General features: G+C 38.6%; 3 long non-coding RNA genes across 3 annotated transcripts; 2 read left to right on the top strand and 1 right to left on the bottom strand.

The window, feature by feature from the left end:
- Nucleotides 1–14,659: 14,659 nt before the first annotated feature.
- Nucleotides 14,660–25,178, bottom strand: LOC309706172. Its single transcript, XR_014276687.1, has 4 exons — nucleotides 23,558–25,178; nucleotides 23,116–23,300; nucleotides 15,069–15,113; nucleotides 14,660–14,955 (listed from the first exon to the last, which is right to left on the bottom strand). It is a non-coding gene; the product is annotated as an uncharacterized lncRNA (long non-coding RNA).
- Nucleotides 25,179–34,118: 8,940 nt separating this feature from the next.
- Nucleotides 34,119–36,429, top strand: LOC309706913. The gene is made up of 3 exons (XR_014276827.1): nucleotides 34,119–34,256; nucleotides 35,245–35,273; nucleotides 35,693–36,429. It is a non-coding gene; the product is annotated as an uncharacterized lncRNA (long non-coding RNA).
- An 8,490-nt stretch (nucleotides 36,430–44,919) lies between these two features.
- On the top strand, nucleotides 44,920–45,841 carry LOC309707355. Its single transcript, XR_014276975.1, has 3 exons — nucleotides 44,920–45,421; nucleotides 45,538–45,641; nucleotides 45,746–45,841. It is a non-coding gene; the product is annotated as an uncharacterized lncRNA (long non-coding RNA).
- Nucleotides 45,842–64,725: the final 18,884 nt, after the last annotated feature.

Below are 64,725 nucleotides of genomic sequence, written 5' to 3' on the forward strand. Positions count from 1 at the left end.
CAGTGGACATACGTGTCTATTCAACCCACTCCCAAATGTCTTTTTTCCTTTTTCAATATAATAATGTCGGTTTGCCGCCATAAAGTGCATTTTGTGACAAATTAAAAGGTACAGGCTAGCCAGAGATCGACTATACATTTGTAATCTAATCAACATACTCTAAGTGGGCGGGGCTTAATCAGCAGACAACGGAAACTATCAACGACAATATAGTTTAAATTGTATACTGCCTTTGACCACAGTACACGAACAAAACAGACTGCATCTTCTCCAGCAGCTCTCTAGAGCTTAGCGCAAGTGTCTCATCCAACAACATTGTTGGCCACTGATGATAGAAACGTCAGCGTGTGATAAATAGGACCATTTTTGGTTGGATGAGGAGAGGTGTAAGCTCCTTCAAACAGGGATCAGGTGGTAAAGAGGATAAGAAGTGGCTTGGTTCAAGAAAAGTGCCACAACCCATGGATCCTCCAGACGCTCACATTTACGACAAGGGTGGTTTTCCCTCGTCTTTCGCCGCAGATTCCCCGGCTCTTCCTCATGGGGCATCAATCACCAAGCCCCTCATCGCCACAAACCATTCATGTAGCCTGCACCATGCCCCAAAAAAGAATGGCCTGTCATTTCTATGGTTAAATTCAATCCCATCCACTTGAACATGCATCGACAGGGATCCGTCGGGACGAGAGCGTCATTCATCACGCCTCAGCTGCTGTTGTTGCTGTGCATAGTAGTTTACGTGTGTGTATGGCAGCAGCCCAGATTTGTCTTGGAGACGCCAGGGAAAGATGATAGGAGCGCAACGTGATCGGCAAAGCAATAGAGCATTTAAGCTTGCATCAGACAGCGTGAGATTATGATTTTTTCCCCTCTTCTTCTGTCTCTGTGAGGCAAGAACAGAGCACAGCTGTAGCTGTCTCGTCTTTTAGCCCCCCGCCCTTGATTCTTACTCACCCCACTGAGCTTCAATATTGGCAATTTTAGGGTCACAATAGGCCCCAGTGGTAGGTAAAATGGATGAGAGGTCAGACCGTATGCCTGTAAATCCCCACGTGTGTTTTCATTTTGATGTAATTGACAAAGACAGAAAACAATGGCTTAGATTTAAAGATGAGGTGACCAATGGGTTCATTTTTCTACAATTCTGTGCTTTTTCATCTCCAACCCATTTGATGGAAAGTAGATAATAGATATTGTAGATCACAATAGCATTCACATCACTGTGCAGCATGCGTAGACACGTGGTGGGATGAGTAGTACACTTCTGATTTTTCACTACAAATCCTGTCCAAAGTCCAGATTTAACACCTTTGTGGGCAATTTTTAAAATAAGTTTATAAGTTTATGGAAATTTCTGAAACTCTCAAAATGACAGAACTAATTATAAAAACAAAATGCATCATGAGCACAAATTTAGCTTCCTGTCACTTTTTTTTTTACCCTTGCATTCAAGTGCGGTTTAATGTATGCCTAACATTTCTCAGAACAGTTCAGAAAATTCATATTTCATTCTCCTTGTCATATTTTCAAAGCAAAACAAAGTGAATGACACTGGTAATGATGCTAATCTTCTTCTTCTATTCAAGCCCATTGTTTTGTCTGTGTTCCCACCACAAGTCCATCTGAATACCCCTCAATCCCGCCCCCCATCATCATCTTCCTAATGAGTGATTTGTCTGCTGCTGGTATTTATAGTAATTCCAAGAGATGTCATCCACTCTGACTGCCACATTTTGTTTTTTGATGTCCTTGGCAATTGCATTGCAGTAAGCAACAATATACTCCTCTGTTCTGTGCCTTATTGGTTATGAGCTGGAGTGAGCGCCACAAAGCATGAGTTGAACAAACTCATTTCCTTTTCTCTTTGTTTACAAGCATGAGCTTGCATGCATACCAGCTGTACCTACGTGACAGCTGACCAAGAAGCAAAAAGGATTTTAGTTCACACGTCTTCTCTATTCTAATCCAAAGAAGATCTTTAACATATAGTATAAGCAGCACCTTATTAAGTTGCTCATAAAAAGATCCAAACACAGTCATATATTCATGTGTCAGTTGTTCTTTTATTAAAGGCTATGAGCTTCTGCTATATGCTTTAAGCTACTTATCAAAAAGACGGCCATGGAACTGCAGCAGGTGTGTACCATTCATCAGGGAAGTCTCAGTGTCCCCACTGTCAGCTGAGTGGGGAATATCCCCTCCTGCTAAAGTGTCTGGACCCTCCGGGGAAGTCAGGCGCAAACAGTTATGCAGCTTTATTGGACTTATATATCTGTTTTATGTATTAGCAGGCATATAGCTGTGAAATATTTACATTATTCTAGACACAGGCGAGCAGAGTTCGCAAAGTGCCCGCAATCTAAAAACAATAAAGAGCAGTCTATCTCTTTATCGCTGCCATTTTATGAAATGACTTGAGGCAGGAGATGGTTTTGATGCTGGAATGTTGGGGGTCCGGAGCGTTCTTCTTCTGTCTCTGAGTATTTTAGAGTGGTTGCTTTTATGAAGTGCATCTTAATACTGCACCACAATAGGGGCTCCGACTTTTTAGGTGAGCAAGGCTGTCACATATTTTTCTAGTAATAAATCATTCCTACTATAGGACTTTTTATTTCCTGTAGTGTGGATTTGCCTGATTCCTTTGAGAACAAAAAAAACGGCTCCTCCACAAATGAGCTGTGACTCTTCGATACCGAGGTTTTCATTTTTCTGAAATGTTAAATTGCTGTACGTGGTATTTTTTTTTCTTTTTTCCATGTCCGGTTGACTTTACTTACTGTTGTGTTTTGGCATTTCCGATGCTAACAGAAAAAAATGCATTTTTAATGAGCAAACTTTAAAGTCAGTTTCTTTTTATTGCCGTACTGTTGGGATAACAGCTGGAGATGACTGCTATTCTTTTAACTAATAAGATTTGTATGTAATTTGAACAAATTTGCAGCTATTGAGGCCTTTCATGGCCCTTAAAACCTTCACTGAACTTTGAGATGTCTTTGCAGTGCATTGCAGTGTGTGCTTAAAATGCTAAAAAACAAACAAACATTGTTTTAATTGTTTCCTATTAGCGTGGCCCAAAATAACTTGACAATATATTCCAAAACACTTCTAATTATCTTTTTTCTCTTCACACACGGTATACATCTTGTGCCTTGGTGACTGCAATTCCTGTTTGTGTCTAACCTTATCAAAGGTTCATTCTGGTGTGCCTCTTGAACAGCTTGGCCAGTCAGACCCACATATGCCTTCCTCTCAAGAAGCCGACCAGACCGCCAAACAGCTGCTGCTCTCCTGACCAGACTAACTCAACACACCAATCATGCAACATGCTGCAGGGGCAGCTGGAGTACACTGACTAAGGTCATATTGCACACAGTGTATTTTATGCAGAAACTCGTGCATGCATGCATGCATGCACAAAGCCAGACACTGTAGAACAGACGCACCCGCAAGAGCGCATTACCAGTGGCCTTTTTCTAATTCACTGTACTGCGAGTAACCGGGTGGCCGGCAGATGAAGTTTACACATGGAAATACAAATTGTTGGAAGAAGAGACAGCCGCTCGTTTCTGTAGACAAGACAAGTGCAAACCATTTACACAATCCACATTTTTCTCTTTGTTGTGTGCAATCATGTCAGCTGAACCATGAGGAAACAGTTCAGTGTGTGAGCAAATCAAGAATCAATGTAATGATATGGCCCATTAAGTTATGAAATGAGGTTCTTCACAAATTGTTTTGCTTCTAGTAGATTTCTCCAAACAGGTTCTCCTGTAATGGGCTGGAAAGACAAACACCTCTATCAGCAAGTCAACTTCAGCCTCAGTCCTGGTTTCTATTCCTGTGTTTATTTCCTGTAAGTGGGGAAGGGATACATTTTTTATGCAGCTTAAACAAATTTGATATGTAGATCTGATTTGTAATCACACACTGTACAAGGCATTTTGTTTTGTTCTGGTGTTTACTTCACGTGTAATCTCGGATAATTTGGTGAGCATAGGCGATTAAAGTACTACGACAAATCCAGTGAAATACAAATCATAGCAAAGTCAGAGCTACACTATACGATGAACCATATGCAAACACCACATGCTATTTTTAAACTGGCCACACTCTTATTCTGATATTAATTTCATCAACAATGACTTAGTTAATGTGCCGTGACGGTTGTAATTATAAACATAATATCAAATGCAACCACCCCATTATCACTGGGGACACATGGGAATCAGTAAGCAATCATGTATGCCGCTTGATATTTTAAACCTTGTTTGAGCAGCCGATTTCAGCAAGGTGTTAGCACCTTGTCGCCGCTCATCAAATTAAAATTTTGAACCTGAACATTATGAACGAGGCTGCTGAATACCGAATTAGAAAGAAAGAAATCTATCTAGCATCTCTATAAGGTCAGAAACTTCATAATATACAGTCTCCGTTGTGGGAGCATTGTGGGTGAATTTAAAATGCATTATGTTTTGGGTGAAAAAGCATTTAAATTCATACTGCCGAATGTAAATGAAATGTCATAACCCACTGTGTGCTTTCTACCACTTAACATATTCATTTCAAACAACAGCTAAACAGAGCAGCCCCGCACTGCTTTGATAAATACATTCATTTATATGCTTGGGTATTTAAGAAGAGAGAGTGCCTTCAGCATCAGATATGCATAATAGTATACAGTACTGTGAAAATCACCACATCTGCTCCATAATGAAAAGGTCTTTGCAAAATCTGAAAAAAATCCAGCAACTCTATTTGAATTTATAAAATCCCACACACCATGTGTGGAGGGCAAAATGCAAATACATGTTTTAATATTTCACAAAAAGAGAAGCATTAGTTACATGATTTAAATTAAAGTGTTTTGTATTTGGTAATATTTGCAAGAGACACTGAGCGACAGGAATGGGTCTGTCTCAACACTATATAAACATTTATACTGAGTTCAAAGTCAGCTTAATCAACCTGCTGGAGGATTTCTCTTTAAGAATATTTATGGGCTTAAGCGATACTTCAGGTGAAGTCTGGGTTATAAGTAAAGATGAAAATAGATGTGCGTTATTCATTTATACCAGTCAGGAAGTAGCTAGAAGTACTAGTAATCAAGACTGGCCTCACTTGTGCTTCACCACAATACCAATCACTTTGCAGCACTTGTGTCACCTCATGTTACCGAGATTTAAAGGAACATTGTCTCTGAAATGGGTTTCCCATCATGTCAGTCTAATTGTGACACATTAGGTTTGATTTCAGGCCATGGGGATGTTTTAAAACATCTACGTTATCACCACCCTCGGCTCAAGTTGTATCTGAAAGTGTTTTATGGCTCAAATAGAATGAAAGCAATAATGTTTTTACTCTCGAAGGTTAGCTGATCCATTAAGGTCCAACGATGGCATGCTGAACTCAGTTCAGGATAAAAAAAAAAAATCCCTCCTAGTGTTAACAACACCTCCCCTTACATTGATTGGCAATTAAGACCCACTGTCCAAAGTCTATATTACTAGGAGAATGGGAAAAAAAAAAGCCCGTCCATTAAGGGTTCAGTTGAAGCTGCAGTTCTCTCCCAGGGCCATACCATGAGGTTTAATAATAAAGTTAGCAGCCATCATAATGTACCCTCTGTGGATCACAGTTCATTAATGCAGTTACAGCCTTACAAGAGTATAAGGGCTGAGAGGTGACACTGTATTGATTACAAAACCGCCACCCCATATAGAAAAATAGACACGCGCAGGCACACACGAACACACCCTACACCTGACCCATGTCAGCCTTGTATATAGTGAGGCCAGCAGTGATGATTCAGCACTTTCACCACAGAACCAGAGTTCAGTTAAATGCAGGGCATGAGGAACGGAGGAGGAGGGGGAGGAGGAAGGTGCGTGGTGGAATCCAGCCAAGCCTTTAGAGTGGAGAGTGTGTGGTGGGTGGAAGGGTAAGAGTTGCAGGATGGGGGTCGGTGGTGATGTCATCTGATGCTTGGAGTGATGGATAACCTTACCAAGGCTAGAGGGCACACATAAACACACAAACGCATATAGGCATTTCTACACAAATATTTACAGTAGAAGCAAACTTGTGCACTCTTACAGAGAGAAAGAGTAAAGTGCGCACGCACATCGCAATATTAAGCTCTCGCTGTAACCGATGTAGGCTCGCACACACACAGACCCACATTTTTAACTGCACACGCAGATGGAGGCATCCGCCCACGTATGGGCACAGAGTTTTCTCTTGGTATTAAAGCACTTCTTTGGCTCTGATGCCTTGTCACTTATCTTAAGCACTGGGAAGACGTGGGGGAAGGGGGAGGAGAGAGAGAAAGATGACACACGAGCCAGCTTCATTCTGCTGACTGCTCAACTTTAGGTGTTGGTGAGTACAGATTAACAATGACGGAAGGTACTAACATCCATCCACCGTAAACTGTGATTCACTTGAACTTTTTTCATCTTCTAGATCCAAAGTCATCTTAAGTTAAGTCTCTTCTGACATAGAGCTGTCAGGTCGTTGATGCTCATGTACTGCGTACTGTATTATTATTAATACATCTTGTGCAGTCTTTGCGTACATACCTTTTCTCTTATATAAAAGGCTTAAATAGCCTTTGCTAGGTAGATGTCAGTGATGATTAGCTGAAATGATTAAACTATTTTATCACAACTTTGACTCAGGACATACTGATGGAGCTACAGTGAATCAATACAGTGAATTAATACATACTGCGCAGATTTTTTTCCAGTTATTACGAAATGCAGAAATCATGCTGGGTTCTCTATGTGTCTTCTAAATGTGTTGCATCTCTGCTGCGCACATCTGTCCCCATTTACATTCTTGGATATCTGGCTCATTCCCTTCACCTGAAATATTCATTTCCTTTTCCATCTCCATTTCAAACTTGCATGTGTTTGTTTCCTCTGACTTCTAGTTTGGTGCAGTGGAAGGATTTTCTTTCTTCCTCCCTGACTTTCCTTCTTTCTCCTCCCTTTGTCTTCCTCTGTCTGTCACACTCTCTCGCTCCCTTATGAGCTTTCATTCCCTCTCACTTCTTTGTCAACCTCCTCTTGTAAAGAGAGCGAATGTCTATTTTAAGCAATGTGTCATGCACCAGCCACCCCCACACAGACACAGCGCAGAGGAGAAGACTGGCACAACTCAAGCATGTTGTGTGTAAGTATCTGGGTGCTCGTGCACCCTGTGCTGGGAAGATCATGCTCCCTTTTTTTCCCATAACTTTAACAAAACACAGCCTACAAAAGGGTCACAAGAAGCATTGGTGATGTCACGGTTTCTGATATGTTTATTATACATGCTTTAAATTAAACATACAACTGAGTACTCACAGGCTGTAAAATATAAGTGCTTTTACATGCTTCTAAGCCCAACTAAGGATCCACTAGGAGCAGTTACTTTGGTTAGAAATGGCAAAAAATGTATGAAATTTGACAACTCAGTAGTCAGGAATCATGGGAAAACACTTGTTATATCAAATATTAGAATCTTATAAAATTCCGCTTGATAGTATTATAAACTCATTCAGTAGCTGGCATTTAATACCATATCTAATAATGTATCACATACATGCATCTCTCATTTGATATTGGATATACATTTATTCATGTTGTACATCAAAAAGTACATTTTTCTTTAAATGAGATCTCTGATTGAGTGTGGCACACCTTCTCCATTAGATGCAAAATGGATCATTTTTTAATTGCTTCAACTGACCTCACTTTTACGATATTAATATCCCCTTTTTTTTACACAATAACCCATCTAAAAAATGTTAATTCCTATTTCTTTTTGTGTTCCAGTGTTCTGACAAAACGTCCTACTTTGTCAAAACATCCTAGCGTAGCGTAAATTTATAGTCATGTCTATCAGTCTGTGCTACCTTATCACAATATACTACCTTACGTGTTTTTTTTTTTGCCTCCATCGTACATATCTATAGGTAGGATGTTCTGATGGCCAAATCACACTTATCAAAACGTGCTTCCTGCATGGATTTATTTAGGCAGGAGGACTAACATTAATTGACAAGGTTTACGTTGTATGCCAGTTTACAGAAGTTAAGATGTACTAAATCAAGACTTGAAATATGACTTCAATTGAGACTCCAAATTGGAGTATTTGCACAAAAAACAAGACGCATGTTAGCTTGAAAAGTTAACAAATTGACAAAAGCTTAAGGAAAACAAGTATCAACTGTAATAAAGCAGTAAAACATATAATACTAACTGTTTTTCGCACGCACGAGATCGGGGTAGAATCAAATAATAGGCGTGTACTATTAACACCAAAAACATGTGCGTTTTGAGTTGTACGCATGCGCAGTAACAACAAGTAGGACAGCTTGATAGGTTGGGTGTTTTAATAACTTAGTAATGTTTCATTTACATGGTTGTTACTTTGAAGAAGTCTTTCACATGTTATCACTAGCCCCTCAAATTTATATACAGTAATAGACCCCATACAAAATATGCACGATCTATAAGCTATTGATTTTAAAACATCATATTGAACATGTAATATGCTGACACAGGTACACGGGCAAAAGGTTTTATTCCTCTTTTGATCTGCAATGAACACAGCAAGTATCACTGTGATTTATTTTAAGTACCTTGTCAGTTCTGTGCTGACGCGCATGTTACGCATGCATACATAATATTCAGGCTTTTGTCTGCAGCAGATTGAAGTGTATATGAGGCCGGCTACAGTATGTAAAATACCCACGAACAGAGTCAGTGTTCCACTGTGATTTAAATGTATGAACATCCTGCTTCTTATATTTCTAGTATACACAAATGTGTGCTTTCAGCTTTTTTGTCTCTAATCTCGCAAACATCTCACCTCCTTCTGCTCCTTTCCCCCTCCTCTTTCACTCTCTCTCCTTCTCTGATAGCTGGGTGTGAGATGACTCACGGGACGAGGCAAAGCGCCGGGCACACACGGCTCTCAGGTAATGAGAAATGATGTTGGTGTCAATGGTGGAATCGTCCAAATCATCCCTGAGCTGAGTTACATAATTCAAATATCATTCTTATACTCCCCCTCCTCTTTTATCTGTTATCACTGCCTTGTCCTCTGGCACACTCTCCTTCGCTTGCTCTCAGTTCAAACAGATTTGATTTCTATTCCTCTATGTTCCAGTGACATCGCCTCTCCTCCGAGAGGAGTGTGCTCGGATTGGAACAAGGATCAAGTCACCCATCACAGCGAAGCATGCAGGGAAAGGCCAAGAGGTAGAAAATCTGTCTGCCTATACCTGTAAGTTAGAGTATATCTTTTATCTTTTTTTAATATCTTTTTTCTTTGGCATGCTTGATGTTTATGTTTGTTGTGCGCTGTTGTATTTTTGTCTGTTGCAGTTTGTCTGTGTGTGTCTGTTTTAATGTTCCTTTCTTTGTTCCCCCGCCATTTTTTTTTTAACTCTGACCTTAAAGGGATTACCCAGTGAAATAAATAATTCAGCATTTGGGGAAATAAGCTTATTAGGTTTCTGCTTCCAACACTTACAAGAGAAAATTTAAACCACCATCAACATTTCTGTAGGCTATGGTGAAATGACTCTGCAGCCAGCTCCTGGTTAGCACGTTTTCAGCTTCTACAAACCTCACTAATAAACATGTAATTTCTCTGTTTGGCTATTTGCTTAAATATTTCACAGAGGAATAACCGTTGGCTAATTTTCTTTTTCTTGTCGTCTAGGCCAATAGCTCAGAAATGAAAGATGTACCAGTGTTGGGGACATAAGTTTGTTGTTGGCTGGATGGGTACATCAACAAATTAGTTTAAAAAAAACATGCGTTTAATAAATTCATTTCAGTAATCTGATGAGTATTTGCCTGTAAGAGAACAGTCTCATTCAATTAACACCAACGTCAGCCTGTTTAGGTTTTTGAACAGGAGGTTAAGTTGCTGTTTTTGCCATGTTTGGAAACCTTAAGCAGTTTAATATGTTGATAGAACCAAGTAAAGTCAAGGACATAAACCTGTGGAAAATCACAATCTGTCATTTTCAAACATTGGTCATCGCTATAACAAGATAAAATGTTTATAGGTGGGACTTAAAGGTGTTTGTAGTTATATGGCAATCATAATAATCAGACAAGCCCTCATCCCTTGGCACTAAAAATAAAAACTGAAGAGAATAAAATAAAAAGAACTCCAATAAATGATCATATTTTCCTAAAAATGGAAAGAGAAGGAAATATGTGACTATAATAATAGTATAATACCTCTGATGATGTAATTTAACAGCTCTGTGTTGTTATCACAATGCTGATATGATATGTAATATACCTACTGCTAATAGATGGGAATAAGGACGAAAAGAAAAGAAAACCTTTCTAAGGATTCTCTATACTGATGCCACACACTGAACACTGGACTGCCCTCGAGGGCTGTTTGTGCTCAGCTTCGGGAAAAGGAAATGAAGTTCACCAGATTGTTTTTTTGGAATCTGAATTGAAAACTTTCCAGGCCAGGGCTGAGTCTGCACCGGCCAGATTGAGGTGAGATAGAGTGGAGAATATGAGCAGAGAGATGAAGTTGACCCCAACCTTTTTTTTCACCCTCCTGCCGTTTAGAGCTGAGACTAGCGGGCTGCTTGGCAAGGTGGGAGAAAATATGCTGTTAACTGTGAGCATGTAGTCACTTCAGCCTCTGTCTCTTTATTTTCATCCACTTGTATTTGCTGTGATTCATTGTTCCCCTGCACTACGTGTCTTGAGTACAGTGCTTGCACTTCCATCTTTTTTGCGCGAGCACTTGCATGTGCATGCACACATGAAGTCTCACACCCTTTTCACTTCCATCTACTCTGTCTGCTCTCCTACGTTTCCCTTCTATCCTTCTTCTTTCCAGCAGTGGTTGAAATCTTGGATGTATTGGCATGTCTCCTCTCATCACCCCACCACTTGTGAGCAGGATCGAGGAGAGTTTAGGTGGGAGAGCGTGTGTTGAGGCGTAAAGGACCCTCTCAGCCCTAAGCCAAGTCCTGTCCATCCAACGGAGAGCCCAGACGGTGTGATTCAGCCCTCCTGAAGCCCGGCCAACTCATACTCACACAAACACACGCAGTTACACACACACAAGGCACTCGGTGAGAAAGTCACAGACATCCTTTTTCCTCTCTTAAGTCACCACAGTGAGGCTGCACTGGAGGAGAGGCACAAAGAAGAGGTGTGGAGGGGTAGCTCTGCAGATCTCAATCCTCAAGGCAAGGTCACTTTTGCCTGGCTAAAAGCACGCATAAGTGATAGAAGCACTGAGGAGGATACAGGTAAAAGAAAAGATTCTGGTCTTTTTAAAACTTGGGCCCTGTTTTCCCATCTTTTGGGGTTTAAATTTTTAATAGGGACAAAGATGTTTGGAGTCAGCTCACTACAGAGCAATAACCAGCAGTGTTGAAGCAACTGCAAAATAATCCTACGGGGCTATTGCCCAACATCACAATGTTTATATTTGATACTTTACCGTAAATGTCTGTAATCTTCAAGTTATCCTGCCACGGTTTTGATTGATTGAATGATTTTATTTAGTTCCAATACATATTAAGACAGTGATAGTGTGCAGGTAATAAGTACCTGAATAAGGAGCAGTAAAAAGTAATCATAAAAATCAACCTATTTCCATAACGTACCTTTTTTGGAAGCATTTTGCATTGCAGTGATGCCATGTCAACAAAATAGCTTGAGCAATAACATTAACTCCAGTACATTTGCATTTTTCTTGTAGAAAATGTGCTTTGCTGTTCTCTGTGATTGACCCCAGTAATCTCAGATAAAATGGTCACACAAAACCAGATGGTTTCCAAGGTGCAGTGCCCGAACAGGAGTGTTTTTGTTAATTTGTAGCACAGCTGGTCACATCTTAGGCATGTCCCCATTGCCCAAAGTTACTCTGCAAAAGCTTTGTGAAGGGTAGTGTGTCATTGTGTTGCCACAACTCAGAAATCTGCACCCATAAACCATTTGTTTGCCTTTGTTGTTTTTTTCAATAACAATATCTACATTTTCTGTAACTATGTAACTAGAGACTTTTGCAAGGTACTGGTCTGTCCCTGTTGGGATCTTTTGTTAACGTTTTGCTCAACTGGGAACCTGGGAAAACAAGCACTTTTCTTGAATGACAATTGCCCTGTGGGATTACATTGGAGCCGCTTCACCGTAGCCAGTTGTAGGTATCTTTCTCAGTATTGGACTTCTTCCAAACATTTTTTGTCCTTATTAACAATCTAGACCCCATAAAGTTTGAAAAATACCACCAGGTTTCAAAAATATTGGAATTTTTTTGTTTCAGCATGACTTGTTACAGACAGATTTGACTCCCTCTAGGGCAAACACATATATTGATCTACAAGCATGAGGAACTGTCATCTTTCTAGATTTGAATGCATGGTTTGGGGGAGAAAGACCTAACTGACTGACAGCTGATAAGCACGAATCTGTAAGCCATGGGGACTTTGGCATGGACATTTTTTGCGGTTTGTTAGCAGTGGGTGCCATAGAGCAGTTCTCACTCAGAATTTCTTTGGATGTAAAATGAAGGTTGTTTTGCATCTAATGATTTTCTTATTCCTTTTAAATGAGCTCCTCTGAGTGTTTTCCTTGACTAGAAACTCATTTTTGTTAAGTGAAGGCTGTGTGCAGGCAGAAATGGAATGGTGGACCCAAAGTGCAGACTCTCAGAGACGAAAAAGGTGAACTCGAAAACAGCTTTAATGGTGAACCGGACCAAAAACTAAACTGAAAAAATACAAAAACTAACCAGGCTAGCAAACAGAACACACAGTACAGAACGAGGGTAGATCACAACACAAAGGAAAACACAGAGCTTAAATACACAGAGGAAGCAATCGGGGAATGGGAGACAGGAGGGGCACAGCTTGGGCAAATCAGGGCTGACAAGACAAAGGATGTAAAACCAGACACATTAACATGAGACACAGACTTTCAAAGTAAAACAGGAAACACAGACTGGGCTTACAGTCACAGACTCACAAGCAGACAGTGCAACAAAAGGAACAGAGATGTGGGACCAGGGCAGACACAGACGCCGACTGGACACAGAACAGAGGGAGTATGGAAACCCAAACTTAAGAACTACAAAATCACAAACCAAGAAGAACCGGGGAAAATAGAAATGCAAAACAGAAACCAGAACATTCACAGTAATAAACCAAGATGAGAACACAAATAAAGGTACAAAACTGAAAACACTGGGTCAATGACCCAGGTACCCTAACACTCTTAACCCACCCATGCAGCCAATCCCAAGCTAAATAAAGAATTATTTCCAAATTCCAAATGCTAGATTAATATTATGGACAGATTTCTATTACGCATTATTCTTTTCTCACATAAGGAATCATAACAAGTTGCATTAAGGAGCAAGATTTTTTCCTTTCACAATATTGACTGATTTGCTCATAAAGCAAATAAATACATAAATCTTCAAATATTCGTATGGCCTGGATTCAGCAGTTCTTGCGGTAGCAGTCTGACATGCCACTAGCACTCGACTTGATGACAAGCAGCTTTGTTTACCACGTGCAGGTGCTCCCACTTCACAGGACCTAATAACTCATGTCACATTCTTCAGCTTCAAAGTCTATTCAGTCAGTCTACTGAATGTGTGCTCGTGTTACATTTTACTTCACATTTAGCACCAAAAGGTCATAATCCTGGTGAGTTTATTGTGGTTCATCTTGTCAAGTTTTCATTAAGCATGTCACTGCCAGTGTTGGGGCCCTTATTTAAAAAAAGTAATCAGTTCAAATTATACACTTTTTTTTATATACATTAATAATACATGCATTACATTACTGAACTACTGGTTACTATATATCGGCTTATATTTCTTTCTAAATCCCAGACTAGCTTCTTTTTCTGTCCTAAAGCCAATAGGATGTCTGGTTTAGCATTAGCCTCATTGTGTCCAGGTAGATTAGCATTGAGACAGCACTGTGGCAGGGTGCTCCTTGAATGACCAAGAGACCGTCTCTGCCTCATACTCTGTTCACCCTCCCCCTCCTTCTTCAAAACCCAACCTCCACGAAAGAAACAATGAAAGGCTGACCTGCCACTCAGTTCACTACAGTTCATCCACATCTAGGCCTTGAGGGGCTCGGAGCGCCTGAGTGCACACACAGTGCTAACCTTGACTTATGAGTTATATGGATATATCACAGTAAGATCATATAGGAAGACACAGATATGTACTGGGGTTAGGAAAATGAGTGCAGGGTACACTGAATAATATATCAGCATTACTACCAAGAGTGGACCAAGAATACTGTATTTGAACCCATGAATGGGTCAAGGAACAGCAGGAAAAGTAAGAGTAAAGAAGACGAGGGAAGAAATAGAGAGAAAGAGTGAGAGAGGGTGGATGAGTGTGACAAGCGCCATAACGTCCTCTGAGATGCATTTGGACACAGTGAGCATCTGTCAAAACAAGGCAGCCTCAACGGCCGCCTCACTAATGGCTATGGACGTGAGCGACAGAGGGGTAGGGAGAGGTGGGGAGAGACACACAAGCCTGCTGCTGCACGTGCACACACAAATCACACACGCATACACAGGCATAACAGTGCGGACACTTTTTTTGTTTGCAGCAAATCATTGATACCAGATTTGTACAAAGCTATTGAACTATTTTGACGTTCGCGCATGAGCGCGTGCGTTCGCGTGTGTGTGTGCATTCATGCACCCGATTATGTTGGTTTCTGTGTGCAAGCGCAGTGTGTGCATGTTTACCTTCCAACTGTGGTTTTTGGTTGTCAGATACTTTCCACCATCTCTCATTGTGATGAATTGGGTGCTGTGTCAATCAGTCATCTGAATTGTTTTTTTTTCCCCTTCTTCTTTTTTTCAAGGCACTTTGGGCTGAGTTGTGTTCACTCTCCATTTCTCTCTCTCCCCCTTTCTCTCAGTCTTGCTGTCTCTGTACAAGAAACATCCATAAGAAATCATCATAGGGTTTAAATCAATGTGTTGAAAGAAAATGTGCCTATACGTGGCAGTTACACACACATGTGCGCATTGTTGTCAGCTTACCGTAATTTTAATAGAAACCCTTTTTTACAGGTAACATTGCTCTATCTGTTTGATAAGAAAAACACCAGATTAAATTTATTTCCCCCTCGGGTGTGTAGAGAGAGTGAACAGGAACAAAACAGTACAGTGCTACCCAAATCTTAACCGCCTAAGGCTACTGCTGCTGTGTGTACAACAGCAGCCCATGCACAAAGAGTAGCATTAGACCCCCAAACTAAATTAATGCTTCAGTTCATAAATTTTCTAAACCCCTATGATTTATACTTAATAATGTGCTCCTGTTTTTTGTGGACATTTTTCTTTCAAAGATCCTTTTAACTAAAATGACATAAAAAGGGTAAATAAAACAGTTAAATATGAATATAAAGACTTGGTGAGTCATAACTTGGCAAATGCAAATACACTTGGAATGCTGGCTACCAATTACTGTAATTATTCTTCATTCAATGTTAGCAATTAGGCAGAAATGAGTAGAAATGTTTCTTCAGAATTCAACTAAATGCTGTTATTTAATGATGATAATTTGAATTCATTGTGGGAAAATTAAAAGGAAACTATTTTTTAAAACAATATCCAATATTTTTTCAAGAAAATATTCATTGCTTTTTTAAAAGGTTTGCACAAACCGACTGCCAATTTAAACTTTGACCTGTTTAGCAAAAAATGAGGAATCTTGAATACTAAATGTATTTTTGGTTAAGAGTTCTTTTAGTAGTGCTCAAACAAAACAAAACAACATTTTTAAAATCCAAAAAAGTACCCTGTTATGCACCCATGCCCAGTCAGGAGGATTACATAACTTGAGCTGGATTTACACATGCACTGCACTCCTGAACTTTCCTAGACATTATCTGCCTGATGTGCATGTGAGAACAAAAAAGTCCAACTCCTGAATATGAATTTGATGTGATGAGTTATTGTGCCTTATTTGCATTCTATTTATTATGTGAGAGACAATTAAAATGGGTACCGTAGAGCTTCAGAGTCTTTCACAAGAACATGTAGCTCTAGTTCAAATTGTGCAAGATGCAAATGCTCTAACACTGATCACTACTGATTTCTATTTCCATGATTATAACAGAAAATACAATATAATGTGTAAAAATGTTATTAAATGCTAGTTCAAAAGTCTTTAACAGTGCTCTGCTTATGTTATCCTGTCTGGATACTAGATTGACAGAATTAAGATATTGCTGTACATAATGCATGCCCCCTTAACACACCTAAAAAAGCAATTAATGCAAAATCTTCTACAAGTGGAACACATCAGGTATGAAGTTAATTATATTACATATAATATTATGTATTACATTAATACTGCTTGTAGATTAAAGCATTACAATATCATAAGCACATGAAAGTTTGAATACACATGAAAATAAAAAGTTAGTGCTACCGAAAAGAATACTATGTTGACTTGTGACTGGTGATTGGTTACTACTGAAATGGCTGAAAACCATTGTTCATTTTAGTCAAATTGTGCATATAGAGGGGAAACTCCTGGAAAAAAAATTTTTTTCGTTGGGATCATTGCCTGTGCCTACAGATGGTCAGGCTGTTAATAGTTATGTCATAACTGATTACGACCGAGCAGCCTTCACATCGCATAACACCGAAATAAAATAGAACATCCACCTACTGTTGCTTGATCCAATCAGCCACCACCCATTGCTGATGTGGACGTTGCCATCTTGTGCTAACAACACAATTTGGTGCCGGACTGTACACAGCAAAAATCAGCCCATGCACTTGCATGAATTAGTCATACCAATCTAAATTTTACCCTGGCTCTAATAATAATGTCAATACCACAACTACCCACATAGGATTATTTAAAAACTCTAATAGACAACAAATTTATATGTGTACCTAACATCATGTTTTTAATAATTAACATTAGATAATAGTCTTCTATCTCTTGTTCATACAGCCCACTCTTTACCTTGGTTTTATCTGTGTAAAGCAATTGTTAGTAATCATTTTTGTCTTCATTAGTATAAAACCTGAAAACCAAAATGCATCCTATTTTGATTTTAATTACTTCACGAAATCAACAAATTTATTTTTTTTCATCATCAATGTAAGTCAGGAATCCACAGCTAACACTGTGCTGAAAAATAAAAAATACAAAAAGATATACATTAGTTAAGAAAAGTAATGTGTTACGTTACTTAATTACTCCCTGTTACACTACTCATTACTATACTTTATAATGTGGCATGACACACATTGTCACATAATTACCATTTAACAACATAAACCTGAAGCTACAGTCCCACAACATCACACAAATCCCTACCCTAATAAGGAAATAAACAAACGGTCTTTCTTTTAGAGTTGAGACATGAACACAAAGCTAACAACACAAAGCAAAATTGAAAACCACCTCATAAACTTCAAAGCAACTATTACTGCAGTTTATCTGTAGAAACACTGAGGCTACAGTGCTGCATTTCTGATTGTTCATTACTCCTGTTGTTACCTGTTGAAGATCAGGCTCTGGGTGCTGGCCATGACTTTGCGTTCTTTGCTAGCTTTGTGTTAGCATGTTCCCTATTCAGATGTTTGCAAAGAGCCGATGTTCTGCTAGCATGCAGTTAGTTCAGTCCTGGATGTAGTTTGCACTTTACAATTACAGTGGGGCAAAAAAGTATTTAGTCAGCCACCGATTGTGCAAGTTCCCCCACTTAAAATGATGACAGAGGTCAGTAATTTGCACCAGAGGTACACTTAAACTGTGAGAGACAGAATGTGAAAAAAAAATCCATGAATTCACATGGTAGGATTTGTAAAGAATTTATTCGTAAATTAGGGTGGAAAATAAGTATTTGGTCACCTCAAACATGGAAAATCTCTGGCTCTCACAGACCTGTAACGTCTTCTGTAAGGCGCTTTTCTGTCCCCCACTCGTTACCTGTATGAATGGCACCTGTTTGAACTCATCATCTGTATAAAAGACACCTGTCCACAGCCTCAAACAGTCAGACTCCAAACTCCGCCATGGCCAAGACCAAAGAGCTTTTGAAGGACACCAGGAAAAGTATTGTAGACCTGCACCAGACTGGGAAGAGTGAATCTACAATAGGCAAGCAGCTTGGTGTGAAAAAATCAACTGTGGGAGCAATCATCAGAAAATGGAAGACATACAAGACCACTGATAATCTCCCACGATCTGGGGCTCCATGCAAGATCTCATCCCGTGGGGTCAAAATGATCATGAGAACGGTGAGCAAAGATCCCAGAACCACACGGGGGGACCTGGTGAATGACCTGCAGAGAGCTGGGACCAAAGTAACAAAGGTCACCATCAGTAACACACTACAACGGCAGGGAATCACATCCCGCAGTGCCAGACGTGTTCCGCTGCTGAAGCCAGTGCATGTCCAGGCCCGTCTGAAGTTTGCCAGAGAGCACATGGGGATGATACAGCAGAGGATTGGGAGAATGTCATGTGGTCAGATGAAACCAAAGTAGAACCCCACGGGGGTGGGCGTGGAAAGGATTTTGGCCCGATCCGCCATTTTGGGGGTCTAAGTAAGGAGCGAAAGCATAGTCATGGTTCGTACTTGCTGTGTGGTCGGCTGCAATGTTCGATCTTACGACCGGCACGGGAATAAGTTTCGATTGTCTTTTTATGCTTTCCCAACCTGGAAGCAACATGAAGGAGCTCATGTATCGGATATTACCAAACGAAGGCGTCTAGCCTGGATAGCAGCCGTGAGACGAGCTGATATCAAGTTCTGTTACATCTCCAGATATCAGTTGGTGTGCTCAAGACATTTTCATTCCGGTAAGTTCTAAATATGTTCACATCACACTTTATAGCTGAATAATATCATCGTTGGTGGTCTCGGAAGTTATAGAAATTGCGATCAAACATAGAATGGAGTGACTTGATTGGTTGATGTAAAGACAATAAATGAAATGAGACAGGAAGGACACAAATTGGCGTTAATAATTTACCCGATTATCAATGTGTTAATTTGCATGTACTTTACAATTATGGGCATATAATATGATAACGATATTTTAGCAGTTCAATGATAAATGTGTAACATTAATTATGGTGCGGGGTGGAAAATGGCTATTTCACTCGATGCACTCCAGCTGACTTCCTTTGACGACGTACTCAGAGTTTGGCGGCTTGAAAATAGCCAAATCTTGCACCCAGCCATTTGTAAATTGGATGTGCGCCTCCAGTGACTTGTAATTACAAAACTGGTTCGCTGTGTAAGCGCTTACTCCACAAACAAGATACGTGAAGATATCGGGGTAGGACAGTGGCGGTAAGTCGTCTGGGTCTTTACTCCACTGCCGTATTTCATATGGGTCCAGATTTGCGATGCACTCTATTTTTTTTTCAAGTACCGCTGCTTCGCCTCTGGACGCAATCGGTCTCTATACCGTCCGTTTTCTTTTGAGCTGCTTTTAAGCATGTTGCTTGTCGTCGTCGTTCCAACACAGTGTGTTTGTTTTGATTCGTAGACCCCGAAAATGGAGCTGCGCTCCCACAATGCATTGCGGCGTGACGTCAACTCCAAAGCCCTATGGGGCTGTTTTTCTGCCAAGGGGACAGGACGACTGATCCGTGGTAAGGACAGAATGAATTGGGCCATGTATCGTGAGATTTTGAGCCAAAACCTCCTTCCATCAGTGAAAACTTTGAAGATGAAACGAGGCTGGGTCTTCCAACATGACAATGATCCAAAACACACCGCCCGGGCAACAAAGGAGTGGCTCCGTAAGAAGCATTTGAAAGTCCTGGAGTGGCCTAGCCAGTCTGCAGACCTCAACCCCATAGAAAATCTGTGGCGGGAGTTGAAAGTCCGTGTTGCTTGGCGACAGCCCCAAAACATCACTACTCTCGAGAAGATCTGCATGGAGGAATGGGCCAAAATACCAGCTACTGTGTGTGCAAAACTGGTAAAGACCTATAGTAAACGTTTGACCTCTGTTATTGCCAACAAAGGTTATGTTACAAAGTATTGAGTTGTATTTTTGTTATTGACCAAATACTTATTTTCCACCCTGATTTACGAATAAATTCTTTACAAATCCTACCATGTGGATTCATGGATTTTTTTTTCACATTCCGTCTCTCACAGTTGAAGTGTACCTCTGGTGCAAATTACTGACCTCTGTCATCATTTTAAGTGGGGGAACTTGCACAATCGGTGGCTGACTAAATACTTTTTTGCCCCACTGTATACTGTGTTGTACATGAAAATAAAAGGAATGTCCATATAGGGCTGGGCCATATTATACCGTTCACGGTAATACCGGTATAATGTTAGGTAACGATAGGAAAATGAAATATCACGATAGAATATGAGTAAAACGCGCATGCGCAGTGCCTTTGTTTTCATACGCACATGGCCGATTGTTGAGTGAAACAGATGAACCAGAATTGGTTTGTAAAAATGGTCCAACTTCAGTGATGTGGAACTGGTTTGGTGTTTGTCCGTCAGATACACGACAAAGCACATTTTTTTGCAGAACATGCAAGCGGCCGTCGTTATTGTCATATTTGTCAGACTAAGATGCTCTTAAATCTGGGAGTAATCTGGGTCCTAAACTCCGTATTCTTCAGGTCAAACGAACACTGCAGCATCACTGAGAGTTAAAAACTGTCTAAATTCTTTCATCTTTAATAAAACGATCAGCATTGCTGCTTTACCAGGTGTAACTATGAAGTATAACTTCCAGGCATCCATGAAAAAAAATGTATTACATTTAACAGAGTTAGAAGTTAGCAGGAAGCTAGCGGAAGTTAGCTCGCTAGTTTCGCTAGTGACCTAAGCATGATATAGCATATTCTGACTGAGAGATTTCTGAAAAAATTCAAACGTACAGCTCTGCTATCACTTCCAACATAAATGAAGACAGGAAACTAAACAGCAGTGACGTTTGTGGGGTTACTGAAGTTGGGCTACGCGATCGCTAGCGATACAGCTATGTTAGCATAACATAAACAGTGAAGCTGGAGGACGAACACTAACACTTTTCCACTTATAAAAGGTTTTGTTGTTTTGTTTTGTTTTTGCCTGTCCCGTTTGGCTCTTTTGCCATCAGAATTGTTGTCTAAAGGCAAAGAAAGATGCCCAACGGATTTACTTTACCAAATTGACCATCCCAGCCTTGCCGTAATGGTCCATTTGATTCACCTTTTATTGTTTATTTTATTTTCACTTACTGAATACGGGACAGACTTGACTGGGGGAAAGAAGGGGAGAAAGAAAGAGGGAAAGAGAAACAGCTGAGAAGAGGGACGGGGGAGAAGGGCAAAAACCAAAAACCAACAGAACGGGTAGAAAAAAAGAAAAAGAAAAAAAATGCATATATCGATCACCTGGATCACCTGCTGAGAAAGAAAAAAGAAAACAAGCAGAAGAGAACAAGAGTAATAGAATAAACAACATCACAATGATATATGGGAATATGACAGTAAATACTAAATATTAAACATTATTGCGCAGCACATAAGATCAACAGAACACAGTGTGCTTTGAGGTAGGAGCCAAAAAGGGTGTAGTTTGTGGGTGTGATCACCCGTGTGTACACCTGTGAGCATGGACGCGCTTGTTTTTTTAAAAGGTTCCTTCATGTAATGATCTGCTAGAGGGTGTGGGGGGGCCACAGCCCGGTCCTCCAGGGCATGAAGTAGGTATGGAGGAGATCAAGACTCCAGACATCCAGAGGCCCCCAGAACACAAGAGACCAAGGAAGACCAACAGAGGGGCAGCCGCGCCACTGTCCCAGAAAGAGCTGAGGAGAGTCCCAGATGAGGGCTCACTCAGCAGCCGCGGAGCAGAAGCCAGGGGGAGTTGCAGTGACGCGCTCGTGAGCTCCGCCGGCAGCCAGCTGTGCCTGAGTGACCGAGCCCCAGGCCGAGAGGCCGGGGGCACCCCACCTCCGAAGTGGCCCGAGCGAGCCCCAGGCTCCAGGCCCCACTTATAAAAGTTAAAGTTAAGGTTCCTGATAGTTAGAGACAAATGCAATCGCATGGCAGGATGCTGTAAACGGACCAAACTTCAGTCAGGAGAACAACTGAGATAATCCATCCACAATATGAGGTTAGTCATTAATATACTGCAACAACATGGGAATAGAGCAGCTGCCAGAGAATTCAACATTAATGAATCAATGGTACAGAAGTGGAGGAAGCAAGAAGAATGAGTTTAATAAAGTTTGACTTATCTGACTGCTTTGTTTCGCTTAATGTGCCTTATAATCCCGTGCACCTTATGGTACGAAAAATACGTACTGCACACTGCAGTTTAATGTTGCAAAGCACCTCTTTTTAACTTCAGTGGATATTATACATGGTTATGCTTAGGATATGTCAGCCCATTTCTACTGGAAATACCTTTTGGTTAAACTTTCAGCAAGGAATTTGCATTTGCACTGTTACATTTTTATAAAGCTTTAATGTACATAAAAACCAGCTTCTTGTTTAAGTGAAAATAAATGGAAGGTTGTCTTTTTGCACTAGTAATGTTGTGGAGTTGTATTTTGTCTCGCATCAATTATATCGTCAGTTATATCGTTATCGCAAATTTTCAAATATATATCGTGATAAATATTTTTGGCCATATTGCCCTGCTCTATGTCCATATCGCCACTCTTAAAAAACACTCCTCTTAGAAACACTCCACCATTTTGCTCCCTGCCACATCAGCTAGTGATAGTGTACATTTCCAGGAGGGAAAATAAATGCTTAATGTTTTTCTTTCTTTCTATCCACTCAGTGTGGATAGGATAGATAAATGCAAGCAATGGCGTGTTTGTAAAGGCAACAAATGTAACATAGTTACTGAATTGAGCACAGTACTGCATTTATTAAAAATATTGTGCTTGTTAATATACCTATAAGGCTATTAGGTAAGATAAGTCTGTTACGTTAGTCCAGTACATTAATGTGTAACACATAAGCTGTGTGATTAAGACTTTTACTTTACTTTTACCAGACAGGACTCAAAACACATTATTCAGGGACAGCTACAGTTGCCGTGGGGTAAGATGAGCAAGGCAGACAATCAGGACCAACCTCGGTCTGGATTCCTCTCCCTTTCTTCCATCCGTGTCTTGGAGGAACAGCATTGGCAGATGTGCTACCGATTCCCTGAGGCTGATTTTGGAAACATCCAAGAATTTGTAGCTGGGCATGCAACATCTCTCAGGCAGTTCCCTCATATGAAAATAATCTTCCTCCCTCCAATAACTGTGATGATGCTGTTGGATTTCAAAGAAAAGTTTTTGGCTCAGTAATTAAAAATAGTTACCTTCCAATGCATAAAATTTAATTACTGATAGCATAAGAAACACCCATTATTTATTATATATAGCTTTTCATTACCCTCTAAAAAACGCAGTGATCACTGTCGGCTTCTCTCAGTTTTTATCACCACTATTTAGTTTAAAGCTCAGTTTTTAAAACCTTATGATGTAACTACAGCCCAGCCCATGCAGTAGTAAATGAATAACCTAACCTCATATTGTGGATGGATTGTCTCAGTTGTTCTCCTGACTGAAGTTTGGTCTGTTTACAGGATACTGCCATGTGACTGCATATGTCTCCAACCATCAGGAACCCTCATGTTAACAATTATTGAATGGAAAAAAGTTAGCGTTCATCCTCTAGCTTCACTGTGCTAATGTGTTTATATTATGCTAACCATAGCTATGTAGCTAGCCACCACGCAGCACATCATTATTTACCAGGTAGTCCAACTTCAGTAACGCTAAAAAAGGCACTGCTGTTTGGTTTTCGGTCTTCATTCCTGTCAGTAGTGATAGCAGAGCTATACGTTTATGTTTTTTCAGAAATCCCTCAGTCAGAACATGGTATATTATGTTCTGGTAGAAACTAGCCAGCTAACGCCCTGCCAACTTCTAACTCTGTTAAACTTCCGTTTTCACGGATGCCTGTATGTTAAATTTAATTGTTACACCTGGTAAAGCAGCAACACTGATCATTTTATTAAGATGAAAGAATTTAGACAGTTTGTAACGCTCAGTGATGCTGCAGTGTTCATTTGACTTTGGGACCTGAAGCGGAGTTTGGACTTGGAAACAGCTAATGGCATCAGACTTAAAGACCGGATTAACATGGGAATGAAAAAACAACAAAACAATGCAAAAGAAAATAAACAACACTGATTTTAATACAAGAGGTTTTTTTTTTCTTTGAATTTTAATGTCCAAAAAAGTCTGTTATTACCTACTTCACTCAGAGCTGTGGTTCAATAGCTACCTTCCTAATAGAAAACATCCTCTTGACCTCCTTTGCTGTGGCTTATTCCAGAACATCCTGCACAGTTTAGAGTTTAACATGATCTTCAAGCAGTTCCTACTCAGTTTTTTGTTTTGTTTTCTTTTCTTTTCTTTTCTTTTTGTTGTTGTTGTTTTTTTGCAGTGCCATTGCCTTGAGCGGTTGTGCTTGGTCTCCAACAATGGTTGGGTGAGTCATGTGTTTCAAAGTTACATCCTCATTAATGCCAGTTGAGCAAATTATTGCACTAGATAGATTTGATTTTTTTCACCAATTAAATCACAGTTGTGGCTGATCTGTATACATTTTAGAATTTAAAAAAAATCTATGGTATTTTTTATTGATTATTACTAGATATTAGTCGATATTAAGAAAAACTGGTAAAATTGTGTTAGAGCTACAGAGTTATTCTTGTAATTCACAAGATATAAGATGATCTTTTTCCCAGATGACATTTCTGTGCTAAATTTGTGCTAGACTGGCACTCCTGGTAGGATTGGGACAGATTTAAAAAAAAACCTGCAACAACAACTGAGACTTAACCAGTGACCAACCAGACAAGGAAGAAATCACACCTACTGCTGGCACACACACACACCGCACCATGGTTAGGTCTGGATAAAATTGATATGATTTGACTGACAGCTCTTGTTTTACAGTCCTTCAGGTTAAACACACAAACTTTCCCTCTTTCTCAATTTATTTGTTTGTCTCATACACACACACGCACACACAAAGAGCATCGCGTGGTGTGTTTTTGTTGGGATTTTGACAAACAACAACAGTGACCTTTAAGGGAGGCGAGGCAGCATGGCTGTGATCACAGGGAATGGAAACGGAGCCAGAGTGAAATGTCAACCGTCCCTGTGGTCTTAGCACTGACGCAAAACTGCCAGAAAAGGGAGAGAAAGAAAGTGTTTGCATGTGTGAGTGAATGTGTGACAGTGTGTGTGTGTTAATCTTGCAGTGGGGGGGGGGGGGGGGGGTTCTTTGTGTCAATGAGAGAAAAATGCATCACTAGCAGGCGTGGCAGGCGAGAGCACAAGAGCATAAGAGAAACGAAGCTTGCACTCTTTGAGATTCCTATCAGTCATTCATCTGGTCAGATTACAAAAAGAAATCATCTCACATAGCTGATGCATCATCACTTCCACTATGTCAGGGAAGTTGCATAGCAGTCAGAGATAGAGTCATTACAGTCATATGACTGATGTGTGAAATGGCGTGCAAGGCATGAGGTATGATGGTGTTGATGCTTTTACATTGTCCTGATAATGATGCTCTTCCACGAGGTTGTGAATGGGAATAATTTTGCATGTGGGGCAGGTGCTGAACTGCAGCTGCCGAACTCACAGCAGCAATAAATGTAGCATGCAACTTCCACCATTCATACAAATCATATATCCAATTAAATCCTGCATAAGAAACACAAGCATATGGGCACTATCTGAATGTCAAAATATTTCCAGGATTTGAAAGTCATACCTTCTACCTTCTTCAGTGACTGCCAGATGATGTGAGTCACACAGAGGTTGATCCTTAAATAGTATTTGAGATGACAAAATTTGATTCCAAATTTCAAGCCATTTTCCAATAGACCTCTACAGGATAGAAAGTCTTTTGTGACTTCAGCTTTCGTCATCTGGGGGCTTTCAGTCAGAATGCAGGTTTAAGGCATTTTAACATTGGTTTAGTTTGTCCGACCCGGAGGCTGTGTGCATGTTTTATACTGTCTAGGGTTTATACAAGACATTCCACCAACTTTTTTGAGCGTGTGTATCTTTTCTTTCAATGATTAAATGTTCCATGGTCAATTATTTAGATCGCAGTGTAATTCTTTCCAGTTTAGAATTATTTTTGTGATGTCCAACTATTGAACATGCAATAGTATTGGAATTAAAGAAGTATATCTGATGGTTAAATACAAAATACCATCAAGCAACCCATTTTTAAAACAATTTCCCTCGAGATCAATAAAGTATTATCAATCAATCAATCAATCAATCAATTTTTCACTTTCTTGCAGCTGATGCCATGGAGACAGTTAAGTCACCACATGGTCCTGCTTGCACACTCTACTCATCATTTTTCCTTCCCTTCCCTATTTTGTCTCCATGCACACAAATGTCAGTTAAGTTGCACTATTTCAGCATCTTGCTCAGCTGGAGAGAGAAAAGCTTTAAACAAGTAACATTTTTATTAGTTGCAGTTTATAAGCTATTCAACATGTAGCAGTTGATAATCTGGAAATTCGAAGCTTACATGTTATATGCCAATGAAGTTTAATGTATTCCATTTTAAACAGAGGATCTGTTTATGTTGTTTTGTTCTTATTTGGTTATCTATCATATTGTAAAAGATCATTTCATGGTATTCTGTGGTTACACCAGACAGTAAATGCAGACAAAACCTATTTTTTATATTATTGCACAATGATGAACTATGTTGCAATGGTGCAGGGTAGACTGTGATATCCATGATTGCTGTTAAGTTGGGTCCAGAGTAGCAACAGAGATATTATGGCACTCAAAGACTTCTAAATGAAAATACAATGGAGAACAGCAAAAATGGTGGTAGAAGCTTAACTTCTGGGTGAAGAAACTTTTAAAACTGCTTATTTGTGTACAAAGTCAGCAAACTTAAAAAAAATTTTTAGCAGATTTGATTGGATGTTCAACACAGTAGATGCAATTTTGGTTTGGTCACTGAAAATAAAAGCTAACTTATATAACTTTTCATAATAAGTGCCCAGATGTGTTTCAGTATGCTGCTGACTTTAATAACACTTAGCTATTTTTTGCTGGCTAAGATGTAGAAATCAGCCATAATACTGTAGCTTATATAACATCTGCTTATATTCTGTAGAGTATAGTTGGCTAAATCCACAGTCATTACACTTTAGAACCAACAGCAGCAGGTCATCTAATCACACTTTATCCACACAAATTCTGCAGTCATGGTAAAGTAAACCCTCTCTCTAAAACGTTATGTATCTGGCCCTTATAAGAAAAGAATCATCCAGTTTTTGTTAGGTTCTAAAAATATTTTAATAACTCTCATATGAAGATTAAATGATGACATATTATATGGCATCATTTATTTTGTAAAGACTAAGCCAAAATGCAGAAGTGGTACATTAAAAATAAAGTACACCCCATGATTCAATAGCTTGTAGAGTCACATTTAGATATATGAATTTAGCTGTCTCTTACATCATTGTGTAATTATTTTTGCCTACTGTTCTTTAAAATGCTGCTTGAATTCTTTGAGCTTTATTGGCATTCACTTGTGCACAACTTCTTTTTTAGCTTTAGCTGTCGGACAGCTGGCCTCACATCTGACTCTAGAATACTTTGTTATGCAACTCCTGTGGCTGAAAAACAAGCCCCAATCATCACCCTTCCACCACCATGCCTGCCAGTTATAATGGGTTGTCTGTGCTGACATGCTGTGCTTGTGGGTCTGTGTACACATTATGGCCAAAGATTTCCTCTGTTGTTTTCCAGATATTTTGTGGTTTGTTCAGACACAACTTCCAAACCTAAGCCATGCTGCCATGTGTCTTTTTTTTTTTTAGAGAGAAGAGGCTGGAAATCCTTCGAATCATGCCATACTTCTAATTGAACTTTAACATTCAGCATGGTAACTACAGAGCTAACTTTTGAACAAGTTTTATTTTCTACTTGTGAATAAGCTTATACACTGTGGAAGGATGAACTTCATATTGTTTGGAAATTACCTTATAACCTTCTGGAGATTAATGGGCACCAACAGTTGCTTCTCTAAGATCTCTGCTGAAGGCTTTCTTCCTTTGCATTAACACACACCTGAATGCTCCAGGCCAGAAATCTGCCAAAATGTCAGCTTTTATAAAGGTGGTCATACTTGCTGATGATCAGTCAGTCAGTCAAGCTCATTTGGCTATCAGCACCTTCCTGCTACGTTCCCTCTTGATTCTTTTGGAAGTAGTAGTAATGATTACTACTGCTTCACATACTGCTTCTGCACTTTGGCTTATTATTTGTTAAATAAATAATGGTACTAGGTGCTGTGTAATGTGTTGTTGCTCATCTGAGGTTGTATTTACCTCATTTTAAGACCCACTAAGGACCAGAAGATCTTTATTATGTCCTGACAAGTAAAGCCTTCAAACTACAAACTACAAAGAGCTTATTGAAGGTATTTTGGTACCTAAAGGCTAAAGTATGACCCACTGAGGAAAATTGAGATGTACATTACCCTTTAAGCACTGTCTGTTACAGGGCAACACAAATACAAGTGCTAAAACTTCAAGACGTCTGTGGAGAAGCGTTGCCTTTGAGACAAACTCAGAGAAGAAATTTTGCCTCCATTGTTGTTCTATAAAGCCTGTTACACACAAACTTTAAATATCACACAAAAACAAAAATAAAATGAACACATCAGCATACTTTTAGACATTGTCAGCAAAAAAGAAAATGTCTGTCAGTGCTTGGACCAGTATTTACTGCATTCTTACCATTCTCAGACCTATACCCATTACAGGTTAAAGCGTACCAACAATAAAACTTCTTTATTTCATTCAGACTGATACACCTTACTCTTTTACTTCTCATCATTACAGTATAGAAAAATGATAGTCAATAATTTTAAAGAATTAGATTCTAAAGGGGCTGTTTGAGCTTTCAATTTAGATTATTGTATTACATGTAATAATTAGCATTGTATGTCCCATATCATGTATAATATTAATTTTAGTTATCAAACCATTGTGCTTACTCTTCTTACTCCTGTGAAGTTAAGTATTTGGAAAAGTACATGTTTTGGGGCTTAAGCTGCTTTCAAACTGTTGTTTCACGCAGTTCTAGATCATAAATGGAAAGGGCCAGAGTTTAGTGTGCTGCAAAATAAACCAGCTGCAAAAGACTTATTCGTTTTGAAATATCAAGGTGAAGTTTTCTCTTCAAGAATAGGTTTTAAAAGTAGAAAGACACATTTTCAAAGCCTTTCATTCAAGCTTCGCTGACTACAAAAAACAGCCTTACAATCAATGTGATGACCTCATGTGCTTTGCAAGAAGGGAGCTCAAGAATAACCTAGTTCTTACTTTCTCTTGTAAAGTCATATAACAGAACAAGAAATGGCAACAAGTAATATTCCTGTAACCATTCACATCTTTAGAAGCATGGGACAGGCTCATTCATTGGGTTTCTTATAATTCATCAGTGTGCTACAATGGTCATGATATTAGATAAGGCTAATGAGCATTTTCTTTCATACTAAGCAGTCTAACGATCCTCAAAGTAGCGCATTTAATAATAGGCAACATAATAATTATAAAATAAAACATAAATGCAAGAGGTTCATCACGACAGGGATTTAGGGGTTCCTTGCTACCTAAAAGATGCTCTTCATTTAAGTTCCACTTGATGCACACCCGCGACACTGGGATACAGTTTGATAGGGCAGGAGAAGACATAGCATGTGGATCCTTCACAGTTTGAAGTCAGGAGCCCGTCTGTTGTAGCAGTATGCATCCTGTAGAAATGTGCCAGCTGATAGAAAGGCGTGTGGGGGGTGTCACCTTGGGGGCTTTATGCTATTTGAGACAATATGAACTGTAACTAACCCCCCCCCCCACACACACACACACACACACACACATAGATACAAAAGCAGAACAATTGCAAATTCTTTTTTTTCCACTGTGGGAGACTTACATTTAATCAAAATAAATTAGATTGCTGATTTTGCTTATGGATACTATAGACCAGTAATCAAATTTTATTGTGCTGTATTCCACAATTAACTGCATCACATTTGTATTTAGATCTATCATATTGTATCACACTGTGTCATATCCTGTTACTATGTTGCATTTCATCGTATATTTGTTTTTGTTTCGTTATTGCATGTAAAGCATACGGGCACATTGTGAGATCATGGCATATAGCACCTGTTAAAAACAAAGGAACAATCAAGACACATTTGAGATACAAAGGTTACACAACATTTCCAGTGAGGCATTCATTGTGTTAATGCAGATGTTGACTGACGTAAGGAAGAAGACGTTCATTGAAAGTGAGGCGCACAAACGTGAGCGTGTGAATGCATGTGTGTGAATGAGTGAATGGGCTTCTGGGCTGTATTGGTATTTTGAAATGTGATTGACAAGGGAGAAGTCTATTAGGTGAGATCATTAACAGAGTTGAGCCTGTTATCTCCCCAAGGCAGCCGTGAAAGGAGACAGCTGATTCACAAGGAAGCTATTGAGAATTTCAAAGGTGTCGTCTGACTGATTTGGGCCCAGGCCCGCATCACACTGAGCCAGCGAGCCAAGTTGTTCCCGAATCTGCACTGATCAATGTGCCTTCACATCCTCCCTCCTTCATTCTGCCTGGCTGTGCTGCATTTTCTGAAAAAAGTTTCTTTTTTCTATGATTTCTTCAAGCATTTTAAGTCTCCTTTTGTTTCTACTTTGCCAACTTTGCATTTTTCTTACTTTGTGGTACAAATTGTCTTCTCTGCCGTGCTGCATTTTTCAACACGCAAAAAAGTTTGCTTATACCGAACACAACTTAATCCACACAATTAAGCATATGGAGACAACTAATCAAACTAAACCTCTGCAGAGGCGAGCCCAAAAGCAAACAAAGTTAGTTGATTTGCTTACACTGTACTTCCCATCCTTGTTTTAGCTGCATGAATATTTTATGTCCTTTTTGTTTATGGTGCATGTGAGCATTACTTGAGCAGCCATCTCCACACCATGAATTTCTTTGAATACCAAATCCAGTTAACAGAGAGAAAACTATTCTCAGTGGCTGCATAAGATCTAAGAAATTTGACTGCAGGGGCCACATGCTCTTATACCAAAAAGAAATAATAATCAAGAAATGTGTTTGTCAGTGTACATTTGTCTGAATTTGTTGAATTTGTGTGTGTGTGTGTGTTTGTGTGTGTGTGTGTGTGTGTGTGTGTGTGTGTGTGTGTGTGTGTGTGTGTACAATGAACTCTGTTTGACCTTGGTTTTTCACCAAACATTGCCAAGGGGATGCAATGAATTCATGTGCATGTGTCTGTGTGTGTAAGTGCAAGTGTGAATGCATGTGTGGTTGAGTGCAAGGTTATCCATTGGCTAAGGAAAACCAAATATGACATCTAGAAACACACCCTGTCCAGAGCAACTCAACATATACACACCAACACCTGCAAACACACTTTGAAGGCCTGTGTGTATTCTCTGAACTGTGTGCAAAACCCCAGAGGCTGTCTGCTGGGCTCATTGGGCCCAGATTTAGGAGATGTGATTAACCAGTTCAGAGGGAGTTGAGAGGGAAGCAGGAGGGGTGCTGCAGGGAACTGGTCCAACAGGAGCATTACCCAAAAGAGATTGTACTTTACAGATCCATAAGGGATTTCATAAACGGTCCTGCTGAAATGCAGACTGCAGTCCATGTACAATTTAAAAGATCGCTATAAACATTTTCAAAAAAACCCCCAAACAAATACAGGAACAGAACTGTAGGCGTTTGATTTCGGCCCATGGAAATATGGTGCAAGCTACTTTGACACGACCGAGTCTAACTGAATCAGCAAGCTGAACACTGACCTATATTCTGCGTGCAGTAATTTATTCAAATATATTTGTCATCTTTCTTATACCCCTCTGAGCTCTTGACCTATTTTATGTGTCCTGCCTTCTGTTTTGATTTGTACAAAAAGAAAATAAGATTAATATCAGTAAATATATACAGTTTGTGTCCATCACTTCTCAACTGTCTCTCTGATTAAAAAAAAAATTTATATATATATATCACACAAGGCTAATCAGTTGTATATGACCAAGTGATCAATGATGGTTCCTCATTCTGTGGTCTGTGTTAGAAATAAATAGTTCTGAAGGAACGAGGATTATTTTGCATACATCTGGAAAATGTAAAACAATGTAAGCATTTTAAGTTTCTAACAGCGATTAAATGGTAACATTTTACATAAAACTGCATCTACATCATAAAACTGTTTCAGACCCTTTATTTCCTGTTTTTGTTTTATTACACACTCACCTTGTCTGTTGCTGTGGCTTTGTTTCCTGTGTTCAGATCTTTTCTGCCTTCTGTGACTGTTTATTAGTGTGAATGCTTGAAAAGCATTCACAGTATTGTTATTCGAATCTTTATTATTAGTGTGAATGCTTGAAAAGCATTCACAGTATTGTTCTTCTAATCTTTATTCTATTTTTTTATTTATTATTATTCTGTATTCCGTACGTTTTTTGTAATCTATCTCCTTCAAAACCGTTCAACTTAGAAAAACCATTCAAACACCGTTAGATTCCTATTCTTTTGGACAACACTGCTTCTATTTTTCTCATTTTTAACATTTATATTTTTTATTTTATTCAACTTTATTTAACAAAAATTTATAATGTATTTCAATGGAGAGACCCTTCAAATTCTCATTCAAATTCCTCCTCTTTAAACTGTATCTACTTCCACATACATTGACATAGAGCCACCATTCAAACTTTAAAACGAAGACAAGACATTCAACTATTCAACTTGTATTTATCTTTTCAATATCTATTATACTTTTTCTTCAGTTCCAGTTTAAGTTTCATGATGTTTTTTCAGCCGTTTCAGAGTTTATAATGGGTGTGTATGGGATGGAATGTTGGGGCTAGAGTGAGACAGCTCAACTGCTAGAGTGAGAGGAGCAAAAAAATTAATCTTAAAATCTTTTTTAAAACTGCTGCTGTGTCCGCAGCGTTTGCTCTACAGGTATGATTTTACCCTCAAAACGTAGCCATCGCTGTCCTCTTTCATCCAATGTGTTTACTATTGTACTAGGTGTTATGGTTCTTTCGTAAATGTCACCAATGCACAGCCTCCTCCCTCCAACTCTTCCATAGACTCTAATGTTAAAACGGCTCAGAAGGTTCGTTTGAAAATCAGAAGAGCATGGTGTCTTTCCACTGTCACCACGTCCATATAATAAACTCCACAGGCATGAAAACTGAGAATTCAGTAGACTAGACATTGCTGTCACTCACGGTGAAAGAATTTCGTCAATACGACTTGTACTTTTCATATGGGAACGATTTGTTTCGGCCTGACTTTTCTGTTCATTTTAAGCAGCAAAAGTGAGGTGCATGTCTGTGTCGTGTGTATGGAGCCATTGGGTGCAGTCACTATAGCAACCAGGCTCACACCTGCCTGCTTAACAAGCTCTCTCTCACTCTGCCAAGATTAAATCAAAAATGTGTGTTATATCTAAGCAGTTGTAGTAAGATTAACTTTTTCAATAGGTACAATAAGACAGGTTTGACAGGCTTTTGCCACAGATTAACAGTATGTCAGTAGTTAGTATAGGCTAACTGAATAGAGCCCTGAATTATTGCCCTGTTAAATTCAAGTTGATTGTGTATTGGTGGACTTGTCTTCTCCACACAGGTTTTTCAGATCTGGGCAGTTTGAGTCAGTTGATGACTTTAAAATAATCTTTTCTGACTGGATAATTAAAGCTCACAGCATCTACCTGTCTGTAGTGTATTTTCCCACATTTTAAATAATCTAATCTCATTTAATGTCTCTGTTTTTAGTCTGTCTAGTTTATCTCCCCACAAATACGCTCAAAGTAGTCTTAAAATAAAATCCATAAAACAGTTCAAGATGATGACTTTTTATTTGCTCATTTAATGCCAGTTGCCCTCTTTCCTGAGTATAAGCGAATGAGTGACATAAAGAGAAAAAGTACCAATTTGTATGCTGGTGAGTCTTGTGTATTTTTTTCTCTGTCTCTCTATGACAGAGAAATATATATGCTCATTATTGATGTTCAAACTGATGCTCAAATTTCCAAGCACCACCTGAACGCCTCATCGGTCTTTAACTAATCACTACACCAACGGTTGTCATTCCGCTTTGCTCTCTGCTGTGGTAAGTACAATACACTCAGTACAGCACTGTTTTAATTTTATGATGGTAAAAATACATGTTTGACATTTAAACTCACATATCAAGTCTTTTTAAAGTTCAACAGAGTTCAAAGAATAAAGAAAGCAAAAAAAGAATAACCTTTGCTACCATTTATATAGGTTTATGACTTTTGCTGTTAGCAGCAGTGCTAACGCTAGCTTCAATGCTAATGCTAGCTATAGTGCTAACATTAGCCTTAGCAGTTGTTAACTGACAAAAAGAATATTCTTGTGATATTCCTGTGATATTTATTGGCGGTCAGTGAGACAAAAGTAACAAATGAGATTTATTATTGCCATTGTGCCTCAGTTTTAACAGTAAGAGTACTTCATGACTTTTGCTGTTAGTAGCAGGAATGCTAACGCTAGCTTCAATGCTAACGCTAGCTTCAATGCTAATGCTAGCTATAGTGCTAACACTAGCCTTAGCAGTTGTTAACTGACAAAAAGAATATTCCTGTGATATTCCTGTGATATTTATTGGCGGTCAGTGAGACAAAAGTAACAAATGAGATTTATTATTGCCATTGTGCCTCAGTTTTAACAGTAAGAGTACTTCATGACTTTTGCTGTTAGTAGCAGTGCTAATGCTAGCTTCGATGCTAATGCTAGCATCAATGCTAACGCTAGCTATAGTGCCAACACTAGCCTTAGCAGTTTTTAACTGACAAAAAGAATATTCCTGTGATATTCCTGTGATATTTATTGGCGGTCAGTGAGACAAAAGTAACAAATGAGCTTTATTATTGCCATTGTGCCTCAGTTTTAACAGTAAGAGTGCTAGTTCTACCAGCAGTGCTAACACTAACTGAAGTGCTAACGCTAGCATTCCTGCTAGCGTTAGCACTTCTATAAGTTCAGTGTATCATGTCGTGTGGGCTTTGTTTTTTTGTTAGTCTGATAACACTGTACAGACAACTAACATGTTATTTCTCGTCTTACACTTTCAGGAACTTGACTCACATCTGTGCTTTGCCTGGTAGGTGTGCACATACTGTTAGAGAAGTACACCAAAATAAAAAAAAAGAGTCTGACTAATATAAGCTTTAAAGTGATGGGTTCAAACTTTGTGCTAGACCTTTTAAATACATTTTTATAATAAATACACATAAGTTCAGCTTAACAATTGGGCTAAAATATTTTTTTCGTACATTTTTGCACATTACATGTGATTAGTTAACAATTCACTCAATCATATTTGTATTTAAAAATATTATTGCTGAATTTAATTAAATATTTATTCTTTTAAAAAGTGCCCAATTATGCAACTTTTTGCACGTGGCAGCCGACGGCAGTATATTTATTTTGTCCTTTTTCAGTAGTCACAATTAGTTTATACAATTACCATGTGATATCATTTTAATAAAATTATTATTTTTTCTTGTTTTTTGTTCACAGTGTGCAGAAGAAGAACAAGGACCAGATCTCCAGTCTTCTCTCTCACATCCCAACCCCCCAACCCCTCTATCCTCTGTCCTGCTCCACCTGTTGTCTCTGCCTTCTTTCCATCTGTATTTCACTCTGTGGTTTGTGAGAAATTTTGCCAAACCAAGAATCTTATTGCGGTTTGATTTAAAGCCGTGTCTCTCCTGCTCTGTCTGTTCTCTCTGCTAAATTTTCTCTCTACCTGTTTTTCACTCTTGGCTTGCTGCTGAAAAACGCCAAGCCAATAAAGCAATAAAGAGTGCATATTTTGCCTCAACCTATGAACAAACTGAACAAACAAAGAAAACTCTGCGGTTTGATTTAAAGCCGTGTCTCTCCTGCTCTGTCTGTTCTCTCTTCTAAATTTTCTCTCTACCTGTTTTTCACTCTTGGCTTGCTGCTGAAAAACGCCAAGCCATTAAAGCAATAAAGAGTGCATATATTGCCTCTACCTGAGAACAAACTGAACAAACAAAGAAAACTCTAATTCACGGTTTGATTGTGATTTCCCAGCCGTGTCTCTCCTGCTCTGTCTGTTCTCTCTTCTAAAGTTTCTCTCTACCTGTTTTTCATTCTGGGCTTGCTGCTAAGTTGTGCCAAGCCAATAAAGAGAGTGCATATTATTCTCTCGACTGACGAACAAACTGTCAAACAAACAAAGACATCTGTTTCTGAGAAATAAAAACTGAAATATAAAGACAAAGAAAACATCTGCTGTGTGCCACTCTTATTTTTCAAATACATTTTCTAAAGACTAACAGAAACACTTAAAGGTGTGTAAAAATGCCAAAAAAGCAGAAAAAGTCACAAGCTGCAAAACAACGCTGGAAGAAGTTCCATGAGTTTCAAAAAGTACCAACATGTGAACAAGCTGAGTGTGATTTTCCTCAGAGCTCTGCAGAAGACTTTGTGTCTGCAAAGACCAATGCTGATGGTGTCAAACAGGCAGGTCAACATGTTCCTGCACATGTACAACAGATATCCTATGCAGATGCTGTGAAGACTGGATTGCAGCATGAATTTAATGAACATCTGGTAAACCACAGAGACCAACATGAGGTTTCAAGTGCCCCACAGGTGGGTTATGCTGATATTGTGAAAAGAGGCCGTCACAGTGATGTGGCAGGACCATCTCATGCAGAAAAAGTGAACTTTGAAAACCAGCCCTCTGTAACACATGTCTGTGCATCTCACAGCCAGGCACATCCTAAATATGGAGACTCCAGAAACAAGCAGTGCACATGTAACTCACTCACATTTCTTGGATTCCTTCATGAGAATGAAAACATGTCTACAGTTGACCTTAATCTGGTCTTGGATAAAGGTGATGTGATGTACAAAGAGGCCAAGAAAAGATTTCCTAAAAATATTCATTTGGCAACCGATGAGCTGCCAGACAAAGTTGATGCTCGCAGGTCTATGTATCATATCAACATGACACAGCTTTCCCGGTATGGGACATTTGAAGAACCTTTAGAAGAAGCAGTAGATACCTTTCTCAGCTTAGAAGCAGGACTGAGCTGCCTGTTGTCAGATGTGCAGTATGCCTTACTGATTATGAGTGGATTGTGTATTGCAGTGTTCAGATCCACATCAGGCAAATATGGGTTCTTTGACCCACACCCCAGAACACCCAGTGGTCTTCCTCTAGCACTATGGTCACGTAATCGTGGTACAGCTGTGATGCTGAAATTCACACTCCTCAGTGACATGATTAAGAGGCTCCAAGATTCTTATGAAATGATGGAGATATCACCTTCTTGTACCTATGAACTGAAGCCTGTGCAATTCTACAGTATGAGCACAGTCAACCTGAGTGATAGTATCACAGACACAGTCTGCAGACCAACAGCTGCCACTACTGTGGCACCTACTGACTCTGATACAACTGTTGATGAAGCAAACTCCTCTACTCCAAGGAGAAACACAACCACTGATCTGACTGAGAACATCTTTTGTCAAATGTCCATTTGTACACCACTGGTGAAACAAAAAGAAGTCCACATGACTCAGTTCACATCATATGAAGATCAGAATGAACCTCCTAATATACCCACTGAAGAACTATGCAGTGAATTAAATTTGCTTCCATCAAATGATGTTTTTTCATGTCAATCAAATGCTGCAATAAACAATGTTGCTGCCTGTGACCTTTCTGATATAGTTTTACAAAAACTGAAAAAAGTTAATAAACAACAAAGGCACAAAATGAAAAGAAGATTAATGGCATCAGAGAAACCCAGAAATCAGAGAAAAGAAAACCAAAAAAGGAAAGAACGACAAAAGTATGCTTCAAATAAAGATTACAAAGAAAAGAAAAAATCTTGCACAAGCGAGGCATATAAAAACAATCCTGAAGTTAGACAGAAAAAACAACAGTATATGAAAAGATGTTACCATGCGAATGCTGAATTCAGAAAGAAAAAACAACAGTATGTTAAAAGACGTTACTGTGAGAATGCAGAATTCAGACAGAAACAACAACAGTATGTTAAAAGACGTTACTGTGAGAATGCAGAATTCAGACAGAAACAACAACAGTATGTTAAAAGACGTTACTGTGAGAATGCAGCAGAATTCAGACAGAAACAACAACAGTATGTTAAAAGACGTTACTGTGAGAATGCAGAATTCAGACAGAAACAACAACAGTATGTTAAAAGACGTTACTGTGAGAATGCAGAATTCAGACAGAAACAACAACAGTATGTTAAAAGACGTTACTGTGAGAATGCTAAAGTTAGACAAAAACAAAAACAATATATAAAAAGACGTTACTATGAGAATACTGATTTCAGAGAGGAGAAAAAAAGCTACATCACTAAAAGGTATCGAGAAAACTTTGAATTCAGAGAGAGACAGAGACAACTGATGAAACAACTAATGCGAGACAGGTATCAAAGTAATCTTGCATTCAGGATTATGCACAACATGAGATGTGCCATGAAAATAAAAAGGAAATACAGATGGGTGAACAGACAAACCCAAGAGAGTGACAACAGTGTGATCAACGAGGCCATATCTGTGTTCAAATCACAAATCAAAGCTGGACCATCATACCCATGTACTGTCTGTTTCAAGGCTTCATTTCCAAACCAAGTGCGACCCTGCACAAGGTCAAAGTATGTCAAAAACCCACATGTGGTTGCAACATGTTTGACTGGAAGATTTGTTCATGTTTGTGATGAAAACTGCAGAAATGAGCAGTGCAATGTTCCCGATGAGAGAAAGAGAGAGTGGATTTGTCACACCTGCCACGATCATCTTAAAAATGGATCCATGCCAGCACTTGCTGTTGCCAATAAACTGGATCTTGCTGATACTCCACCTGAACTGTCTGATCTCAACATACTGGAGAGACATCTCATAGCCAAGTGCATACCATTTGCCAAGATCATTCCTCTTCCCAAAGGCAGACAAAGAGCAATTAGAGGAAATGTGGTCTGTGTCCCATCCGAGGTACAGGAAACTGTTGAAGCATTGCCTCGATTGAGAATTAATTCTCAGGTCATGAGAATAAAACTGAAGAGACGCTTGTCTTACAAAGGTCATCAGCTGTTTCAGACTGTAAGCTGGTCTAAACTTGTGCAAGCACTGCATAAACTCAAGCAGATTCACCCACAGTATAAGGATGTGAGCATCAGAGATGATGCTGAGCTGTGTGATCCAACACTTCCTGATGAAGATGATGATGATGATGATGATGATGATGATGATGATGATGATGATGAAAACATGAATGAGGACGATTATGATGAGGCTGATTTAATGGAAATTGACAGCTGTGAGAAAAATGCACTGAGTGAAGCACAAAATAAAAATGAACAGGACATTGACACGTTACCCTGTGATGGTGAACAATCGCATGAACAGATGAGAGATGATTCAGAGCAAGCAGATGGACTGACTAATGGTGGTTTTGCACTCGAGTCCTGTTTGCAGCCCCCTGATGTGGCTGAGGAGATATTATGTTTCAGTGAAGGAATCTACTCTGTTGCTCCTGCAGAGAGAAACAATCCAATAAGTTTTTTCAAAACACCTAAACTGGAGGCCATGGCCTTCCCTGTGCAGTTTCCTACAGGCCAAAACACACTTGATGAAAGAAGGCTGATCAAAGTATCCCCCAGTGGGTATTTCAAATCAAGACTTTTCTGCATTGATGATCGTTTTGCCAAAGACACAAACTATTTGTTCTTTGCACAGTTTGTGACTGAAATACACTTGGCTACATCCAGCATGACAGTACAGTTAAGGAAGGCAAAGCCTCTGACCAGAGATGGTAGAAAAATAACCTCAGGCATGTTACAAGATAAACATGAGGTGGAGAAACTGGTGCGAAATAAAGATGCAGTGAGATTCATGCAGCCTCTGAGAGGAACCCCAGCCTATTGGGAGAAAACAACAAGAGATCTTTTTGCCATGATCAGACAGTTGGGAACTCCCACGTTCTTTTGCACATTTTCAGCTGCTGAAATGCGCTGGCCTGAAGTGATCGAGGCAATAACAAGGCAGCAAGGTGAACAAGTGAATTTTGAAGGACTCGACTGGTCAGCAAAGTGTGACATCCTGAGAAGCAATCCTGTCACAACAATGCGCATGTTTGACAAGAGAGTTGAAGCATTATTCAGAGATTTACTCTTATCTCCCGCAGAGCCACTTGGCAAAGTCATTGACTACTTTTACAGAGTTGAGTTTCAGCACAGAGGAAGCCCACACATACACTGCCTCCTGTGGGTAGAAGGTGCTCCTGTGTTTGAGGAGGATGATGAGCAAACTGTTCTTGATTTTATAAACAAATACATCACAGCTCAGCTGCCTGATCCACATAAACAACCTGAACTGTACAAAAAAGTAACAGAAGTGCAAAAACACAGTAAGAACCACACAAAGACGTGCTTTAGGAGTTTAAGCTCCGGGTGCCGTTTTGGTTTTCCCAAACCACCCTGCAATGAGACAATGATCACAAGACCCAGTGAGGATGATGCACTGGAAGTAGAAACGGCAAAGAACAAGCTCAGACCACTGAACCAGCTGCTGAATGAACCTGAAACTGCTTCCATGAGTTTAGAGCAGCTCTTGGAAAGATGCAAGTTGACACATGCAGAATATGAGAGATACCTGAATAAAATGAACATGAGGAGTACGATCATACTAAAGCGTGATCCAAAAGACTCTTGGATAAACGGCTATAATCCACATCTGCTTGAAGCCTGGAACAGTAATATTGACATAAGCTTTGTTTTAGATGCTTTTGGTGCTGCAAATTATTTAATGAAATATATATCAAAAAAAGAGGGCGGGCTATCTGAGTACCTGAAAACTGTCATTGAGAACTCCCATAAAGACAGTGTAAATGAGTGCGATGAAATGAGAGCCGTCATGCAGGCATATTCAAAGAAGCGAGAGATCAGTGCACAGGAGTGTGTTGCTCGTGCATGTGGTCTTCACATGAAGCAATGCTCACGTGCTGTAATATTCATTCCAACTGATGATAATCCTGTGAAAATGAGTCGTCCCCTGTCAGTTCTGGACAACACAACACCTGAGTCTTCCAATGTTTGGATGACATCTTTGAATGACAAATACAAAGCCAGACCTGAAACACCAGAGTATGAGGAGATGTGCATGGCAGACTTTGCTGCTACTTGCAGGATTGTCTATGGCCAACAGAAAAAAGGTAAAGATGTTTTGCCCCTTCTCAATGAGATGGGGTTTGTGCAAAGGCGCAAAAACAATAAGCCTGCTATCATCAGATTTCACCGCTGCTCACAAGAAAAACATCCAGAGCAATATTACGGAAGACTGCTTAAACTGTACCTTCCTCATCGTTCAGACCACGAACTGAAAACACCATCGTTGCCAACCTATCAGGCTTTCTATGGTGCTGGCTGTGTACAGCTGCCAGGTACTGACCGTCTTGAGTACGTGCAACACATTGTCAAAAGAAACAGAGAAAAATATGAGAAAAACAGTGAGGAGATCGAGAGCGCTGTTGAGGAATATGAGCAGAACAGAGGTGTGACTGACGAATGGTGTAATCTGGCACCTGAATCAGATCTCGTAAGGTTGCCACTTGTTGAACAAGAAAGAGAGCGAGACAATGAAAATGAACAGGAAGATGTGCCCGACTACAGCCGTCAGGCTGATGCTTCAACAGAAGTCAGAGCCATCAGGGAACCCCCTGCTATTGATCCCACATTGTTACGTCAGATGTTTCAGAATCTGAACAAGAAGCAAGCCTGCATATTTTATGCAGTTAGAGACTGGTGCATTAAAAGAGTCTGTGCTCTAAATCCAGAGCAGTTTTTCTTTTATATTAATGGTGGTGCTGGAACAGGAAAATCACATCTTATCAAATGCATCTACTCAGAAGCATCTAAGATACTGAGCAAAGTGCCCAGATATGCAGACGACGTTGACATATCAAAACCCACTGTCCTGTTAACTGCTTTCACTGGGACTGCAGCTTTTAACATTTCTGGAACAACACTGCATTCTCTTCTCAAGCTGCCTAGAAGCTTAAAACCTCCCATTCAGGGACTTGGCAATCAGCTGGATGAAGTCAGATCAGAACTTTTGAATGCTGAAATAATCGTCATTGACGAAGTGTCTATGGTGTCAAGACATCTGTTTGCATATGTAGATGCAAGACTCAAACAGATCAAAGGGACTCGGAGACCCTTTGGAGGCATGTCAGTCATTGCTGTCGGAGACTTCTATCAGCTACCCCCAGTGCGACAGTCTAAACCTCTCTGTGTGCACGACCCGTCTGAGATCGACCTGTGGCGGGAGCATTTTCAGATGATCACTCTGACTGAGATTATGCGTCAGAAAGATGATGTTGTCTTTGCAGAGATGCTGAACAGAATTCGTGTGAAAGGAAAGTTGGATGAGCTTTGCGAAGCAGATAGAAATTTGTTGTCACAGGCCATAACTGAACCAGCCCTTTGTCCAACTGATGCGTTGCACATTTTTGCAACTAATAAAGAAGTGGATGCACACAACTCTGCAACACTGGCTCTGCTCCACACTCATATCATTGACATCCATGCAGATGATTATAGAAAAGATCCTAGAACTGGCAGAATGGCACTTCAAGACAGACCATTGAAAGGAGGTAAAAACGAGTTACCAGACACACTGAAAGTTGCAGAAGGAGCTCGTGTCATGCTCACCAGAAACATTGACATACAAAATGGTTTGGTTAATGGAGCTTTTGGAATACTACTTAGAGTAGTTCACTCTGAAAACGACCAACACATCATCAAGCTTGGACTTAAAATGGATAATGAGACATCTGGAAAGAATAACCGCACACCAGCAGACGACATGGTGTACATTGAGAGAGCAGAGGAGAATCTGAAGCAGAAAGGAGTGGTACGAAGACAGTTCCCAGTGAAGCTGGCCTTTGCATGTACAATACATAAGGTACAGGGTATGACAACTACATCAGCTGTTGTCTCTCTTAAGAGCATTTTTGAGCCCGGCATGGCCTACGTAGCTGTCAGTAGAGTGACGTCTCTCAGTGGACTGTATCTTCTTGATATGGAAGAGAAAAAAATATTCACCAACCCAGAAATCACTGCAGCGCTTGAGAACATGAGACAAGCCAACCTTGATGACATGATGCCTCTTCTACACGTGAGGCAAACACTGAGCAGGTCAGAGGTTTTCACCATTGTTCATCATAATACAGAGGGACTGCCAGCTCACATTAATGACATCAAAAGTCACCATGAATTGTGTCTAGCAGATGTTTTGTGCCTAACAGAAACACACCTGCGGGGCTCTTTTGTCGCAGAGAGTCTCCACTTGGAAAATTACAATTTGTTCAAACGCAACAGACACCTGTCCTACACAAACTTTCCCCAGATGGCAAACAGAAGTGGTGGTGGAGTTGCTGTTTATGTGAAAAGTGACATTCAAGTGCATGAAAAACAGTACATCCATAATGTAACTGACCTTGAATTTCTGGCTTTAAAGGTTGAAGCACCAGTCAGTGCTCTGATTGCAGTTGTATACAGACCTCCAGACTACACTCTGAGGCCATTCCTGAAAAACCTGGTAAGCCTATTAGACTCATTGGAGATCATGGACTGTCATCCCATCATAGTTTGTGGTGATTTTAATGAGAATGTTTTATCCAGTGCAAACAAACCAATCCTGGAGCTGTTTGAGTCTAGGGGATACGCACAGGTCATCACTGCCCCTACCACAGAGAAGAACACACTGCTTGACCTAATTTTCATTTCTCAGTCAGATCGATGTCTCCATTCTGGAGTCATGAAGACATACCATAGTTACCATGACCCAGTATACTGTGTATTGTCCTGTGATGATTCATGATCTAGATCTTTGAATACAGTAAGTAATATCTATATTTTTGAATGACTTAAGAAAGTAGAGCGATATTTAAAAGTTGACGCCCTGCATTGCAGTATAATGTTTGATGACAATTTTATTTATTACAGAAAATCTAAAATTCACTAACAGTAACCTATAAATGTCAGAAAAATCAAATATAGCAGTTTAAAATGAATAGTGTAGGCATATCCTCTCTGCAGCCAGGCTTCAACATCCTGCCAGGCTGCCCCAGTCTCACTGTGGCTGGGAGGGAGGGAGGGTGGACCAGAGGATTGCCCACACAAAACATAAATGTTCAACAGCTTCTTCATTGTTTCTGAGAGAACAATAATGACTAAAGGTTGCTTTTTAAAAAAACAAACAAACAAACAAACAAACAAACAAACCTAATTACAGCAATAATGACAGTTAAGCCACTTTATGTGTGCCTCTATTTTGAAATACTATTTACAAAAATATTATTATTTTGGTTTGTTATAAACTTTAAACTTTTTCAAAAGTACACAATTATATTTTTGGACAAATTTTTCTATGAAACATAAATTTTTATGAGCTTTTATCATGTTTCTGGCCAGTGCAATCATCAGGGTGGGTCTGGGTTGATAACTGCACATTTCTGGCCAGAAATGTTTCAGCAGTGTTACATATGTAGTGCATATGTTACACTTGCTTTCTGTTACCAGATGATACCCTACATTTGTATAGACATTTGATGGTGTGAGGTTGGGGAGTTGAGTGGGAGGGGGGGGGGGGGGGGGGGGGAGGGTACGGTGGGAGTTGAGGGGGGGGGGGGTTCCTTTCCTGTTAGGTTTCCTTTTTTTTTTCTTTTTTTTTTTTTTAAGCAAGACACAGTCCTCCTGTGTCTTCTCCAATCTTCACATGTAAAATCCAACAATGTGAAGCACATAGCAGCCAGAAACTGTAATGCCACAGATCAGAGAAACTTCATCATCACCATCTTCATCGCCATACGATCAGAGCGTGAGACTTCACATCTGGAGCACAGGAGAGATTCTGTGATAAGTCTTCCTTCTAGCTTGTCCCACAAGCAGTCGGTGAGATTTACTAACAACAAAAAGGGTTAATGACATTATTTCCATGAAAACATGTATTCATTCTTTGTGAAGTGTTTAAATTGTGTTTTCACTTGACCTTAGGAGTGTTAGAGTGTATTGTAATGTCTGTACTCAGGTGTTTCCCTCTGTGATCCATCCCCTTCAGAGCCGAGACACTCAGGACTGAACAGACTGCACAGTTTCTGTGACTGAGCCTCCAAAACACCTTCTTTGAAACCACTCATGATAGAAGGGCTTCATATTTGCAGCAGCACTACTACAGGTATTCAGTTTATTACAGGATGTGTTTGTTTCTTAGGACCAGCTCTGAGTGCACACTACCTAACATATACACCTTTCTGTTTATTACAAACCAACTACTCTGGATCATACGGCCAGTTGGCAGGAATGTTGCTGCAGGAAAACATCCCTGGAGATCACCATCATTGTCAGACTGACTGTGCCTCCTCTGTGCAGTGTCAAGATCCTCCCTAAATGAGTGTGTAAGTTAACATTTTCATTATTTTATTCCCTTTGACAAGACAAGTATCACTGATATTTACATTTACAACTACATATGTTCCCGTTTTCTGCTCTTCTTTTAAAGTCCTCAGCTATCCTGCTTCTGTGCTGCTTGCCACACATCAAACACTGGCCGGATGACAGGGAGGATCCACTCTGAAGTCACTGGACGTGATGAGGATCATATGGGACTTCATAGTTTCACAGAAACGTTGTGCTCTGTGATTACAGGTTTTAAATGGACATAATGACTGCCTCTCTCTGATCAACAGGCTAAAGGATTGTTGTCATTGTTAGTGCTCTGTACAATGTATGCTTATTTAGTATTTCATCACAGAGCAAACCTTTATTTATTTAACATATTTTTATTTTGTTTTAATGTTGAATTAACTGTGGGGATTTTTTTAAGTGGGCACTCGGGATGTCATATGACCAGAAATGTGGTAACTGGAATTCAACGTTATGGAAGAAAAAATCTGTTAAGAACAAAACACACACAAAACCCCCCAAGAAAATTCAAATTCATTCCATGTAATCCAATCTAAAACATTTTAAACTGCTGAACAGCAACACAAACAGTGTTAAAAAACAGTGTTAACAGAATGATTATGATGATTTTGTACCAAAGTTTCAGGTCACATGGCACACCTAGTGTGTAGTGTGGGGTATCAGCTGGTAAGTATAGGTTTTTTTTTCATATTTGTGTACTTAGAGTTTAGATAGATAAAGCCTTGTGTATAATAATTAGTCATAACCACAACTCAAAGTCAGGGACTAACTAATTTTGGGACTTTGTGTCTGAGCCCAGGTTAAAACAATGTGTAAAAAAGCATTTAGTGGCATGGCTGAACAATGCTGTATTGATACTTATTTATCCATGTTCACAAAAAGGACTAATGTGTTTATTTGATTATTTGCACGTGTTAAACTGTGTCACCACCTTAGGCTTTCATTTGAGTTTACTCAAAAATCTCTATACAGTTCTCTTTTACCACTGTGTGGACTCTGTTTACATTAAAACATAAAGAAGAATGAGTAATAAAAAGATGTGTAGACAGATTAAGTAGGACGATAGAAACAGCTGTTCAGCCATGTTCTAAGAAACCAACACAATTTAAAGGTTCAGGATTGTGGTTTTAAAAGTTGAATTTTCATGTATTTCATATCTTGCTTATTATTTTTTATTTAGTTATTTAATTTAGTTATTTTTATTTATTCTACTAGTCCTTTTCAGAAAGAAGCTGTAAAATATGACTTAAGATTTTTATGTTATTTTCTATGACATACAAAACAAATTGATGTATGTAATACTATTAAACATGATATACACATGTGTATATGTCTGAAAAACATTATGCTGTATATTAAAGTTTGCATTTTCTCCAGAATTTTTGTTCATCTTTTAAGTTCATTTCAGTTAGAAGAATTTGAACTTTTAATATTCATTCAGAGATTTTCTGACTCTAAATTTTCTTTTGTCATTACTCATTTTTTTATTATTTACATTTTAAACATGTTTAGCTTTTTTCCAACTTCTTCTGTGTGAACATCAGCTTTCAAAAGTTCTGCACTTTTGTTTTCACTTTAAAAATTCTGTATTTTCCAGCTCATTCAGAATTTTTAACTTAACATTCAGCAATTAATTCATTTCAGTGCATACATTCAGATTCAAGCATTCACACTGCAGTTTCTTCAGAAAATGCACTTTCTAGTTATTATTATTATTATATTTTATCTATTCCGTACGTTTTTTGTAATCCTATAACTTCAAAACCGTTCAACTTAGAAAAAACATTCAAACACCGTTAGATTCCTATTCTTTTGGACAACACTGCTTCTATTTTTCATATTTTTAACATTTATATTTTTAATTTTATTCAACTTTATTCAACAAAAATTTATAATGTATTTCAATGGGGAGACCCTTCAAATCCTCATTCAACTTACTCATTTTTAAACTCTTACTACTTCCACATACATTGACATAGAGCCACCATTCAAACTTTAAAACGAAGACAAGACATTCAACTATTCAACTTGTATTTATCTTTTCAATATCTATTATACTTTTTCTTCAGTTCCAGTTTAAGTTTCATGATGTTTTTTCACCCGTTTCAGAGTTTATAATGGGTGTGTATGGGACGGAATGTTGGGGCTAGAGTGAGGCAGCTCAACTGCTAGAGTGAGAGGAGCAAAAAAATTAATCTTAAAATCTTTTTTAAAACTGCTGCTGTGTCCACAGCGTTTGCTCTACAGGTATGACTTTACCCTCAAAACGTAGCCATGGCTGTCCTCTTTCATCCAATGTGTTTACTATTGTACTAGGTGTTATGGTTCTTTCATAAATGTCACCAATGCACAGCCTCCTCCCTCCAACTCTTCCATAGACTCTAATGTTAAAATGGCTCAGAAGGTTGGTTTGAAAATCAGAAGAGCATGGTGTTTTTACACTGTCACCACGTCCATATATTAAACTCCACAGGCATGAAAACTGAGAATTAAGTAGACTAGACATTGCTGTCGCTCACGGTGAAAGAATTTTGTCAATACGACCTATACTTTTCATTTGGGAGCGATTTGTTTCGGCCTGACTTTTCTGTTCATTTTAAGCAGCAAAAGTGAGGCGCATGTCTGTGTACGTGTGTATGGAGCCATTGGGTGCAGTCACTATAGCAACCAGGCTCACACCTGCCTGCTTAACGAGCTCTGCCTGCCACTCTGCCAAGATTCATCTTAAACACTTCTCTTTCAACTGCTGCTGTGTCCACAGTGTTAAAGCCATCATTTTACCCTCAAAACGTAGCCATCGTTGTTCTCTTTCCAACATCTTGTCTTTCAAAGCTCAGAGATGTAAACTTTTTAAACTGTGTGGGTCCAAGTGGAGGGATCACATTTTAGTCATTCAGTGATTCAAAGAATATAACCTTTTAATATTCTTTCAGATGTTTTCTGACTCTAAATGTTCTTTTCTCATTTCTTAGGTTTTTCTAATTTACAATTAAAACATTTTCAGCTTTTTTCCAACTTCTTCTTCTGTGTAACCTTCAGCTTTTAGCAGTTCAGCACTTTTGTTTTCAGGTTAAATTCGGGTTTTTTTTTTTGTTTTTTTTTAATCTCATTCAATATTTTTAACTCAAAATTCAGCAATTAATTCATTTCAGTGCATACATTCAGATTCAAGCATTCACACTGCAGTTTCTTCAGAAAATGCACTTTCTAGTTATTAGTGTGAATGCTTGAAAAGCATTCACAGTATTGTTCTTCTAATCTTTATTAGTGTGAATGCTTGAAAAGCATTCACAGTATTGTTGTTGTAATCTTTATTATTATTATTATTATTATATTTTATTCTGTATTCCGTACGTTTTTTGTAATCCTACTCCTTCAAAACCGTTCAACTTAGAAGAACCATTCAAACACCGTTAGATTCCTATTCTTTTGGACAACACTGCTTCCATTTTTCATATTTTTAACATTTATATTTTTAATTTTATTCAACTTTATTCAACAAAAATTTATAATGTATTTCAATGGGGAGACCCTTCAAATCCTCATTCAACTTACTCATTTTTAAACTCTTACTACTTCCACATACATTGACATAGAGCCACCATTCAAACTTTAAAACGAAGACAAGACATTCAACTATTCAACTTGCATTTATCTTTTCAATATCTATTATACTTTTTCTTCAGTTCCAGTTTAAGTTTCATGATGTTTTTTCACCCGTTTCAGAGTTTATAATGGGTGTGTATGGGACGGAATGTTGGGGCTAGAGTGAGGCAGCTCAACTGCTAGAGTGAGAGGAGCAAAAAAAATAATCTTAAAATCTTTTTTAAAACTGCTGCTGTGTCCGCAGCGTTTGCTCTACAGGTATGATTTTACCCTCAAAACGTAGCCATGGCTGTCCTCTTTCATCCAATGTGTTTACTATTGTACTAGGTGTTATGGTTCTTTCATAAATGTCACCAATGCACAGCCTCCTCCCTCCAACTCTTCCATAGACTCTAATGTTAAAATGGCTCAGAAGGTTCGTTTGAAAATCAGAAGAGCATGGTGTCTTTCCACTGTCACCACGTCCATATAATAAACTCCACAGACATGAAAACTGAGAATTAGGTAGACTAGACATTGCTGTCGCTCACAGTGAAAGAATTTTGTCAATACGACTTTTACTTTTCATTTGGGAACGATTTGTTTCGGCCTGACTTTTCTGTTCATTTTAAGCAGCAAAAGTGAGGCGCATGTCTGTGTACGTGTGTATGGAGCCATTGGGTGCAGTCACTATAGCAACCAGGCTCACACCTGCCTGCTTAACGAGCTCTGCCTGCCACTGTACCAAGATTCATCTTAAGCACTTCTCTTTCAACTGCTGCTGTGTCCACAGTGTTACAGCCATCATTTTACCCTCAAAATGTCGCCATCGTTGTTCTCTTTCTAACACTGTGTCTTTAAAAGCTCAGACGTTTAAAATTTTTAAATGGTGTGGATCCAAGCGGAGGGATCACATTTGAGTCATTCAGTGATTCAAAGAATATTAACTTTTAATATTCTTTCAGATGTTTTCTGACTCTAAATGTTCTTTTCTCATTTCTTAGGGTTTTCTAATTTACATTTAAAACATTTTCAGTTTTTTTCCAACTTCTTCTTCTGTGTAACGTCCAGCTTTTAGCAGTTCAGCACCTTTGTTTTCAGGTTAAATTCGTTTTTTTTTTGTTTGTTTTTTTATCTCATTCAATATTTTTAACTCAAAATTCAGCAATTAATTCATTTCAGTGCATACATTCAGATTCAAGCATTCACACTGCAGTTTCTTCAGAAAATGCACTTTCTAGTTATTATATTTTATCTATTCCGTACGTTTTTTGAAAGCCTACTCCTTCAAAACCGTTCAACTTAGAAAAACCATTCAAACACCATTAGATTCCTATTATTTTGGACATGATTGCTTGTATTTTTCTCATTTTTAACATTTATATTTTTAATTTTATTCAACTTTATTCAACAAAAATTTCCCATGTATTTCAATGGGGAGACCCTTCAAATTCTCATTCAACTTACTCATTTTTAAACTCTTACTACTTCCACATACATTGACATAGAGCCACCATTCAAACTTTAAAACGAAGACAAGACATTCAACTATTCAACTTGTATTTATCTTTTCAATATCTATTATACTTTTTCTTCAGTTCCAGTTTAAGTTTCATGATGTTTTTTCACCCGTTTCAGAGTTTATAATGGGTGTGTATGGGACGGAATGTTGGGGCTAGAGTGAGAGAGCTCAACTGCTAGAGTGAGAGGAGCAAAAAAATTAATCTTAAAATATTTTTTAAAACTGCTGCTGTGTCCACAGCGTTTGCTCTACAGCCACCATTTTACCCTCAAAACGTAGCCATGGCTGTCCTCTTTCATCCAATGTGTTTACTATTGTCCTAGGTGTTATGGTTCTTTCATAAATGTCACCAATGCACAGCCTCCTCCCTCCAACTCTTCCATAGACTCTAATGTTAAAATGGCTCAGAAGGTTCGTTTGAAAATCAGAAGAGCATGGTGTCTTTCCACTGTCACCACGTCCATATAATAAACTCCACAGGCATGAAAACTGAGAATTCAGTAGACTAGAAGCTGCTGTCGCTCACGGTGAAAGAATTTCGTCAATACGACTTGTACTTTTCATATGGGAACGATTTGTTTCGGCCTGACTTTTCTGTTCATTTTAAGCAGCAAAAGTGAGGTGCATGTCTGTGTACGTATGTATGGAGCCATTGGGTGCGGTCACTATAGCAACCAGGCTCACACCTGCCTGCTTAATGAGCTCTCTCTCACTCTGTGCCAAGATTCATCTTAAACACTTCTCTTTCAACTGCTGCTGTGTCCACAGTGTCACAGCCATCATTTTACCCTCAAATTGTCGCCATTATTGTTCTCTTTCCAACACCGTATCTTTCAAAGCTCAGGCATTTAAACTTTTTAAACTGTGTGGATCAAAGTGGAGGGATCACATTTGAGTCATTCAGTGATTCAAAGAATATGACCTTTTAATATTCATTCAGATGTTTTCTGACTCTAAATGTTCTTTTCTCATTTCTTAGGTTTTTCTAATTTACAATTAAAACATTTTCAGCTTTTTTCCAACTTCTTCTTCTGTGTAACCTTCAGCTTTTAGCAGTTCAGCACTGTTGTTTTCAGGTTAAATTCGTTTTTTTTTTGTTTTTTTTAAATCTCATTCAATATTTTTAACTCAAAATTCAGCAATTAATTCATTTCAGTCCATACATTCAGATTCAAGCATTCACACTGCAGTTTCTTCAGAAAATGCACTTTCTAGTTAGTGTGAATGCTTGAAAAGCATTCACAGTATTGTTCTTCTAATCTTTATTATTATTAGTGTGAATGCTTGAAAAGCATTCACAGTATTGTTATTCTAATCTTTATTATTATTATATTTTATTTTTCCGTACGTTTTTTGAAAGCCTACTCCTTCAAAACCGTTCAACTTAGAAAAACCATTCAAACACCGTTAGATTCCTATTCTTTTGGACAACATTGCTTCTATTTTTCTCATTTTTAACATTTATATTTTTAATTTTATTCAACTTTTTTCAACAAAAATTTATAATGTATTTCAATGGGGAGACCCTTCAAATTCTCATTCAACTTCCTCCTCTTTAAACTGTATCTACTTCCACATACATTGACATAGAGCCACCATTCAAACTTTAAAACGAAGACAAGACATTCAACTATTGAACTTGTATTTATCTTTTCAATATCTATTATACTTTTTCTTCAGTTCCAGTTTAAGTTTCATGATGTTTTTTCACCCGTTTCAGAGTTTATAATGGGTGTGTATGGGACGGAATGTTGGGGCTAGAGTGAGGCAGCTCAACTGCTAGAGTGAGAGGAGCAAAAAAATTAATCTTAAAATCTTTTTTAAAACTGCTGCTGTGTCCGCAGCATTTGCTCTACAGGTATGATTTTACCCTCAAAACGTAGCCATCGCTGTCCTCTTTCATCCAATGTGTTTACTATTGTCCTAGGTGTTATGGTTCTTTCATAAATGTCACCAATGCACAGCCTCCTCCCTCCAACTCTTCCATAGACTCTAATGTTAAAATGGCTCAGAAGGTTCGTTTGAAAATCAGAAGAGCATGGTGTCTTTCCACTGTCACCACGTCCATATAATAAACTCCACAGACATGAAAACTGAGAATTTGGTAGACTAGACATTGCTGTCGCTCACGGTGAAAGAATTTTGTCAATACGACTTTTACTTTTCATTTGGGAACGATTTGTTTCGGCCTGACTTTTCTGTTCATTTTAAGCAGCAAAAGTGAGGTGCATGTCTGTGTGCGTGTGTATGGAGCCATTGGGTGCGGTCACTATAGCAACCAGGCTCACACCTGCCTGCTTAACGAGCTCTCTCTGCCACTGTGCCAAGATTCATCTTAAGCACTTCTCTTTCAACTGCTGCTGTGTCCACAGTGTTAAAGCCATCATTTTACCCTCAAAACGTCGCCATCGTTGTTCTTTTTCCAACATCTTGTCTTTCAAAGCTCAGAGATGTAAACTTTTTAAACTGTGTGGGTCCAAGTGGAGGGATCACATTTTAGTCATTCAGTGATTCAAAGAATATGACCTTTTAATATTCTTTCAGATGTTTTCTGACTCTAAATGTTCTTTTCTCATTTCTTAGGTTTTTCTAATTTACAATTAAAACATTTTCAGCTTTTTTCCAACTTCTTCTTCTGTGTAACCTTCAGCTTTTAGCAGTTCAGCACCTTTGTTTTCAGGTTAAATTCGTTTTTTTTTGTTTTTGTTTTTTTTTAATCTCATTCAATATTTTTAACTCAAAATTCAGCAATTAATTCATTTCAGTGCATACATTCAGATTCAAGCATTCACACTGCAGTTTCTTCAGAAAATGCACTTTCTAGTTATTATATTTTATTTTTCCGTACGTTTTTTGAAAGCCTACTCCTTCAAAACCGTTCAACTTAGAAAAACCATTCAAACATCGTTAGATTCCTATTATTTTGGACAACATTGCTTCTATTTTTCTCATTTTTAACATTTATATTTTTAATTTTATTCAACTTTATTCAACAAAAATTTCCCATGTATTTCAATGGGGAGACCCTTCAAATTCTCATTCAACTTACTCATTTTTAAACTCTTACTACTTCAACATACGTTCACATAGAGCCACCATTCAAACTTTAAAACGAAGACAAGACATTCAACTATTCAACTTGTATTTATCTTTTCAATATCTATTATACTTTTTCTTCAGTTCCAGTTTAAGTTTCATGATGTTTTTTCACCCGTTTCAGAGTTTATAATGGGTGTGTATGGGACGGAATGTTGGGGCTAGAGTGAGGCAGCTCAACTGCTAGAGTGAGAGGAGCAAAAAAATTAATCTTAAAATCTTTTTTAAAACTGCTGCTGTGTCCACAGCGTTTGCTCTACAGGTATGATTTTACCCTCAAAACGTAGCCATGGCTGTCCTCTTTCATCCAATGTGTTTACTATTGTCCTAGGTGTTACGGTTCTTTCATAAATGTCACCAATGCACAGCCTCCTCCCTCCAACTCTTCCATAGACTCTAATGTTAAAACGGCTCAGAAGGTTGGTTTGAAAATCAGAAGAGCATGGTGTTTTTACACTGTCACCACGTCCATATAATAAACTCCACAGGCATGAAAACTGAGAATTAGGTAGAGTGGACATTGCTGCCGCTCACGGTGAAAGAATTTCGTCAATACGACCTATACTTTTCATTTGGGAGCGATTTGTTTCGGCCTGACTTTTCTGTTCATTTTAAGCAGCAAAAGTGAGGCGCATGTCTGTGTACGTGTGTATGGAGCCATTGGGTGCAGTCACTATAGCAACCAGGCTCACACCTGCCTGCTTAACGAGCTCTGCCTGCCACTGTGCCAAGATTCATCTTAAGCACTTCTCTTTCAACTGCTGCTGTGTCTACAGTGTTACAGCCATCATTTTACCCTCAAATAGTCGCCATTATTGTTCTCTTTCCAACATCTTGTCTTTCAAAGCTCAGGCATTTAAACTTTTTAAACTGTGTGGATCAAAGTGGAGGGATCACATTTGAGTCATTCAGTGATTCAAAGAATATGACCTTTTAATATTCTTTCAGATGTTTTCTGACTCTAAATGTTCTTTTCTCATTTCTTAGGTTTTTCTAATTTACAATTAAAACATTTTCAGCTTTTTTCCAACTTCTTCTTCTGTGTAACCTTCAGCTTTTAGCAGTTCAGCACTTTTGTTTTCAGGTTAAATTCGGGTTTTTTTTTTTTATCTCATTCAAAATTTTTAACTTAAATTCAGTAATTATTTCATTTCAATGCATACATTCAGATTCAAGCATTCACACTGCAGTTTCTTCAGAAAATGCACTTTCTAGTTATATTTTATTCTGTATTCCGTACGTTTTTTGAAAGCCTACTCCTTCAAAACCGTTCAACTTAGAAAAACCATTCAAACATCGTTAGATTCCTATTATTTTGGACAACATTGCTTCTATTTTTCTCATTTTTAACATTTATATTTTTAATTTTATTCAACTTTATTCAACAAAAATTTCCCATGTATTTCAATGGGGAGACCCTTCAAATTCTCATTCAACTTACTCATTTTTAAACTCTTACTACTTCAACATACGTTCACATAGAGCCACCATTCAAACTTTAAAACGAAGACAAGACATTCAACTATTCAACTTGTATTTATCTTTTCAATATCTATTATACTTTTTCTTCAGTTCCAGTTTAAGTTTCATGATGTTTTTTCACCCGTTTCAGAGTTTATAATGGGTGTGTATGGGACGGAATGTTGGGGCTAGAGTGAGGCAGCTCAACTGCTAGAGTGAGAGGAGCAAAAAAATTAATCTTAAAATCTTTTTTAAAACTGCTGCTGTGTCCTCAGCGTTTGCTCTACAGGTATGATTTTACCCTCAAAACGTAGCCATGGCTGTCCTCTTTCATCCAATGTGTTTACTATTGTCCTAGGTGTTACGGTTCTTTCATAAATGTCACCAATGCACAGCCTCCTCCCTCCAACTCTTCCATAGACTCTAATGTTAAAATGGCTCAGAAGGTTCGTTTGAAAATCAGAAGAGCATGGTGTCTTTACACTGTCACCACGTCCATATAATAAACTCCACAGGCATGAAAACTGAGAATTTGGTAGACTAGACATGGCTGTCGCTCACGGTGAAAGAATTTTGTCAGTACGACTTTTACTTTTCATTTGGGAACGATTTGTTTGGGCCTGACTTTTCTGTTCATTTTAAGCAGCAAAAGTGAGGCGCATGTCTGTGTACGTGTGTATGGAGCCATTGGGTGCGGTCACTATAGCAACCAGGCTCACACCTGCCTGCTTAACGAGCTCTGCCTGCCACTCTGCCAAGATTAATCTTAAACACTTCTCTTTCAACTGCTGCTGTGTCCACAGTGTTAAAGCCATCATTTTACCCTCAAAACGTCGCCATCGTTGTTCTCTTTCCAACATCTTGTCTTTCAAAGCTCAGACATTTAAACTTTTTAAACTGTGTGGATCCAAGTGGAGGGATCACATTTTAGTCATTCAGTGATTCAAAGAATATGACCTTTTAATATTCTTTCAGATGTTTTCTGACTCTAAATGTTCTTTTCTCATTTCTTAGGTTTTTCTAATTTACAATTAAAACATTTTCAGCTTTTTTCCAACTTCTTCTTCTGTGTAACCTTCAGCTTTTAGCAGTTCAGCACTTTTGTTTTCAGGTTAAATTCGGGGTTTTTTTTTAATCTCATTCAAAATTTTTAACTTAAATTCAGTAATTATTTCATTTCAATGCATACATTCAGATTCAAGCATTCACACTGCAGTTTCTTCAGAAAATGCACTTTCTAGTTGTAATAGTCCCTTTATATTTATGGTCTAGTACATCTCCTTGAAGCTTTCAGTATGCCAATGCTCCTTGTTATTTTTTGTTACCTCTGTATTATATTTCCTTTGTTGCTGTTGCTTCTTGCCTATAGCTTGTGCTTTGGTTTATAATTCTGGTTTTGTGTATTTTGTATCACCCTTGCAAACTGACTGTACCGTCCTTCCTTTGGGTCAAACTCATTCGAACAGTAAGAACTAACAATGGACCCAGTGGGTATCTTTGATAAAGTTTCACTTCAAGGTAATAAAACTATAACTATACTGAAATATCTGCCTACTTTGTTTTACACCAGCAGGAAGCAAACCATTTACAGATACAGTCACTTAAAATGCCTGCGTCATCAGTGAAAGGACCATGATGGATGCCTGGTAGAAGCCTGACCAAATACTGGCCAATTGGTTTACGGTAATGATATCCCCGATCAGTGACATGGGCGAGGCAACCATGAGCAGTAACCCCTCTAAGCAGATCCGTGTATCCACCACAGGGAGCAGTGTGGAGGCTCATTCATTTACAGGCTTGCTACACATTTGCGCTTCAGTTGCACAACAATATGCATGTGTGTGTATTTCTGGTGAGGTAAAGACTCCAGCAACACTTGAAACACTAGGGAACAACTATTAACAGACCAACGCGTTTCAGCTTGTGGCCTTCATCAGGGTCAGGTCACAAGCCAAAACGCGTTGGTCTGTGGCAGACTGCTTACTGAAGTAGTCTGCCACTTATTATTTCACTTTTGCGATTCATTTTAATACCCTGGTTGAAAAATTTTGAGCTGTAAAAGAGACACTCCAAATGCAACAACGGGTCTATGTCCTGCCAACAAGTGTCCAACCCGCAGTATTTATTCATTTAGTTAGTTAGTTAGTTAGTTATAGATGCAAAAACTAAATGTGAGATTACAGGTAGGTGAGAATTAACAGTCATTAGCATTCACCTGGTCTTAATGAGCGACTATACGAACACCCTGCACTCACAGAATATGATTTTTTTAAGGGCTAGGGGCAATTCTAGGTTTAAACTTTTAGGGGGGCTCAGCTCCCAATGATAATGTCATGCATGCAGTTCCTTGTAATTAATATTAATGGAGTATGCTGTTTCCAAATGTAATCAACCCTTTTCACATTTGCAAACCTCAATTCAATTGGATAAACATTACAATGAAACCTTCAAAAACAACCTAATTAATTGGATGACCTATTGTAGCGTCTAAGAATAATTCAAAACGAATAATCAGAGATTTTAAAATATTCAGCCTGTTTTAGGGTGGAGCCTTTAATTATCAATCCAGAGGCAAAGACTAAGTCATTAAATAAATTAAAGAACCATTTGTGGCAAAGCAGATAAGATGAGAAGCATGCACAAATTATTTCAGTCTCTTTACTACATAGAGGCAGTTTTGAGTGGCTGTATATAAATTATGTTAATGTTAATACAGGCTAAATGATAGTCTAATGGCAGGGATTATACATTGTCAGTCCACCCTTCAGACGGTAAGGATGAGGGTCCGTGCAGATGTCTGGGTCCTTGCGCAGACTCATCTGAGGAGAATTAGAATTGCATCACATAAACTACGCATGCGTCCATGCAGCGGACTTCAAGTGAGTTTCGAAGAGGTGTAACAGGAATGACTACTTGGCTGGCAGATCTCCAGCCGTTTCTTAATCCAGGCTTTACTCCTTAAACCATAGACTGCAAAACATTTATTGATGAGCAAATATAAAATTCTGTGGCTTCAAAAAAAATTCTAATCATACCCTAAGACATGTAAAGAGAGAAAAAAGCAAAACATTAGTATACTTTATACATCCTGATCATATGGCAGTTCAGTTTAGTTGCTATATACTCATAAAATAATGAAAACAATAACAATATTCTGCTTTAAACGCTATTTTAATCAACAATGGCAATCTTTGGGTAAGTGTTATTGGGAAATCTATCCAATTTAACAAAAAATAATGAAATGAAAATTCATTAATGTACAGTTGCTGTTAACTAAAAATAATCATGCTGTATCATAATGTGTAAAATGCAGGTTTTTCTCATTTAATTTAAAGATTCTTGATATTATACATGCTTTGTTTTCTGTAAAACATGCTTGAACAACATAGCTTACAAGATTAATTCAACCACAGAATGCTAATCACATGTTATGTTAGGCAGGCGGGTCTTCAAAACGAAGGGACAGTTTTGGTTTTATGAGCACATGGAACAAGGTTGGTTATTATTTTGTTTTTCCATAGATTTTCAGTGCTCTAAGTCAGACTGTGTAAGCTGGCAAAACTGCTGCACAGCAGGCCTTTCACAATGTGTTTATGGAGCCACAGCATCTGGTACTTGTTCATCAATAAATCTTTTGTGTACTATGATTTCAAGAGTTAGATCATCATTTTGCCTATATAGCTACATATAAACAATTTACTCCCCACTGGTACAATGTAAAATGGCAAGAAAAGCAATGTTTGATTCATGATTATAACATTTACATTCAGCATATACAGATATGGTTTTCTGGTTTATTGAATTTAGTACAAACGTTTACTTTTGCATTTTGGCAAACTGATACCTGGTTATAACATGGAAAGTACCGCAGGTGTTTCTAGGTAATAAGCCACAGCATTTAGCATTTTGTTCTGTGTTTGACGGTAACACTTTTACCCTCAAACACATATTAATGGACACAAGCTAGGACTAATCCCAGCATTATAACACGGTAGTAGGTTATGAAAACATGAAGCAGTATTACCTTATTGTTATTATGACCTTACTATCATTTTAAAGTCAGTACTTCAAAATCTTAATGCACAGATGTCACTATTTTATTGCTAAGTTATCTTATTATTATCAGGGTCTTACAATAATATTACAAATGGTTTTGCCACATAGAAATATGTTTCTTTTGTCTCAGACTGATCATTATCCAATTAATATGTTCCAGTGTAATATTACTCAGCTTAAATCACTTTTGAAATGTCTTCATTTTTAGAAAATAAAGTAGCACTAACATCTATGTCAGTGTTATAACCTTTTGTTCCTAGTTTAAAACCATACTATAACCACATTTTTACCAAGCTGTAATAAAAAAAAGTGCTACCAACATTTATTTTCATCCATATCTCACTGTCTGTTGCCCTATTTTATTAGTAATAGTGCTGATTAGGGAGGTCGCAGTAGTTAACATAGAATTTAGGGAAATTATGGTTTCAGCAGCTCAACACCTGAAACACAATTAAGAAAAAAAAAAAAACCAAGCAGGTACAAATAATTACGAATAGAATATTAAGAACTAAATATCAGCAGCAACAGAATTTAAAAGGTAATAATCAAAGAAAGTCCAGGGATTAAAGTGTAAGTGTAATACAGTGGCAAAGTCTCAGTGTGTTGTTTAGTTAGTTATTTCACTGGGTCGACATTGTCCACCTCTCCTGCTACTCCTCCCCCTCTCCCCGACTGCCCAGTTGTACAGTTAGTTCTGGTAAACCAGTCTATGTACAAATTGATACAATAATCATTACTGCAACGACTGACTTCAAGCTTGTTAAATAACATTTTTTAAAGGGAAGTTTTGTTTAATTTATTAAACAGAAGATACGGGGTAGTTTAATTAGGTATAGTCACCTCCAGCTAGTTTCTTAGCCTGAAATGCATGCAGTCTTGAGCTTCCTTTCTAATTACCATTTTTATTGGTCAATATTTTGTTAATCAGGGACCCAACAGTGTAGCACACAGATTGTTTTGAAAGAAAAAAATTATAGTGTTTGACTCCTCATGAATAGTCAACACAAAAGCATTTTCTGAAAGCAGGATAATTATATAGGAAAAAGAAATATACTTGATTAGACATTGTTTCTCAATATCTTTACATATGCACCTATCAGTTTGGCGTTCCTCATGCATGCTGGCAACTCATACAGCGGTACAACCACACCACAAGAGCAATTTCCTTACTCTATTGAAAATGTAGCCTGAAGAGTTTCAGCATCTGTTCTTTGATTGCTCCCCTACTACTTCTCTCAGCGGCTGGCCATGTGATTTGTTTTTTCTGTGTGATTCACAAACAAGCATAGAGAAATTGTTGGGGGAGGTTCACTTAAGCCACATTCACAAGGACTCTGCAGAAACCTCTATCAGCAACTCGGGCTTGCTTTTGTAGGTTTTCATCCTTCCTATAGTTACGATCCCATTTCAGTCACAAGATGAGTGTTGTACCCACACACACACATATATAAAGCATATATTAATGGATATTTCATATGCTAGTTTTCATAGGGTTTAGACAAGATGGCAAAGCAACCTATCAGATTATCTGACTTCTCAATTCCCTGTGGTACTGGGCTCTGTGGTATGGCTGTCTCTAGATTTACCCACATCTCAGTTATACTAATCACTGAGATTTTGATGTGTGATGTATATAATCAGTATTCCATGACGCTGTCAAAAATTTGTTGACGGCTCTAAGGAAAAACACATATAAAGTGTTGTTTCATCCAATGCAACAGCACTAGAGCAGTTCCCATAAATAACGCAAAGTCAAATAGTGGCTGCAGACTCTTGCGGCCTGTTTGTTCCACAGAGTAAAATTTACTATACTTGTTTTTTTTTTCAAAACTAGTGTTTTATAGTCTTTCCATGCCTCTTTAGGCTAAGTTAAACACAGTTAAATAAACACTCGGTGCAATTAGATTCTCTAACTAGGAGAATAGATAAAAAAACAGACAGTTGCATAGTGGCTTAAAAGCTCTGTGTTGATTCTTGCATTATGAGTGCTGATTTCCTCAGAGGCATAGGCTAGATGAACACATCAAGGTGTGAAATAAATAACACATGATGGGAAGTGTGTAAATACTGCATCCTCTCGACCTCCCCGCGCACACACTTTCATGCACACACAACTGCTGCGTGTCCCTGGGATGAAAGCGGTAACTGGCATCTGAGATAAGCAAATGCCTTTGAGCAGCATCCCTCACATCTACGCCGATGCATTATTGATCATGACTTCTCATAGTATGGGGATTTTACCCGAGCTGCTAGATGCCTCTTTGTGCGCACCACCAGATGAGCTACTGTGTCTCATTGAGCAGGTTACCTATACTGAATAAACAATTAATGAGTAGAAGACGGTAATGGTGAAACTATGTAGAGTTTGCACATATAGCTATTCTTCAAAATACGTAAACTTGCAAGGCGGTATCTCACAGAAAGTTAATTTTATCAAAGTCACTGAGCTGCTTGGAACACATTCTCATTATACCGAGAGTCCTCTTCTTTTTATAATCTTGGCATTAAATAAAGCAAATATGGATGTTTCCAAAATGTCGTGTTTCATATATTTGCTTGTCTTTCTTTGTTTTTGTTTTTTTGCTCTCTCAGTTTTTTTGCAGCTAGGTTGGAGTTTTGGTGAATTATCTTCAGTTTGCTATTACACACACACACACACACACACACACACACACACACACACACACACACACACACACACACACTCACAGACCACACAAATACACTCTCTTTCTCTCTGTCTTAAATTGCAGGTAGAGCGCACTCCATTGCTATGATCTCCCAGCACTATGAAGGCCGAATTTGCCTGTTCTCGTTAGCTTGGTTAAATAGTCCTGGCTATGCTTTAATTAGTGTGAAAAGATCAATGATGTATAAAGGAGGGAAATGGTGTTAGGTTAACTCTTTACTGTCCATTCAAGCTCAGTATCCCTTAAATTAAGAAAGAATGATTGTCCAGCTTTTCCTCATTAACCTTGTAAATTGTTTTAGTATTTTGAAAAATCTTTTAAGACTACATCAACTGCACAATCTTATTTGATTATCTGAAATACAGTACTGATCCTAGTTTTTGAACATTTATAGTTCAGTGCCTGAAGGTAGCATTAGTGATAACTAGACAGTGACTCATAGCTCTATGAGGAGATTTCAAATGCTGCATATCTAGGACTGGTACAAGAGAATATAAAAAGAAAAGACAAATGTAGCTCTAATAAGGGAGAATCCTGATGCTTTAAACTTGTTAATAATAGCAGGGAAAATGAAAGATGCTAACGAAATTTGCAAGGGAGAGTAAAAAATAAGTGTCACGTTATACATATAATCACTGTCTGTCAACTACATAGGCCACTTAAAGCACACTGTTTGCATCTATAAAACAAAGTGAATCAATGAGTCAATGACTATAGCTAGCCACACAATGGAGATGATCAATAGTTGGATTGCTGTGAATTATATAAAGAATACTGACCAATCTAAGAGCTCAAATAAATTCAGTGTGTCTGAGGTTCCACTGAACTGAGGTCTGCTATGATCTGTCATTACTACCACTGACGTTATTCCTTTTTTTGTCTATCAGAATTACTAATCCCCCCCTTTTTTTTTTATTAGTGGTAGCAAAGTGAAATTACTCCTGAGATAAGGTGCATATAGTGCAATGCATTCTTCTTTTTTTCAATAAGAAAAAAATATCAAGTATCAAAACATTTATTAAAAGTGAAAGTGCAGACACACGGACAGTCTCGCTAAATCCATCCTTCCCCCCTTAGAGTCTTTTCATAAGATCCTCATCTCCCACTTTCTGCTTGCTACTTCAATATTAGTCTCCTCCTCCTCCTCTCCTTTCTTATCCCCTCCTGTAGCCCTGCTCCTTCTCCTGCACTCTTATCTGGGCTGGAGCTCCTACTCCCCACACTCCACCCTTCCAGCTTGTTGCTATCTCTACCAGTCGGGGTAATCCACTTCTCCCTATGTGTCTGATGCCTGCTCCACTCAGCAGTGCCCGGGATTATCTCCCCACAGCCCCCACGGCCCAGTGCCACAGCTAAAGAGAAACCCAGCACACAAACTGCTAAGGCTGGTTAGCTAGGTCCCACCAAGTGAGTCAAAGCTGGCACGGCTGTTTGTGTTTTACTGTCTGTGCAGATGGGATCGTGACGAGGGAGAGAAACAGAGGGCCCACGCTGAAGCACACATGCAGTGATATGCCACAGTATGTTTTCTTTGAGGTTGTGATTGACAAGCGGCTGATGACGTTATTTAGAATAAAGTGTTTGCAGGTGAACAAATCGACTCCAACAAAGTCTTCCACCAAAAATGTTCCAAAGGCATGTTTTGTTTACTGATGCACAATATTTGGTTTACAAATGTGATCTATTTTTCTTTTCATACGGGCAATGTGCAGTTTCATACAATAGATTGTAAGTAATGCAAACAACAATCTTGTTACTTGATAAATAAACGCGTTCAGATTGAAATTCAAATGTAAGTTTGGGGATTTTGACAGTCGGAAGTCCTGTTTGTGATATACAGAGTATAAAAACCCATAATATAAATATAATAACAGTAATGATGATAATATCATGTTCATCAGTACTGAATGTTTCAATATTTAATGATATCAAAGCCACACAGAAGCATTATGTTTGTCACCGAGGTAATGTGGTTCTCACATTGCAAAATGGCCTCTATACTGCGCAATTGCTTTTTTATACAGCGTCATTTTTGTGTAACCGTAAATGACGGTGCCATAAATTTAGCCTCAATGGTTGAGCTTGTGACTTATAGTAGTAATTATTACGAGAGTGTATAATGTAATGTGCATAACCATAGGTTCTGAAGAAAGAAAAGGGATAGAGGAAATATTCCTATGCTGGAATAGTTGTAGCCTATAGGCTGCAGTAGATTCACAGTCCATACTGGGCTATATCTGATTTGTAATCCATATATTCCTCTTGCTGCCTCCTTATTCAAAGCTCTCTCCCCAAGACACTTTCCCATCCAATTTTCTCCCTTTCTCTCCCATCTGCCCCTCCCCTCCTACCCCTTGCTGTTCAGTTTAGATTCGGGGATGGAAAGCTTCATAAACAATTTTCTCCCTTTGCCGTTGAGCCACTTTTACCCGGGCACTGTGTGAACGCCATGCCAATTTCCTGAATCCATACTTCACATGCACCCCCTTGCTCCCCCTCCCCGCCACCACCTTTCTTCCTTTCTCGCTCCTCACTCTGTCCATCGAAACAATGTTCACGTCAAGACAATTATAACCACTCGCTGCCGCACACACTAACTTGCTGTGTTTACCACCAAGGGGCTGGTGGCAGCAAAGCAATTTCCTC

Source organism: Aulonocara stuartgranti, assembly GCF_965226115.1.
Source record: "Aulonocara stuartgranti genome assembly, chromosome: 5".
Lineage (NCBI taxonomy): Eukaryota > Metazoa > Chordata > Actinopteri > Cichliformes > Cichlidae > Aulonocara > Aulonocara stuartgranti.